The 72,089-nt window shown below is 40.3% G+C and overlaps 1 protein-coding gene and 1 pseudogene across 2 annotated transcripts; both read right to left on the bottom strand.

Annotated features, from left to right (window-relative positions):
• Positions 1-11,424: 11,424 nt before the first annotated feature.
• On the bottom strand, positions 11,425-12,875 carry LOC117077324 (protein LSM14 homolog A-like). The gene is given in 1 exon segment (XM_033200986.1): positions 11,425-12,875. A coding segment is annotated over 1 exon segment (1,080 nt). The 5' UTR covers positions 12,552-12,875; the 3' UTR covers positions 11,425-11,471.
• A 14,260-nt stretch (positions 12,876-27,135) lies between these two features.
• LOC117077729 lies at positions 27,136-46,706 on the bottom strand (annotated as a pseudogene). The gene is made up of 2 exons (XR_004434834.1): positions 46,695-46,706; positions 27,136-27,615 (listed from the first exon to the last, which is right to left on the bottom strand). The product of XR_004434834.1 is annotated as a 40S ribosomal protein S24-like (transcript).
• Between the last annotated feature and the right edge of the window lie 25,383 nt (positions 46,707-72,089).

The raw sequence follows: 72,089 nt of genomic DNA on the forward strand, positions 1-72,089 counted from the left end.
TCAGCTTTAAAAGGAGCTTTAAGATTGGTCAACTTTGTATATAGTTTAAGTGGCATGATTTTACATCTCATGATACATCCTTCATTCTAATATATTGCCCTCATTGCCTCACATTACATTTATAAATTCCCTTCTTGTTGTTTTTCCCATTCCCTACATCACTTGGTACAGTGCTTTGCAAAATGTATAACTTTGTACATTATTTTGGGTGTTGAAATGTATGTATTAAATACTTTTTCATCCCCTTGAGCCCCTAATAAAAAAAAATTACCCAACCTTCACATTTTATTTCTCCCTACTAGAAAATAAATTCCCTAATGCTAAGATTCACGGTAGATTCATCTCCATACCCAACTCTACCTTATTTATTTATTTATTTAGACACAGAGTCTCTGTTTGTCACCCAGACTGGAGTGCAATGGCACAATCTTGGCTCACTGCAACCTCTGTCTCCTGGGTTTGAGCAATTCTCTTGCCTCGACCTTCCGAGTTGCTGGAATTATAGGTGCACACCATGCCCAGCTAATTTTTTGTATTTTTAGTAGAGATGGGGTTTCACCACGTTGGCCAGGCCGGTCTCAAACTCCTAACCTCAAGTGATCTGCCCCCCTCAGCCTCCCAAAGTTCTGGGATTATGGGCGCAAGCCAGGGTGTCCAGCCCCAACTCTCACTTCTATTTCTGTCTTGTACCTAGCACAGTGCCTTGGATAAAGACACTTAAGAGTTTTTTTCTTTTTCCCCTCTCTGATTTGAATGTATCTCCTTGAAGATTAATACTGGATTTCATTCATCACTCACTTGTGTAGTCTTATTCTTTACATGTAAGTTCTTAATGAATGAATAAATTCTGTTATATTTGTTCTCCCACGTGCCACCTCAAGTTGTACTTTTTCTTTCTTTTTTTTTTTTGTTTTTTTTTTGTTTTGAGACGGAGTCTCGCTGTGTCGCCCAGGCTGGAGTGCAGTGGCGCGATCTCGGCTCACTGCAAGCTCCGCCTCCCGGGTTCCGCCATTCTCCCCGCCTCAGCCTCCGAGTAGCTGGGACTACAGGCGCCCGCCACCGCGCCCGGCTAGTTTTTGTATTTTTAGTAGAGACGGGGTTTCACCGTGTTAGCCAGGAGGGTCTCGATCTCCTGACCTCGTGATCCGCCCGCCTCGGCCTCCCAAAGTGCTGGGATTACAGGCTTGAGCCACCGCGCCCGGCCTCTTATTTTTTTTTTGAGACGGAGTTTCGCTCTTGTTCCAACACATGTTTCAAATGAGTTTGTTCTAGTGTAACACAGCATCTGTCATTTTAGCTGTTAAGACTGTTACTCATTTATTTGTCTTAAATTGTGAATGTACAGATAACATGAACTATTGTCGCAGGGGTCATTGCCTTTGTACATTTCTTTGTAAAATTTCCAAATAAGAGCCCTTTCTAAGCAAGTGCCTGCCAACTATGGCTGGATGATAGTGAAATCCCAACTCTTCCCTCACCTATTTGGATTTTATACTTTCAGGAGACAGCTTTACCTTTGGAACAATTACTTATGTAAGAGGAAAAGTGGATTTCCACAGAGAATGAAATTGGTACTGGCTAGTTCAGTAGTCCAGGAAGCTTCAAAGATCAGTCTTCAAGAGGAAATATTGTAACCTGGCAACCAAACTCTGTCTCTGGTGTTTTCTGGAGGCATTTTTCTTAAGTTGGAATTGAGGCAGGTAGACTAGGGGAAATGTGAGTGAGTGGAGGCAGGGTCATGAAGTTTGCACCTTGGCTGTGAATTAATATAGCTTTTCTGTCCCTAGGTCTCTGGGTCTAGCACGTTTCAATTCGAAACATTACCAAATAAAACCAGTGCCTCAATTTGTTAAAAAAAAAAAATTGGGCCGGGCGCGGTGGCTCAAGCCTGTAATCCCAGCACTTTGGGAGGCCGAGACGGGCGGATCACGTGGTCAGGAGATCGAGACCATCCTGGCTAACACGGTGAAACCCCGTCTCTACTAAAAAATATAAAAAACTAGCCGGGCGAGGTGGCGGGCGCCTGTAGTCCCAGCTACTCTCCAGGCTGAGGCAGGAGAATGGCGTAAACCCGGGGAGGCGGAGCTTGCAGTGAGCTGAGATCCGGCCACTGCACTCCAGCCCGGGCTAGAGCAAGACTCCGTCTCAAAAAAAAAAAAAAAAAAAAAAAAAAATTCAGCCAGGCACGGTGGCTCATGCCTGTAATCCCAGCACTTTGGAGGCCGAGGTGGATCACCTGAAGTCAGGAGTTCGAGACCATCCTGACCAATAGGGTGAAACCCCATCTCTACTAAAAATACAAAAATTAGTAGCCGGGTGTGGGGGCCTGTGCCTATAATCCCCGCTACTCGGGAGGCTGAGACAGGAGAATCGCTTGAACCGGAGAGGGGAGAGGCAGAGGTTGCAGTGAGCTGAGATCGAAACCACTGCACTCCAGCCTGGGTGACAGAGTGAGACTCCGTCTCAAAACAATAAATAAATAAATAAAATAAAAGGTCATTTTTCTCCCAAACAAAGACCCAAGAGTCATCAGAACAAAACTGCAATAGATTTCACTTTTTTTTTTTTTTTTTGAGATGGAGTCTCGCTCTGTCACCCACGCTGGAGTGCAGTGGCACTATCTCGGCTCACTGCAACCTCTGCCTCCTGGGTTCAAGCGATTATCTTGCCTCAGCCTCTCGAGTAGCTGGGATTACAGGTGCCCACCGCCACACCCAGCTAATCTTTGTATTTTTGGTACAGACGGGGTTTCACCATGTCGGCCAGCCTGGTCTCAAACTTCTGATCTCAGGTGATCTGCCCACCTCGGCCTCCCAAAGTGCTGGGATTACAGGCGTGAGCCACTGTGCCCGGCAGGTTTCACTCATCTTTCTTTTTTTTTTTGAGAGGGAGTCTGACTCTGTAGCCCAGGCTGGAGTGCAGTGGCGCGATCTCGGCTCACTGCAAGCTCCGCCTTCCGGGCCCACGCCATTCTCCTGCCTCAGCCTCCCGAGTAGCTGGTGCCCGCCACCACGCCCGGCTAATTTTTTTTGTATTTTTAGTAGAGACGGGGTTTCACTGTGTTAGCCAGGATGGTCTCGATCTCCTGACCTTGTGATCCTCCCACCTCGGCCTCCCAAAGTGCTGGGATTACAGGCGTGAGCCACCGCGTCACTCATTTTTATCCCCCTTTCTATTTACCATTAACTTACTGCTCATGCCTGTAATACCAGCACTTTGTGAGGCTGAGGCGGTGGATCACTTGAGGTCAGGAGCTCAAGACCAGCCTGGCCATGATGGTGAGACCCCTGTCGCTACTAAAAATACAAAAAGTAGCTGGACATGGTGGCATATGCCTGTAATCCCAGCTACTTAGGAGGCTGAGGCGGGAGAATCGCTTGAACCCAGGAGGCGGAGGTTGCAGTGAGCCGAGATCGCGACAGGGCACTCCAGCCTGGGCGACAGAGCAAGACTCCGTCTCAAAAAAAAAAAAAAATTAAAAGTAAAAATAAATAAAAGAAGGGAGAAGATGGAAGGACTTTTAGGCTCAAGAGCAGCATCCCAACTCTTTTTTTTGTTTTTTTGAGATGGAGTCTGGCACGGTCGCCCCAGGCTGGAATGCAGTGTGACACGATCTTGGCTCACTGCAACCTCCACCTCCTAGGTTCAAGCGATTCTCCCACCTCAGCCTCTCAAGTAGCTGGGATTACACTGTGGTTACCGGCAAGCGCCATCACACCCGGCTACCAACTCTGTTATGAAGACTCTTTTGTTTACAGAATTAAAGGCAGCACCTTGTTCTGAATCCAGTTTTGCCATTGACGGACTCACTGTGTGACTAGGCTAAATAAAACCCTCTGGCTTCAGTTTTTCCATTAGTTGGTTGAAGTACATACACCCTCATCTATTGGAACACGGGGCTTAGTGAAGTTAAAAGAAGTAGGTTCTAGCTCATTCTAGCACTTAATAACTCCTGGAACTTTTGGAAAATTGGGTCACCTCTTGGGCCTTAGTTTCCTCATCTATAAAACAGGAAAAAATCAGTCCTTAGCTTACCTGATGTTGCAATGACTTAGTGAGGTAACAGAAGGGAATGACAGCTTTGTCTATCATAAAGTGCCATGCACTTGTGAGGTAAAGTTAACAAGAGTGAGAGATCTAGAAATAGGGAAGGAAGAAAGGAGTCGAGGCAAAGCTAAAAGAAATTTGGGTTGGGAAAGGAAAAAAGAAATGAAGAGAAGAAAAAGGAAAAGCGCATTTCAAAAGAGATAAAGGCTGTGAGAGGAAGTGCAACAGGTCAGGAAAACTGGGGGAGGGTCCACGGCAACGGTTGGGACACGTTGCCGGCGGAGGCATTTAGGTAGTGCACGGCAGCTGGGCGCCGGGCCTGTTTGGCTGTGACGCCCACCCCCGGCTTTTATCCGCCTGTGCACTAGGGCTAGTGGAAGACCTAAGATGGCGGCGTTTGCACGGGGTGCAACCGCAGCGGTTGCAAGGCGTCCGAATTATGTGAGTCCACTAACAAAAGTCCAGAAACTCGCCAGTTAATAGTAATTGTGGTGAGTGATGAGCCTCACGTTGGCTAGAGAAGTGGCCGTAAGCGAGGCTACACACTTTGGGATCGCGTGGCCTGAGTGGGGGAAGTAACTGGCCTGTATTCCATTTTTCTCTCTCCCGTCTCTTCAAAATATCGGAGAATAATTTCTGTCTCCCTGATCACCTAACTTCTACTGACGAGGCTAGGAAGTTGCAGAAGCTAGCTCCTAGGAGGGATATATGGGTTGTTCTTTCCTTTTTCCTTGTTTAAATGGGTTTTTATTGACACCATGTCTCGCCAAAATGGATTCCGTCTCCTCAGAGCTCTCTTAGGAACAACCTAATCTCTTGGGCCTAACTTTATTTTTTTTTTGTTCTGCCTTTAATGTCCAAACTTATTAGTTTTGATTAATTTGTTTGTAACGTATTCATTATGCACTAGATTAAACATTTTTTTTTTCTGTGCCCATTATACCCCAAATGTGGAGTTTTGGGCAAAAACTTAACATTTGTTCTTGAAGCATCTCAGAGTTGTGTGTGTGTGTGTGTGTGTGTGTGTACAGGTAATCTTTGGGGGACTTGCCACATTTTGTATATTGCTAGGCTGATAACTCCCTAAGAAAAGAGCTAGATTTCCTGTTTTCAAATCTGTTGGCGAAATTAAATTTATGTTAAGCATAACATGTTTACTGTATATATGGGGAAGACAGTAAAGAGTGACATCTAATATGTTGTTAAATGCTTATGTGGTTAAAGTAAATTTCATGCATTGCCGCGGAGTATGAATTGCTGCAACCTTTTAGAAAAGAATCTGGCAATATTTAGGGAAATAAAAAATACGGATATCACTTGAACAAAAACTGGAATGCAAAAGTCTGACTTTTAAGAATCTATCCTGCAGAAATAAAAGTACCAGTATATAATAACGCATGAACAAGGATACTTTTGTACAGCTTTGTTCTTGTGACAACTGGAAACAACCTGTGTATCCATCAATGGGAGAATGTTTGAGTACATTTTGGTACATAAATATTATGGAATATTTTGACTTTTGACCTAGAGGATGTCATGATGGATGGTTATGTGAGAAAAGTAAGTTGCAGAATACTCTAGTATGATTCCTTTTTTTTTTTTTTTGATGGAGGGGGTGATGAAGGAATGCAAGATTAGCTTCTTTATATTTTGAGGGGGGCTTTCAATATATTATGAAATACTTAAGACATATACAAATATATAAGGAATAATACAATGAACCTCTCTTCTCACCACCCAACATAAAAAAAAAAAATCAAACATTAACATGACAGTTGAAGTTCTCTGTGTACCCATCCCCGATTACATCTCTCTCTTCTCTTATCCCCAGAGGTAACCATTATTTTAAAGTTAGCGATTTTTACCATGCACTTCTTAAACTTCTGTGACATAGCAACTTATAGCATGGATTATTTTTTGTGAATATTGAAGATGAATTTTTTAAAAAAGTAAATGAAAGAAGAAAGCAAGTGTCTATTTGACTTTTTTTTTTTTTTTTAAAAGATGAAGTCTTGCTCTGTCGCCCAGGCTAGAGTGTAGTGGCGCAATCTCGGCTCACTGGAACCTCCACCACCCGAGTTCAAGCGATTCTCCTGCCTCAGCCTCCTGAGTATCTGGGATTGCAGGCACCTGCCACCGTGCCCAGCTAATTTTAATTTAATTTTTATTTATTTTATATATATATATATATATATATATATATATAGACAGGGAGAGAGACAGACAGACAGACATGGAGTCTCGCTCTGTCACCCAGCTAGATCTCGGCTCACTGTAACTTCCCCCTCCTGGGTTCAAGCGATTCTCATGCCTCGGCTTCCAGAGTAGCCGAGATTACAGGCACACCTTTCCACGCCTGGCTAATTTTTGTATTTTTAGTAGAGATGGGTTTCCCTGTGTTGGCCAGGCTGGTCTCAGACTCCTGACCTCAGGTAATCTGCTCTGGCCTCCCAAAGTGTTGGGATTACAGGCATGAGCCACTGTGTCCGTCCTTATCTGACTATTACTCTAACAGTGGCCAATAAAAATTCCTTCCTTCCTTTCTTTTTTTTTTTCCTTGAGCCTGGAAATTTCTTAATTGTGGGGAGAATCTAGCAAGCAGTTGAGTCAAAGGGTGTAGATTATACTATAGTGGTAAAGAAAGTAAGCAGCTGGCAGTGAAAGCAATCTCAAGCAAATAATGAATGTTTCATGAACAAGATGCCTGAATTGAAAAACAGAACAAAACCAACTAACCAAATAAACAAAAAACAATCCGTGGATCCTAACTCAAATCCAAGGTGATTTGAGCCTGCACTTGTAACTAGACAAAATCTGTGAACTTCAGTTACCTCGGAGGCATCTGAAGGAAATGAGGTTGCACGTAGATGAATCAGTTGTTTCTGGCATCATGTTAGTGTGATGACATTTAGCTGCTATGTGCAAAACATTTTAGCAATCATTTGGGTTCAGGACATGGAATTTATTAGTGGAACAACCCTATAAACAGTGGTTAGAACATTAATAATTTTATTTTATTTATGTTTTATTTATTTTTTGGGACAGAGTTTTGCTGTTGTTGCCCAGAAGTGCAATGGCGCGATCTCGGCTCACTGCCACCTCTGCCTCCTGGATTCAAGTGATTCTCCTGCCTCAGCCTGCCGAGTAGCTGGGATTACAGGCATGTGCCACCTTATAGCCAGCTAATTTTGTATTATTAGTAGAGACAGAGTTTCTCCATGTTGGTCAGGCTGGTCTCGAACTCCTGACCTCAGATGATCTGCCCACATCGGCCTCCCAAAGTGCTGGGATTACAGGCGTGAGCCACTGCGCCTGGCCAGAACATTATAATTTTAAACTTCCTAACCCTTGGGAGAAGGCAAAACACTTGATGAAATCTGCATGAAGACTAAAACATTTTACCAGTTTTGCATTGTTCATTTGAAATTGCATTGACTACTAGTATGTTAATTTTGTATATATTTTTATGAGAACAGTGTTTGACATTTAATTTTTGTTAGTTTTTTTTAATTGATTAATGATTGGTTCATTTGCAGGAACTGACTTAGTATTCAAGGATACAAATTGTTAAGAGAATATGTTACAGAGAAAAACTTGACAAGCTAGACTTAAGATTTTTGTCGGCCGGGCGCGGTGGCTCAAGCCTGTAATCCCAGCACTTTGGGAGGCCGAGACGGGCGGATCACGAGGTCAGGAGATCGAGACCATCCCGGCTAACATGGTGAAACCCGTCTCTACTAAAAAAATACAAAAAACTAGTTGGGCGAGGTGGTGGGCGCCTCTAGTCCCAGCTACTCGGGAGGCTGAGGCAGGAGAATGGCGTAAACCTGGGAGGCGGAGCTTGCAGTGAGCTGAGATCCGGCCACTGCACTCCAGCCCAGGCGACAGAGCGGGACTCCGTCTCAAAAAAAAAAAAAAAAAAAAGATTTTTGTCATTAAAGATAATCATTTGTGGGATGTGATTTTTATAAGGAGTTACATTAAATTGAATGTCTTATACAGATTTAAGAGGTTAATAATTATAAAATTAAGAGGAAGAGTTCTTATAAAATATTCTTGAGGTATAATAAAATTATATTTGTGGAGTATATCTTGAATAACATTTAAAAGCAAACTGATACTTTCCAGGTAAAATAATTATCAACATAACTTTTTAAAAAGAATTCATAGTACTTCAGGTTATTTCTATGTTTGACACATTAGCTTAGAAGAACAAAAGAAAATGGTGATTAGTTAATGCCATACACACTGGACAGAGAAGAAACTTAGCTCTTATGGATTCCTCTCCTTATTTTGCAGCAGGGTAAATGTAACTTTTCTCATGTAACTAGCTACTGTCTTCCAGTGCTGTTGATGTTGTACTGTTTTAGCAATGAAGAGATTGTTATGGGCTGATTGGGGGTTAGGGAAAGTGAAGCAGTAGAACCAGAGCAGAGTGGACATTTAAAGAGTGCTAATAAGTAAATGATTATGTGAAGTAGCATACTAGTCGAAATGCATAACTCAAAGATAATCGGGAAGTGTATTTCTGAAACATAACCTAAGAAAGTATAACTGTTCCCTTGTGCCTATAATCCCAGCTACTTGGGAGGCTGAGGCAGGAGAATCACTTGAATCCGAGAGGCGGAGGTTGCAGTGAGCCAAGATCGTGCCATTGCACTCCAACCTGGGCAACAAGAGCAAAACTCCGTCTCAAAAAAAAAAGTATAAAAGCTCCTTAAAGGATGTTTTGAAATAATGAATAATATTAATTTCTATATTGTATATTCACAAGTGTTCTTTCTAGAATAATTATTTGCTTAATGAGGTGGATGTTTAGTTGGTGAGAAATGAATTAATAGGTTAGTGATTTATTTGTATTATCTGTTATGAAAAATTTTAGACATTCAAATGAAAGTAGAGAGAATAACATAAATGTATTTCTATATATGGATCACTTAGATTTAGCAACTGTTATGATTTTGCCTTACTTGCCTTTCCCTCCAAAATATTGTAAATTACAGTCATGATGACATTTTCTTCTAAATAAGTCATATAAACATAATAACAAGGACCTTTTTCTATATAATCACAATGCCATCACTATACATACTAGGATTAACAGTAATTCTATAATTTTTTTTTTTTTTTTTTTGAGTCGAAGTCTTGCTCTTGTCACCCAGGCTGGAGTGCAATGGCACAATCTCTGCTTACTGCAACCTCCACCTCCCGGGTTCAAGTGATTCTCCTGCCTCAGCTTCCCGAGTAGCTGGGATTACAGGCGCCTGCTACCACGCCCGGCTAATTTTTGTATTTTTAGTATAGATGGGGTTTCACCATGTTGGCCAGGCTGGTCTCGAACTCCTAATCTCAGGTGATCCATCCTCCTCGGCCTCCCAAAGTGCTGGGATTACAGGCGTGAGCCACCGTGCCCGGCCATTCTTTAATGTTTAATGCCCAGTGCATATTCAGATTTTCCCAGTTGTCTGCAAGATGTCTTTTATAGCTGCTTTCTTCAAACCAGGATCTATTCAGAGACCACACATTGCATTTGATTTTTATGTCTTTTGAGCCTTTTAAAATTTAGAGCAGTTCCCTATACCCCTTCTTTTGTTTGTTTTATGAAATTGGCTTGTTGAACTTCACAAACACGAGTTGGGGTCATGCCAACTGTACTGTTAGTGATTAGTTCACATATAGGGAAAATAATTTGTGAATTTTGATCCATTCACTCTGCCAACTATACCATGGCAGCATTTCCAGTACCAGGAAAGCAAACTAGGGGGTCTAGAACTGAGCTTTAAGAACTCTCCCCTATCCAGTGAAATAGATAAGAATGCCAGTTGTGAGAAAATTGAAGGGGAAACAAAGAATGTCAGTGTTCAAGATACTTGAATTTTTTTTTATCCATTTGAAAGGTATTTTTTTGGGGGTGAACTATTTGTTTATATTCTTGGTCCTGTAAAAAAAAAATTGGTGTTTGAACTTTTTCTTATTGTAGACACTCTTCATAATTAAGGAAGTTCGCCTTTTTTGTTATAATGTTGCAGACTTTTTTTTTTTTTTGAGACGGAGTCTTGCTCTGTCGCCAGGCTGGAGTGCAGTGGCACGATCTCGGCTCGCTACAATCTCTGCCTCCCAGGTTCAAGCGATTCCCCTGCCTCAGCCTCCTGAGTAGCTGGGACTACAGGCATGCACCACCATGCCCGGCTAATTTTTTGTGTTTTAGTAGAGTTGGGGTTTCACCATGTTGGCCAGGCTGGTCTCGATCTCCTGACCTCGTGATCTGCCTGCCTCGGCTTCCCAAAGTGCTGGGATTACAGGTATGAGCTACACGCCTGGCATGAATCACATTTCTATATACTAGCAATTTAATATGTGGAAACGGAAATTATAAACAAAGTACTATTTACAAGCACTGCAAAGAAACACAACATTTAGACATAAGTAAACATGTACAGGACTTGTATTTTGTAAATTACAAAATGCTGATGAAAGAAACTCAGGAAGTCCTGTATAATTGAAAAGACTTATGTTCATGACTTGGGAAACTCAACATAGTAATGATGTCAATTCTCCACAAATTGATAGGTTTAATGGAATTTCTGTTTAAATCCTAGTATGTTTTTGTAGATATAGAAAAGCTTGTTTTAAAATTTATGTGGAAAGGCACAGGCCTTAAAATAGCTAAAACCATCTTGAAAAAGTACATTGGTAGAATCATTAACTTGACATTAATGACTACTATATTCCTATATATATATATATATATTTTGCTGACTTTAAAATGTTTATTCTTTAAAAAATTAGTCGCTTTTTATACAGCTATACAAAATTCTTAATGTTTCTTTGGCAATGGAATATAATGGAATTTTACAACTATATAAAAAAGTTACCTTTGCCTAAGAAACAGTATTTACTGTGTGTACATAGTTGACTGACAAAATTCTCTACCATCCAGCACCCTAATTAATTGACGAAATAAGCTACCTCATACTACAGGATTCCCCAAAAGAAAGGAGGAAAGAGATATATGTGCGTGCACACACACATGCACACATGCACACACATTACCTTCTGTGGCTCAAAACACAGTATCACGGCCCTATCTGCAGGCAACTTGCAATTGCCAAATACAATTTAGTGATAAAAAAAAAAACCTTTCAGTGATGAAAAAATACTTGTAAGTCCCACTGAAGTACTGCTTTAGTTTATACATAAGAAATTACTTAACCTTCTGCTATTCCAAATAGATTTAATGCTCATGTTTTAAGATGAGCCTTCCACCCCCAAAAGTAACTGCATTTTATCTTTGAAATTAAGCGGAAAAACAAACATAAGCAAAACCAGTGCTGGTGACAAATGTACAGCGAATTCACTTCTTCATTCTTCACAAAGACTGAAATCAATTTTCAGGACCATGAAGAGCTAGAATTCACCTATTTTCAGAGACTTGTTTGTAGACTATGCAGCAACTTTGTTGTCCTATATTCAAAATCTGCAAACTCCCGGCCCCCATGACCTCCTCTGAATCCACCTCGAAATCCTCGAGGGGCAGTGAAGGTACCACCTCTGCCACCACCACGCCCTCTGCCACCACGGAAACCAAGACCTCCTCTGCCTCTGTATCCCCCACGGCCACGGTTTGGACGAAGTGGGATTCCAAATGTTTCAGTATTTAATCTTCTTTCTTCAGTCCAGGTTGGTCTTCGTTCTCTATTGTCATCACAAGAAATATTATCAAAGAAGGATTTAGTTTTGCCATAATAGCAATTAGGTCCAAGTGGATCTTCTTCATCAGCATTTCCTTCACTGTTTTGGGTATCAACTCCTGAGTCTCCTTTATCTTCACCATTTACAGGCTTCTCCTGTTTCTCAAGTTTATCTTTTAATTTAAGTTTATTATGAAACTCTCTGTCAATCTCTTCCTTGTTGAATTGTGCATTTGCACTTTCAAAGTCAAAGTCTTTCTCAAATTTCATTGGCCCATCTCGCCGAATACCAAATCTTCCCCTGCCACCCCGATTACCCCCACGCCCTCTCCTTGGAGCTGAAGGAGCCCCTGGAGCTACTTGTCTCTTGTTATCATTTCTGAGTTGCTCATTTTCTGGCCTTGAAACTTTGTGTACTTCAGCTTGCCTGTGCTCCTGATTCTCTATTGCTTTTTGGCTGGTAGATGGCAAAGGCCTGGTTGATACAGGACTCCTCCCAACAGGTGCTGGAGCAGGTAAGTGGGCCGAGGCGGTCTGCACTGTTCGTTCCATGGTTGGGCTTTTTCTCAAAGGGTCTAACTGAGGGCTTGAACGACCTTGAGATAACTGTGTTTTTAGAGCTCTTGTATCCTGTGTAAAGGCAGAACCAACCGCACTACTTTGGGGTAAGGTACCACTGTTTGATGTTTCTGTTCCAAAGGATGTCAAAGAGTTTCCAGCAACACCAACAGCACCAAACTGCTGCCCAGCTAAGGAAGTTGGACTGAACTGACTGTATGTGGGCATCCTGCCGAAAGGCCCCTAAGAACCCATGGACTGGAATGAAGAAGTCGATGAGCCTAGTGAGGACTGAACTATAGCTGGGTCTTGAGGCAAAGAACACTGTGGTTTTGGTGGCTCACAAACAGTAAGGTCTTTAATGTCACTCCCACGGAATATAATGTATTCAAAGACTTCATCTCGAGGTGGTATTGGACGATCTGTCGGTCTGTCCTCTGTACCAAAGGATCGAACTTTGGCAAGGGCTACGGTGGAATTTTCGGTGTGGATGTTGTAGAGGATGCCCTCGTAGCGGATCTCTCCTACGGATCTCCTTGGAGATGAGGCTGATCTTGCTGCTCGCAGAGAGGCAGATCCCACGCCGCTGTCGTCCGCTCCGCACACTCGCTAGCTCCGCCAACACCTACAGCAGCCACTTCAGACCCAACATGGCGGCAGCGGCGGGTGAGCTACCCTCCCCCAGCCTCCCGCCCTCAAGGCCGCGGCAGCGGCGGCGCGGGGCATGCTGATATATTCCTATATTAATCAAGACAGTGTTGTATTGGTGGAGGGATAGACACATAGATCAGTGTAACATAATTGAGAACTGAGAGACTTATACAATTATGCCCAACTGAATTTTGACAAACGTGGAATAGCAGTTCAGTAGAGAGAAAGCCTTTTTAACAATGGTGCTTGACCAATTATCCATCTATAGGCAAAAAGATGAACCTGAGTCTCATATCTAATACAAAAATTTACTCAAAATGAATTAGAGACTTAAATGTAAAACTTAAAACTATAAAACTTTTAGAAGAAAACAGGAGGAAATCTTCAGTTTGTGCTAGGCAAAGAGTTCTTACACTTAATGTGCTTAAAACCATGATCTGTAAAAGGAAAAATTGATGAATTAAATTTTGTTGAAATTAAAAACTCTTGTTCTGCTAAAGACTCTGCCTTTTTTTTTTTTTTTTTTTTGAGACGGAGTCTCGCTCTGTCGCCCAGGCTGGAGTGCAGTGGTGCGATCTCGGCGCACTGCAAACTCCGCCTCCGGGTTCACGCCATTCTCCTCCATTCTCAGCCTCCTGAGTAACTGGGACTACAGGCGCCCACCACCATGCCCAGCTAATTTTTTTTTTTTTTTGTATTTTTAGTAAAGACAGGATTTCACTGTGTTAGCCAGGATGGTCTGGATCTCCTGACCTCGTGATCCACCCGCCTCGGCCTCCCAAAGAAGGACTCTGTTGAGAGAATGAAGAGAAGCTACAGAGTAGGATAATTTATTTGTAAACCACATATCTTGCAAATTAATTGTATTTAGAGTATATAAACTCTGGAAACCCAGTAAAAAATCAACCAGTCCAATTAGAACACGAGCAAAAGACATGAAAAGATGATTTCATGGAAAAAGTTACACAGATGGCAAATAAGATAAAAGGATGTTGAACATTATTAACCATTTTGGAAATGCACATTAAAATCACAGCAAAAATCACTGTATGCCTATCAGATAGTCATAATACCAAGTATTGGTTAGGATGAAGAGAGAATCTGGATTATTCATCCACTGCTGATTGGAATATAAATATAAAATGGCATAGCCACTCTGGGGAACTGTTTGGTAGTTTTTTATTAAAATACACCTGCAGACCGGGTGGAGTGGCTCACTCCTGTAATCCCAGCACTTTGGGAGGCAGAGGTCAGGAGTTCGAGACCAGCCTGACCAACATGGAGAAACCCCGTCTCCACTGAGAATACAAAAATTGGCCGGGTGCAGTGGCTCACACCTGTAATCCCAGCACTTTAGGAGGCTGAGGTGGGGCGGATCACGAGGTCAGGAGATCAAGACCATCTTGGCTAACACAATGAAATCCCATCTCTACTGAAAATACAAAAAATTAGCCGGGCGTGGTGGTGGGCGCTTGTAGTCCCAGCTACTTGGGAGGCTGAGGCAGGAGAATGGCGTGAACCCGGGAGGCGGAGTTTGCGGTGAGCAGAGATTGCGCCGCTGCACTCCAGCCTGGGCGACAGAGCGAGACTCCGTCTCAAAAACAAAAACAAAAAAACCACAAACCTGCAACTACCATATGACCCAGCATTTTCATTCTTGAGTGTTTATCCCAGAGAAATGAAAACATGTTCATGCAAAAATTTGTATATGAATGTTCATGGCTTCTTTGTTCATAATAGTAATAACACAGAAGTGCCAGATGTCCTTTAATGGGTGAGTGGCTAAACAAATGGTGGTGCATTCATAGCATAATACCACACAGGAATGAAAAACAAAGCTGATGCACAAAACAACCTGGATGAACTCCCAGAGAATTATGCTGAATGAAAAAAGCCAGTCTCTGACATATAGTTATATACCATATTATACCATTTACATAATTTTTTTTTTTTTTTTGAGACAGAGTCTCACTCTGTTGCCAAGGCTGGAGCATAGTGGCATGATCTTGGCTCACTGCAGCCTCCACTTCCTGGGTACAAGTGATTCTCTGCCTCAGCCTCCCGAGTAGCTGGGACTAGAGGTGTGTGCCACCACGTCCGTTTAATTTTTGTATTTTTATTAGAGATGGGGTTTTACTATGTTGGCCAGGCTGGTCTTGAACTCCTGACCTTGTGATCTGCCCACCTTGGCCTCCCAAAGTGCTGGGATTACAGGTGCGAGCCACCGCACCAGGCCTGATATCTTGTTTTCTACAAGAATGTTAGGTTAACTAATAGGGAAGTTGTCATTGAGTAGACATCAGATAATGTTTTTGGGATAGGGCAATAAGCCATAAGGTGGGGGCAGGTCTAGGGGAACATCTAGCTGAGGTGGTGGCCAACAGTTTTCTTTTCTTTTTATTTTTTTTTTTAGACAAAGTCTCACTCTGTTGCCCAAGCTGGAGTGCAGTGGTGCGATCTCGGCTCACTGCAACCTCCACCTCCCGGGTTCAAGCAATTCTACCTCAGCTTCCCAAGTAGCTAGGATTACAGGCGCCCGCCACCATGCCTGGTTACTTTTTGTATTTTTAGTAGAGACGAGGTTTGACTATGTTGGCAAGGCTGGTCTTGAACTCCTGACCTCATGATCCACCTGCCTTGGCCTCCCAAAGTGCTGGGACAAGTGTGAGCCACCGCCCCCGGCCAACAGTTTTCAATATGTGAACCTTTCAAATGTGGACCTTTAAATATATGGACCTTTTGTAGACCCAAGGGATCTGCAAAGTGAAAGCTGTTTTTCTTAATAATTCTAAGTTGTTTTTACTGTATTGACATCTGTACTGATGGTGTCGAAGCAGTGAAAAATAAACATTTTGCCTGAATACAAATCAAGGTAGTGGCACCAAATTGTATCAGTAGTCATTGTATTCTTCACCCTACACTTGTAGTTTTTAAAAAATAAAGTCAGTTTCTTTTAAGAATGTCTTTGATGAGGGTGGGGCACCATGGCTTATGCCTGTAGTCCTCGCTACTTCGTAGGCTGAGGTGGGAGGCTGAGGCAGGAGGATTCCTTGAACCCAGGAGTTCGAGGCTAAGAGTGACCTGTGGTCATGCCACTGCACTCCAGCCTAGGTGACAGAGTAAGACTGTCTCAAAAAATATCTTTGATGAGCAGTAAAAGTTACTAGTTTTTTAAAATATGGACCCTTGAGTACGTGTCTTCTTTTTTATATTTTTTATTTTTATTTTTTTGAGATGGAGTCTTGCTCTGTCACCCAGGCTGAAGTGCAGTGGCGCTATCTGGGCTCACTGCAAGTTCCGCCTCCCAGGTTCACACCATTCTCCTGCCTCAGCCTCCCGAGTAGCTGAGACTACAGGTGCCCGCCACCACGCCTGGCTAATTTTTTTGTATTTTTGTATTTTTTTTTTTTGTATTTTTTTAGTAGAGATGGGGTTTCACCGTGTTAGCCAGGATGGTCTTGATCTCCTGACCTCTTGATCCGCCCACCTCAACCTCCCAAAGTGCTGGGATTACAGGCGTGAGCCACCATGCCCAGCCGAGTATGTGTCTTTTTAATATAGTGTGATGAAAAGGGAAGTATGTGTGAAGCAGTGCTGCAAACGGAATTTTAAATTATCTTGAGGAGAATCACCTGTAACATTGTCAGCAAGCTGTACTGCTCACTTTTTAAAATTTACAACATTATACTTAGAAGAATAATTAATAGACAAGCTACAGTTTTTTATACTTGGGTATTGAGCAGATACTTTTTTTCTAAATAAAATGGGCTTATCCTTTCAAGGAAAACAACTGATAGTACTTGTTGCCTATTTTAAATTAGCTTTCAAACAGAATTTAGAATTTTTGTATGCTTGTATCTATCTCTGTGAACTTGATAGCTTCCCAATACTTAAGGACTTTTCTGTTAACATGAGATTTTAATGAAAGTGGTTTTAAAATATTGCTTAATGAAATATGTCAACATTTGAAACATCTGCATTGCTTAGTGAAACAATATTTTGTAAATGAGCCATGTAGGATGTTAAAAATCATGCATGGCTGGGCGTGGTGGCTCATACCTGTAATCCCAGCACTTTGGGAGGCCGAGGTGGGTGAATCACCTGAGGTCAGAAGTTTGAGACCAGCCTGGCCAACGTGGTGAAACCCTGTCTCTACTAAAAATACAAACAATTAGGCAGGTGTTGTGGCGGGCGCCTATAATCCCAGCTACACGGGTGGCTGAGGCAGGAGGATCGCTTGAACCTGGGAGATGGAGGTTGCAGTGAGCCAAGATCAGGCCACTGCACTCCAGCCTGGGTGACAGAGCGAGACTCCATCTCCAAAAACAAAAACAAAACACACAAAAAAACCCCAAGGAGTATGACTGCCGGTTCATATGGTAAGAGTATATTATTTTGTGAGAAACCACAAAACTGTCTTTCAAAATTGCTGTAGGGTTCATGCATTCCCACCAGCCCTGAATGAGAGTGCCTGTTGCTCCACACCTTCAACAGCATTTGGTGTTACCAGTATTTTGGATTTTCACCATTCTAATAGGTGTGCAATGGGAGTGTTTAATTTGCAACTCCCTAATGACATACGAAGTTGAACATGTTTTCATGTGCTTATTTACCATCTGTATATGTTCTTTGGCGAGATTTCTGTTGAGATCTTTTGTCCGTTCTAAAAATTGGGTTGTTGGCCAGGCGAGGTGCCTCAAGCCTGTAATCCCAGCACTTTGGGAGGCTGAGACGGGCAGATCACGAGGTCAGGAGATCAAGACCATCCTGGCTAACACGGTGAAACGCCGTCTCTACTAAAAAATACAAAAAACTAGCCGGGCATGGTGGCGGGCGCCTGTAGTCCCAGCTGTTCGGGGGGTGAGGCAGGAGAGTGGCGTGAACCCGGGAGGCGGAGCTTGCAGTGAGCCAAGATCGCGCCACTGCACTCCAGCCTGGGCCACAGAGCGAGACCTCATCTCAAAAAAACACAACACTAACAACAAAAAAATTGGGTTGTTTACTTATGGAGTTTTAAGCGCTGTATGTATGTTTTAGGTAACAGTCTTTTATGAGATATGTCTTTTGCAAATATTTTCTTTGGCTTATCGTTTCTTTTTTTTTTTTTTTTTTTTTGAGACGGAGTCTCGCTCTGTCACCCAGGCTGGAGTGCTGTGGCCGGATCTCACTCACTGCAAGCTCCGCCTCCCGGGTTTACGCCATTCTCCTGCCTCAGCCTCCCGAGTAGCTGGGACTACAGGCGCCCGCCACCTCGCCCGGCTAGTTTTTTGTAGTTTTTTTTTTTTAGTGGAGACGGGGTTTCACCGTGTTAGCCAGGATGGTCTCGATCTCCTGACCTCGTGATCCGCCCGTCTCGGCCTCCCAAAGTGCTGGGATTACAGGCTTGAGCCACCGCGCCCCGCCTTTTTTTTTTTTTTTTGAGACGGAGTCTCGCTCCGTCATCCAGGCTGGAGTGCAGTGGTGCGATCTCAGCTCACTGCAAGCTCTGCCTTCCAGGTTCACGCCATTCTCCTACTTCAGCCTCCCAGGTAACTGGGACTACAGGCGACCACCACCGTGCCTGGCTAATTTTTTGTATTTTTAGTAGAGACCGGGTTTTACCGTGGTCTCGATCTCCTGACCTGGTGATCCGCCCACCTCGGCCTCCCAAAGTGCTGGGATTACAGGCGTGACCCACTGCGCCCGGCTCGTTTCATATTTTAATGGTGTCTTTTGTGGAGTAGTTTTTTTTAATTTATTTTTATTTTTTTAAAATTTTTTTATTATACTTTAAGTTCTAGGGTACATGTGCATAACGTGCAGGTTTGTTACATATGTATACTTACGCCATGTTGGTGTGCTGCACCCATCAACTCGTCAGCACCCATCAATTCATCATTTATATCATGTATAACTCCCCAATGCAATCCCTCCCTCCTCCCCCCTCCCCATGATAGGCCCTAGTGTGTGATGTTCCCCTTCCTGAGTCGAAGTGATGTCATTGTTCAGTTCCCACCTATGAGTGAGAACATGCGGTGTTTGGTTTTCTGTTCTTATGATAGTTTGCTAAGAATGATGGTTTCCAGCTGCATCCATGTCCCTACAAAGGACGCAAACTCATCCTTTTTTATGGCTGCATAGTATTCCATGGTGTGTATGTGCCACATTTTTTTTTTTTTTTTTTTCTTTTTTTTTTGAGACGGAGTCTCGCTCTGTCGCCCAGGCTGGAGTGCAGTGGCCGGATCTCAGCTCACTGCAAGCTCCGCCTCCCGGGTTCACGCCATTCTCCTGCCTCAGCCTCCGAGTAGCAGGGACTACAGGCGCCCACCACCTGCCCGCTAGTTTTTTTGTATTTTTTAGTAGAGACGGGTTTCAAATCACCATGGTAGCCATGGATGCTCGATCTCCTGACCTCGTGATCCGCCCGTCTCGGCCTCCCAAGTGCTGGGATTACAGGCTTGAGCCACCGCGCCCGCCATGTGCCACATTTTCTTAATCCAGTCTGTCACAGATGGACATTTGGGTTGACTCCAAGTCTTTGCTATTGTGAATAGTGCCGCAATAAACATACGTGTGCATGTGTCTTTGTAGTAGAATAATTTAATCCTTTGGGTATATACCCAGTAGTGGGATGGCTGGGTCATATGGTACATTTAGTCCAGATCCTTGAGGAATTGCCATACTGTTTTCCATAATGGTTGAACTAGTTTACAATCCCACCAACAGTGTAAAAGTGTTCCTATTTCTCCACATCCTCTCCAGCACCTGTTGTTTCCTGACTTCTTAATGATTGCCATTCTAACTGTGTGAGATGGTATCTCATTGTGGTTTTGATTTGCATTTCTCTGATGGCCAGTGATGATGAGCATTTTTTCATGTGTCTGTTGGCTGTATGAATGTCTTCTTTTGAGAAATGTCTGTTCATATCCTTTGCCCACTTTTTGATGGGGTTGTTTGTTTTTTTCTTGTATATTTGAGTTCTTTGTAGATTCTGGATATTAGCCCTTTGTCAGATGAGTAGGTTGCAAAAATTTTCTCCCATTCTGTAGGTTGCCTGTTCACTCTGATGGTAGTTTCTTTTGCTGTGCAGAAGCTCTTTAGTTTAATTAGATCCCATTTGTCAATTTTGGCTTTTGCTGCTGTTGCTTTTGGTGTTTTAGACATGAAGTCCTTGCCCATGCCTATGTCCTGAATGGTACTACCTAGATTTTCTTCTAGGGTTTTATGGTATTAGGTCTAACATTTAAGTCTCTAATCCATCTTGAATTAATTTTCGTATAAGGGTAAGGAAAGGATCCAGTTTCAGCTTTCTACTTATGGCTAGCCAATTTTCCCAGCACCATTTATTGAATAGGGAATCCTTTCCCCATTTCTTGTTTCTCAGGTTTGTCAAAGATCAGATGGCTGTAGATGTGTGGTATTATTTCTGAGGACTCTGTTCTGTTCCATTGGTCTATATCTCTGTTTCGGTACCAGTACCATGCTGTTTTGGTTACTGTAGCCTTGTAGTATAGTTTGAAGTCAGGTAGGTGACGCCTCCAGCTTTGTCCTTTTGACTTAGGATTGTCTTGGCAATGCCGGCTCTTTTTTGGTTCCATATGAACTTTAAAGCAGTTTTTTCCAATTCTGTGAAGAAAGTCATTGGTAGCTTGATGGGGATGGCATTGAATCTATAAATAACCTTGGGCAGTATGGCCATTTTCATGATATTGATTCTTCCTATCCATGAGCATGGTATGTTCTTCCATTTGTTGTGTCCTCTTGATTTCACTGAGCAGTGGTTTGTAGTTCTCCTTGAAGAGGCCCTTTACATCCCTTGTAAGTTGGATTCCTAGGTATTTTTCTCTCTTTGAAGCAATTGTGAATGGAAGTTCATTCCTGATTTGGCTCTGCTTGTCTGTTACTGGTGTATAAAATGCTTGTGATTTTTGCACATTAATTTTGTATCCTGAGACTTTGCTGAAGTTGCTTATCAGCTTAAGGAGATTTTGGGCTGAGACGATGGGGTTTTCTAAATACAATCATGTCATCTGCAAACAGGGACATTTGACTACTTCTTTTCCTAACTGGATACCCTTGATTTCTTTCTCTTGCCTGATTGCCCTAGCCAGAACTTCCAACACTATGTTGAATAGGAGTGGTGAGAGAGGGCATCCCTGTCTTGTGCCAGTTTTCAAAGGGAATTTTTCCAGTTTTTGCCCATTCAGTATGATATGAGCTGTGGGTTTGTCATAAATAGCTCTTATTATTTTGAGGTACGTTCCGTCAATACCGAATTTATTGAGCGTTTTTAGCATGAAGGGCTGTTGAATTTTGTCAAAAGCCTTTTCTGCATCTATTGAGATAATCATGTGGTTCTTGTCTTTGGTTCTGTTTATATGCTGGATTACGTTTATTGATTTGCGAATGTTGAACCAGCCTTGCATCCCAGGATGAAGCCCACTTGATCATGGTGGATAAGCTTTTTGATGTGCTGCTGAATCCGGTTTGCGAGTATTTTATGAGAATTTTTGCATCGATGTTCATCAGGGATATTGGTCTAAAATTCTCTTTTTTTGTTGTGTCTCTGCCAGGCTTTGGTATCAGGATGATGTTGGCCTCATAAAATGAGTTAGGGAGGATTCCCTCTTTTTCTATAGATTGGAATAGTTTCAGAAGGAATGGTACCAGCTCCTCCTTGTACCTCTGGTAGAATTCAGCTGTGAATCCATCTGGTCCTGGACTTTTTTTGGTGGGTAGGCTATTAATTGTTGCCTCAATTTCAGAGCCTGCTATTGGTCTATTTAGGGATTCAACTTCTTCCTGGTTTAGTCTTGGAGAGTGTAAGTGTCCAGGAAATTATCCATTTCTTCTAGATTTTCTAGTTGATTTGCGTAGAGGCGTTTATAGTATTCTCTCATGGTTGTTTGTATTTCTGTGGGTTCCGTGGTGATATCCCCTTTATCATTTTTTATTGTGTCTATTTGATTCCTCTCTCTTTTCTTCTTTATTAGTCTTGCTAGCGGTCTGTCAATTTTGTTGATCTTTTCAAAAAACCAACTCCTGGATTCATTGATTTTTTTGAGGGTTTTTTGTGTCTCTATCTCCTTCAGTTCGGCTCTGATCTTAGTTATTTCTTGCCTTCTGCTAGCTTTTGACTGTGTTTGCTCTTGCCTCTCTAGTTCTTTTATTGTGATGTTAGAGTGTCCATTTTAGATCTTTCCTGCTTTCTCTTGTGGGCATTTAGTGCTATAAATTTCCCTCTACACACTGCTTTAAATGTGTCCCAGAGATTCTGGTATGTTGTATCTTGTTCTCATTGGTTTCAAAGAACATCTTTATTTCTGCTTTCATTTCGTTATGTACCCAGTAGTCATTCAGGAGCAGGTTGTTCAGTTTCCATGTAGTTGAGCGGTTTTGATTGAATTTCTTAGTCCTGAGTCTAGTTTGATTGCACTGTGGTCTGAGAGACAGTTGTTATAATTTCTGTTCTTTGACATTTGCTGAGGAGTGCTTTACTTCCAATTATGTGGTCAATTTTGGAATAAGTGCATGTGGTGCTGAGAAGAATGTATATTCTGTTGATTTGGGGTGGAGAGTTCTATAGATGTCTATTAGGTCGCTTGGTGCAGAGATGAGTTCAATTCCTGGATATCCTTGTTAACTTTCTGTCTCGTTGATCTGTCTAATGTTGACAGTGGAGTGTTGAAGTCTCCCATTATTATTGTATGGGAGTCTAAGTCTCTTTGTAAGTCTCTAAGGACTTGCTTTATGAATCTGGTGCTCCTGTATTGGGTGCATAGATATTTAGGAGAGTTAGCTCTTCCTGTTGAATTGATCCCTTTACCATTATGTAATGGCCTTCTTTGTCTCTTTTGATCTTTGATGGTTTAAAGTCTGTTTATCAGAGACTAGGATTGTAACCCCTGCTTTTTTTTGTTCTCCATTTGCTTGGTAGATCTTCCTCCATCCCTTTATTTTGAGCCTATGTATGTCTCTGCATGTGAGATGGGTCTCCTGAATACAGCAGACTGATGGATCTTGACTCTTTATCCAGTTTGCCAGTCTGTGTCTTTTAATTGGAGCATTTAGTCCATGACATTTAAGGTTAATATTGTTATGTGTGAACTTGATCCTGTCATTATGATATTAACTGGTTAATTTGCTCGTTAGTTGATGCAGTTTCTTCCTAGCCTGGATGGTCTTTACATTTTGGCATGTTTTTGCAATGGCTGGTACCGGTTGTTCCTTTCCATGTTTAGGGCTTCCTTCAGGTCTCTTGTAAGGCAGGCCTGGTGGTGACAAAATCTCTAAGCATTTGCTTATCTGTAAAGGATTTTATTTCTCCTTCACTGATGAAAGTTAGTTTGGCTGGATATGAAATTCTGGGTTGAAAATTCTTTTCTTTAGAACGTTGAATATTGGCCCCCACTCTCTTCTGGCTTATAGAGTTTCTGCCAAGAGATCTGCTGTTAGTCTGATGGGCTTCCCTTTGTGGGTACCCGACCTTTCTCTCTGGCTGCCCTTAAGATTTTTTCCTTCATTTCAACTTTGGTGAATCTGGCAATTTGTGTCTTGGAGTTGCTCTTCTGGAGGAGTATCTTTTTGGCGTTTCTGTATTTCCTGATTTGAATGTTGGCCTGCCCTACTAGGTTGGGGAAGTTCTCCTGGATGATATCCTGAAGAGTGTTTTCCAAGTTGGTTCCATTTTCCCCCTCACTTTAGGCACCCAATTGGACGTAGATTTGGTCTTTTTACATAGTCCCATACTTCTTGCAGGCTTTGTTCATTTCTTTTCTTTTCTTTTTTCTTTTGGTTTCTCTTCTCGCTTCATTTCATTCATTTGATCCTCAATTGCTGATACTCTTTCTTCCAGTTGATCGAGTCGTTACTGAAGCTTGTGCATTGTCACGTATTCTCGTGTCATGGTTTTCATCTCTCTCATTTCGTTTATGACCTTCTCTGCATTAATTATTCTAGCTGTCAATTCTTCCACTCTTTTTTCAAGAATTTTAGTTTCTTTGCGCTGGGTATGTAATTCCTCCTTTAGCTCTGAGAAGTTGATGGACTGAAGCCTTCTTCTCTCATCTCGTCAAAGTCATTCTCTGACCAGCTTTGATCCATTGCTGGCGATGGGCTGCGCTCCTTTGCAGGGGGATGCGCTCTTATTTTTTGAATTTCCAGCTTTTCTGCCCTGCTTCTTCCCCATCTTTGTGGTATTATCTGTCTCTGGTCTTTGATGATGGTGACGTACTGATGGGGTTTTGGTATAGGTGTCCTTCCTGTTTGATAGTTTTCCTTCTGACAGTCAGGACCCTCAGCTATAGGTCTGTTGGAGATTGCTTGAGGTCCACTCCTGACCCTGTTTGCCTGGGTATCAGCAGCAGAGGTGGCAGAAGATAGAATGTTGCTGAACAGCGAGTGTACCTGTCTGATTCTTCCTTTGGAAGCTTCCTCTCAGCGGTGTACTCCACCGTGTGAGGTGTGGGGTGTCAGACTGCCCCTAGTGGGGGATGTCTCCCAGCTAGGCTACTCAGGGGTCAGGGACCCATCGGAGCAGGCAGTCTGTCCGTTCTCAGATCTCAACCTCCTTGTTGGGAGATCCACAGCTCTCCCCAAAGCTGTCAGAAAGAGTTGTTCACGTCTGCACAGGCCCCCGCTGCTTCTCCTGTTGGTGTTCAGCTGTGCGCTGTCCCCAGAGGTGGAGTCTACAGAGACAGGCAGGCTTCCTTGAGCTGCTGTGAGCTGCACCCAGTTCGAGCTTCCCAGTGGCTTTTTTTACCTACTTAAGCCTCAGCAATGGCGGGTGTCCCTCCCCCAGCCTCGCTGCTGCCTTGCGGATACCGCAGACTGCTGTGTTAGCAATGAGGGAGGCTCCATGGGCGTGGGACCCTCCCGGCCAGGTGTGGGATATATTCTCCTGGTGTGCCTGTTTGCTTAAAGGGCAGTATTGGGGTGGGAGTTACCCGATTTTCCAGGTGTTGTGTGTCTCAGTTCCCCTGGCTAGGAAAAGGGATTCCCTTCCCTCTTGCGCTTCCAGGTGAGGCGATGCCTCACCCTGCTTCAGCTCTCGCTGGTCAGGCTGCAGCAGCTGGCCAGCACCGATTGTCCGGCACTCCCTCGTGAGATGACCCCAGTACCTCAGTTGAAAATGCAGAAATCACGGGTCTTCTGTGTTGCTCGCTCTGGGAGTTGGAGACTGGAGCTGTTCCTATTCGGCCATCTTGCTCCGCCCCGTTTTTCTTTTTTTTTATTTTAATAACATTTAGCTTGTCAATGATTTCTTTTATGGATTATGCTTCTGGTATTATTGTATCTAGAAAGTAATTGCCATACCCAGTGATGTCTAGATTTTCTCAAATATTGGAGTTCTATTTACAGTTTTGCATTTTACATTGAAGTCTGGCATCCATTTGGAATTAATATTTTTGAAGAGTATAAAGTTTATGTTAGATTCATGTTTTTGCATTTGCATATTCAGCTATTCCAACACTATTTGTTGCTCCATTGTATTGCCTTTGATTCTTTCTCAAAGATTAGTTGACTATATTTATGTTTCTGTCTGGGGTCTTTATTCTGTTCCATTGATCCATGTATCGGTTCCTTCACCAGTTTCACACTGTCTGGATTACCATAGCTTTTTATTAAGTCTTGAAGTTAAGCAGTGACTTTTTTTTTTTTTTTTGAGACGGAGTCTCGCTCTGTCGCCCAGGCTGGAGTGCAGTAGCCGGATCTCAGTTCACTGCAAGCTCCGCCTCCCGGGTTTATGCCATTCTCCTGCCTCAGCCTCCCGAGTAGGTGGGACTACAGGTGCCCGCCACCTTGCCCGGCTAGTTTTTAGTAGAGATGGGGGTTTCACCGTGTTAACCAGGACGGTCTCGATCTCTTGACCTCGTGATCCGCCCGTGTTGGCCTCCCAAAGTGCTGGGATTACAGCATTGAGCCACCGCGCCCGGCCTTTTTTTTTTTTTTTTTGAGACTTGAGTCTTGCTGTGTTGCGGAGGCTGTAGTGCCGTGGCATGATCCTGGCTCACCGCAACTTCTGCCTTCCGGGTTCAGGCGATTCTCCTGCCTCAGCCTCCCAAGTAGCTGGGATTACAGGCATACACCACCACACCCAGCTAATTTTTGTATTTTTGGTAGAGACGGGCTTTTGCCATGTTGACCAGGCTGGCCTTGAACTCCTGACCTCAAGTGATCTGCCCGTTTTGGCCTCCCAAAGTGCTGGGATTACAGGCATGAACTACTGTGCCTGGCACAGTGACTTTATTATTTCCCCTTCAATATTGTGATGGGTATTTTGAGTTTTTTGGCTCTCCATATAAAATTCACAATCAGTTTGCTGATATCCACAAATATGCTAGGAGTTTGGAATTGCATGAAATCTGTAGATGAAATTGGGAAGAAGTGACTTCTTGACAATATTGTCTTTGTATCCACAAACATAGAGTATCTCTCCATTTGCGTAATTCTTTTTTTTCTTTCATTAGACTTTTGTAAATTTTTTTTCTTATAGATCTTGTATGTATTTTGGTAGATTTATACCTAACTATTTCATTATTGGGGCTGCTAGTGTATATGTCATTTTGTTTTTAATTCCAAATTCCACCTGTTCATTGCTGGTATATTGGGAAGCAATTCGCTACTGTATATTAACCTTTGGGTTTTTTTTTTTATTGTTTTGGAATGTCTTCATAGATGATCATATTATCTGTGAACAAAGACAGTGTGAATTCTTCCCTCCCAGTGTGTGTACCTTTTATTTCCTTTTCGTTTTTGTCCTATTTCATTAGCTAGGACTTCCAGTACAATGTTTGAAAGGAGTGGTGAGAGGAGACATGCTTGCCTTGTTCTTGATCTTAATGGAAAAGTGTTCAGTTTCTTACTTTTTTTTTTTTTTTTTTTGAGATAGAGTCTCACTCTTATCATCCAGGCTGGAGTGCAAAAGTGTGATCTTGGCTCACTGCAACCTCCGCCTCCCGGGTTCAAGCGATTCTCTTGCCTCAGCCTCCCTAGTAGCTGGGATTACAGGTGCTTGCCACCACACCCAGCTAATTTTTTAATTTTTAGTGGAGACAGGGTTTCACTATGTTGGCCAGGCTTGTCTCAAACTCCTGACCTCAGGTGATCTGCCCGCCTCTGCCTCCCAAAGTGCTGGGATTACAGGCGTGAGCCACCGCGCCCAGCCAGTTTCTTACCTTTAAGTATGATGTTAGTTGTTAAGTTCTTCTTTTTTTTTTTTTTTAAAGTTTTTAGTTTATTAATCTTCTCGTGAAAAATCCCCAGTGGCCACAGATAACATCATTGCAGCACCTTTACTCCTTCGGCTTTTTGCCAGCACCAACATTGGCCTTTGTGGTCCGCCTGACTTTCTTCATTCTGTCTTGCATTCCTTTCCTTGCTTTCTTCTCATACAGGCCATGTCTTGCAAGTCTATGTTTGGGTTCATTTTTCTTTGCATAATCCAGGGAATCATAAATCATGCCAAAGCCAGTTGTCTTGCCACCACCAAAATGAGTTCTGAATCCAGATACAAAGATGACATCCAGGTGGTCTTGTACATTTTGGCTAGTTTTTCCCGAATTTCTGTCTTAGTCACTGTTGCCTTTCCAGGGTGAAGGACATCAATTACCATTTGTTTCCTCTGAAGTAGTCGGTTGGTTATGAACTTTCTAGTGCGGATAGTTACGGTGTCGTTCGTGAAGGTGGTCTATCTTCACACAGCCAGGGAAGAAAAGCAGTTGTTAAGTTCTTTATAAAGTTGAGGAAGTTCCCCTCTATTCCAAGTTTGCTGAGTTATTTTTACTATGAATGGGAGTTGGGTTTTATGAAATGCTTTTTCTCCATCCGTTTAAATGATCATGTGATTTTTCTTCTTTAGCCTGTTGATATTATGGATTACATTAGTAGATTTTCAAATGTTGAACCAGTCTTGTATACCTGATATAAACCCCACTTGTTCATAGTGTATATTATTTTCTCCTTCTCTGTGAGTTTTGGCACCTTGTTTCTTTCAAGGTATTGGTCTATTTGGTCTATTGTACCTTTTTTTGTGGTTGCCCTAGAGCTTGCAACATATATTTACAAGTCTACTTTGAAGTAACGCTGTATTACTTCATTGATAGTGCAAGTACTTTTTAATAACAAAATAGTTCTAATTCTTCTTTTTTCTCCTTGAGTGTTTGCTGTCATTCATTTCATATATACATAAGTATAATCATTGAATGTATTATTAGTATTCTTATTTTGAACAAACTTAACTGATTCATTAAGAGTAAAATAATAGCCGGGCGGGGTGGCTCAAGCCTGTAATCCCAGCACTTTGGGAGGCCGAGACTGGCGGATCACGAGGTCAGGAAATCGAGACCATCCTGGCTAACACGGTGAAACCCCGTCTCTACTAAAAAGTACAAAAAACTAGCCGGGCGAGGTGGCGGGTGCCTGTAGTCCCAGCTACTTGGGAGTCTGAGGCAGGAGAATGGCGTAAACCTGGGAAGCGGAGCTTGCAGTGAGCTGAGATCCCGCCACTGCACTCCAGCCCGGGCAACAGAGCGAGACTCCGTTTCAAAAAAAAAAAGAGTAAAATAATAAAAGTTTTTATTTTATCTTCACTTATTCTTTTTCTGATCAAGAAGAAATTCTTCTTCCTTTCTTTATGTAGACCTGAGTTTCTGAGCTATATAGTTTCCTTTTCCCTGAAGAACTTTTTTTAAAAAACGTTTCTGACAAGCTAGATCTACTGACAACAAATTCCTTCAGTTTTTGTTTGTCTGAGAAGGAGTGTTTCTCCTTTAGTTTTGAAGGATGATTTTGCAGGTACAGAATTCTAGGTTTTTTTTCTCTCTCTCTCAAAACTCTTAAGTATTTCAGTCTTCTTGCTTGCATGTTTTCTGAGAAGTCAGATGTAATCTTTTTTTTCTCCACTGGGTGGTTTCTTTGAAGATTTTTTTTCTGTATCTTTGATTTTCTGCAGGCTGAGTAGGATATGCCTAGGTGTAGTTTCGTTTGTTTGTTTTGGCTTTTATTTCGTTTGGTGTTCTCTCAGCTTCCTGAATTTGTGGTTTGGTGTCTGACATTAATTTGGGAGAAAATTATCCATCATTATTGCTTCAAATACTACTTCTTTTCCATTTTTTCTCCTCTTTCTGTTATTCCAGTTACATGCATGTTACACCTTTTATGGTTGTTGCACGGTTCTTCAATGTTCCGTTCTTTTGTTTTTGTTTTTGTTTTTTTGAGACAGGGTCTCAGTCTGTCTCCCAGGCTGGAGTACAGTGGTGCGATCTCAGCTCACTGCAACCTCTGCCTCCCAGGTTCAAGCAATTCTCTGCCTCAGCCTCCCGAGTAGCTGGGATTACAGGCGCCTGCCACCACACCCGGTTAATTTTTGTAGTTTTAGTAGAGGCAGGGTTTCACCATCTTGGTCAGGCTGGTCTTGAACTCCTGACCTCGTGATCCACCTGTCACGACCTCCCAAAGTGGTGGGATTACAGGCTTGAGCCACCGCGCCGGGCTGGTGGTTGTTGTTGTTCTTCTTCTTTTTGGTCTTATTTCTCTTTGATTTTTAGTTTTGAAAGTTTTTATTGACATATCCTCAAGTTCAGAGATTCTTTTCCTCAGCCGTGTCCAGTGTACAGAGTCTATCAAAGTCGTTCTTCATTTCTGTTGTAGTGTTTTAGATCTTTAGCATTTGTTTTTTATTCTTTCTGCATCTCTGCTTACATTACACATGTATTTTTGCATGTTGTCTACTTTTTTCCTTAGAGCCCTTAGTATCTTAATCAAATTAGAGTTATTTTAAATTCCCAGTGATAATTTCAGCACCCATGACATATCTGTCTGGTACTGATGCTTGCTATTTCTCTTCAAGCAGTGTTTTTTACTTTTTAAAATGCCTTGTAAAATTTTTTTTTGAAAGCCAGACATGATGTATTGAGTAAAAGGAACTTTGGCCTTTAGTGATGTGGTGGTAAGATGTGTGGTAAGTGGAAATGTTCTGTATACCTATGATTAATACTTAGTCTTTTAGTGAGCCTATGCTCCTGGGCTGCGAACTTTGCAACTGCTTCTCAGTCTCCTCTATTCCCCACTTAAATGGGATATGATGGCTAGAGTGGGCTGAGTTGGGTAGTTCCTTTACCCCAAGAGAAAGGCTAGAGGGGCCGGTAATGGGTGTTTCCCTTTCTCCAGGTCAGTTAGGCTCTAATTAAGTAGTTTATCTTGAGTGGAGGCTTTGATATGAACAGAATGCTGTCGTGTATTTCAAACTTGTTACTTTATGTGTATTTCAAAATGGTTGTATGTTCTTCCCCTGCTGGAAGTGAGACAGGAAAAGTTCCCTTGTTCCCCTTGCAGGGCACGCGATAGGGGTGTGGATTGCTTCTTCAGTGCCCACTGGTTCAAACCTCTAGGTGGAGCATGCAGCCGGGCAGGCTGCAGGGCTCTAACCCCACGGCAGTGTCTAGGATTGAATTTTTTTGTTTGTTTGCTTGTTTTTTGTTTTTTGAGATGGAGTCTCACTCTGTTGCCCAGGCTGGAGTGTAGTGGTGTGATCTCGGCTCATTGCAACCCCTGTCTCCTGGGTTCAGGTGATTCTCCTGCCTCATCCTCCTCAGTAGCTGGGATTACAGGCACATACCATCATGGCTGGCTAATTTTTGTATTTTTAGTTGGGATTACAGGCACATACCACTATTCCTGGCTAATTTTTGTATTTTTAGTAGAGACAGGATTTCACCATGTTGGTCAGGCTGGCCTTAAACTCCTGACCTTGTGATGTGCCTGCCCCGGACTCCCGAAGTACTGGGATTACAGGCATGAGCCACTGTACCAGCCCTCTAGGAGTGAATGTTTACAGCTGAAGCCCCAGGGGGCATGTGTTACAGAGTGCTCTTTTAGTTTAGCCTTCTGTTATGTTATGTTAGTCAGCTCAATTAAACCCCCTGCCTTATGGCAAGGACAGAGAGAACTTTCTGTATCCTGGGTTTCTTGCCTTGGTATACCAGAAGAATCGGATCACACGTGGGCTTGAATGCAAAGTTTTATTGAGTGGAAGTAGCTCTCAGCAGATGGGGATGCCAGAAGAGATGATTTTCCCCTGGCGTCAGGCTGCTTGGTTGCCCAGGCTCTCCTCCGACTGCCCAGGCCAAACTCCACATCATTCATCCGGTCAGTCGATGGCCTGCCAGCGTCTGTTGGGGTGCTTTTCCACTGACATCCTCCCCTCGACGTCCTCTTGATGTCCAGCCGCTTGTGTCTCCTTCTGCTGATGTGTTCCTTTTAACATCCAGCTGCTTGTGTCTCTGCCTGCTAGGGTCTTGGGGTTTTTTTGTTGTTGTTGTTTGTTTGCTTGTTTGAGATGGAGCCTTGCTCTGTCATCCAGGCTGGAGTGCAGTGGTGCGATCTCACCACAACCTCTACCTTCCGGGTTCAAGTGATTCTCCTGCCTCACCCTCTTGAGTAGCTGGAATTACAGGCACTTGCCACTAGGCCTGGCTAATTTTTTTTTTTTTTTTTTTGTATTTTTAGTAGAGTCAGGGTTTCACCATGTTGGCCAGGCTGGTCTTGAACTCCTGACCTCAGATGTTCCACCCGCCTTGGCCTCCCAAAGTGCTGGGATTACAGGCGTGAGTCATTGCGCCTGGCACATTACTTCTTTAAGTGTGGTTTTCTTTAGTTCTTTGAACATGTTTGTATTAGCTTCCTTGATGTCTTTGCTGTGTTTGAGATCTGTGCTTTTGCGTTGGCAAGCCCCAACATAAGGGTAGTTTCAGTGATTTGCAAGGAGGACCCACAGGACTGGCATGTAATTGTAGTCATGGATATGAGTTATTCCTGTGAAAGGATACAAAGTAAAATTAGCAAAGATGCCTGGGGCTAAAGTTCGTTAGAGCCAGGTGCAAGCCTCCAAGTGTTCTCTTCCAAGTGTGGTCACACAGGACATACCTCATTTCTCCAGGAATGCATTCTGAGAACACATATGAAGTGTTGTCTACTAGGGGAGCTCATTAGAGGCTCAGTGACCATAGCTTTTATTGGGGGCTGGTCATGCAGGCACCCTTTGCCTAGCACATAGCAAAATTCCAGACCTGCAGAAGGAAAGCAGGTGTTCAGCACAAACCCCATTGTTTATACAGTTTAGCCACAGTGAGCCATTCTTACCAGGAAATAGTGGCAACTGTCTTGAAATCCAGGTTTTCAGATGCCAGCCAAGGGCCATCCTTGAAGGCAGGCCTTTTTAAGTCTAGGCCTCAAATGTAAACTCTACACCGCCTTCTCAAGCCATTTTTCTGTTACTTGCTTTTTGGTTTCTTATATTAATCTCACTTTTTTTTTTTCTTAATATCTCATACTTTTTGCTGAAACCTACAAATTTTAGGTAATATATTGCAGTGATTCTGGATACTTCTACCCCCTCCTCTACTGTGGGGCTCGTTGGTATTGTTTACTTCTTTGTTATTTGCCAGAACGTATAGTGGGGTTTTTGTTTTGTTTTGTTTTGTTTTGTTTTTGAGATGGAGTTTTTGCCCTGTTGCCCAGGCTGGAGTGCAATGGCATGATCTCAGCTCACTGCAACCTCCGCCTCCTGGGTTCAAGCGATTCTCTGCCTCAGCCTCCCGCGTAGCTGGGATTACAGGTGCCCACCACCACGCCTGGCTAATTTTTGTATTTTTAGTAGAGATGAGGGTTCACCATGTTGGCCAGGCTGGTCTCGAACTCTTGACCTCAGGTGATCCACCCACCTCAGTCTCCCAAAGTGCTAGGATTACATGCGTGAGCCACGGCGCCTGGCTGTGACGTGTTTTTAACCTACAGTGTGCATCCTTTGGTGTCCCTCTTTAGTGGGACAGCTTTGGGCATAAGCTGGAATGACTGGTAAAGCAGGGCCGGCTTTCCCAGTGTCTTTTTCTAATTTCTCTGTTAAACTGTCAGCCTCTGTTATCTCACCTAATCATTAGTTGCACTAATTTCAGACTGATTACTCTATGGGTTTTGACCATGTCCCGGGGCATAAATTGCCTACCTATGTGATCCAAATTTGGGCCCTTTTGTAGAGATAGTATTTGAGCCCAACCTTTGAGGTTGGCTCAGATCCCAGGTAGGCTCTTATTTGTCTTTTTCTCTGGTTTTCTCTGGCTGTCTTCTAGCTGGTGTTTCTTTAGCTTGTTGCTCTCAAGTAGTAACTAATCTTCTCTTAATAGCTTACCACCCAAAGCTCTATTGTTATTGGAAACATCCTTAGGCTTTTTTTTCTCCCCATTGTGTTCCAAATTAAGCCATTTATTTTGGGGTTACCTTCAGAACTCTGTTATTATAGCCTGCCTTTCCCCTTGGGCAAAACCTCTGCATTGCTGCTCTGGAGCTGAGGGCAAGGAAACTGTCTCAGTTTTCCCTGTGATACAAGCAAGGGAAGGATGGCCTCTGGTTTTCCTAAATGTCACCCTAAGGTTAAGTCTTCCCTTTGTGCTATGTCTCAGAGAATGTCTGTTTCCACATTATTGTTTCTTTCTCAGTAGTGGTCCTCTTGGTGTTGCTATATGACATTTTTATCCTGGTCACTGGTTGGCAGGAATGTGCCCTGTTGTTTTATTAATTAAGGCTTAGTTTTAGGTACCAGTGTCCTTGGGTCTCGTGGTTGTGTTATACTCAGTACTCCTGCCTCCTCCTCCTGTAATTTTGGACCCGTTGTGTATTTCTGCTCTTTCTTCATAGCTAATTTTTTTCCCCCGTTTGATTCTCCCAGGGTCAGAGTTTTTACAACTGTCCTATTGGCCAGTGTTTGTTGCCCTTCCTCCCACTGAGTAAGGATTTTGTTTTGTAGATGGAGTAAGATCTGAATAGATTTCTTTGACCCTCCCAAAACAGATTTTGTTCCCCTCCCCAGATGTGTACCTTGAGGGTAATTTCTCAAGATTGTCATCAGTCTTTCATGTGATCTCTTGAATGGGTTAGTGGAGAAAATACCTGAATAGTCTGTAGACCTCTCAATTTTGTGCTGCGCTGCCCTGGGCTTCACACTCACTTGCCAGTTAACACTTTCCCTTCGCCAATTGACCAACCATTTTAGTTGATCTCTTACTGATGTCTGGTTGCATCTACTTTCACAGGTAAGCCAGGGCGTGTGTCTCATCATTCCTTTGGGGCACCTCAACTTAGATTTTGGGTGGTTGGCTCCATTAAGACTCCTGTCTCTGGGGGATTCAAGGAAAGTTGTGAACTTCTTTCCTATCCTCCTACCCTCTTTATTGTAAGGGTGAAAGTGATGCTCTTTCTAGCTCTCTACCTACCAGAATCAGATGGTGTTTTTTAGTCTAGTCTGGCACTGTCTTTCACTTAGTGTGAAGCCCCGTTATATTTACTGTGATTTTTGTCATATCGTTGGATTTATATCTCTAATTTTTAAAAAGTGAGTTGGTTGGAATGGTTTTTTCATAATGCAATCCAAAGTATCATAGCCCCCATGGTTTCGTAGTCTTTCCCTGTTTCTCATGACCTTGACAGATTTAAAAAGTGTACTGGTTAGGTATTTGGTAGAATATTTCTCAATTTGGATTTGTCTGATATAGTCTCATGATTAAACTGATATTATGGATTTTGGGGAAGAATACCACACAGATGTACCCTTCTCATAGTGTCATATCAGGATATATATATATGTATATATGTGTGTGTATATATGTATATATATGTGTATATATGTGTGTATATTTGTATATATTATGTGCATATATATGTATAAACATGTATATATGTGTATATATATAGGTGTGTGTATATATATGATTTTAGCATTACTTATTACTGAGGATGTTACTCTTAATCACTTAGTTCAGGTTGCCAGGTTTCTCCACTGTAAACTTACTGTTTTTCTGTTTCCATTTTCTGTGCTTTGAAAGTGAGTTACTAAATTTAGTCCATATTTAAGGGAAGCAGAATTAACCTCTGTATTTGGAGGGGTATCTACCTGTATGTATGTATGTATTTTTGGGAAATTTTCTCTAAGGAAGATTTTTTTTCTCTCCCTTATTTATTTGATCATTTGTTTCTATCACTCTAGATTTGTGAATAAGTATTAATTTGTTAATTATACATAATCCCACATCTTTTTTGGAGCTGTTGCTTACTTTCTGGTATAAGATAGTATAGGCTTATCTTGTATTCTCCCTGTAACAGCCTTACTTTTAGCCATTTTAATAAGGAGCCCAGGTACTTTTTATTGAAAAATACGTTTAGAAACCATGGTCTGAGCACTGAGTGCCCTTTTAGTTACTGAGGTAGCACTGCTTCTGTACCTCCTAAACAGAAAGCTAGAAAATGTATGTATACATAGTAATGCTTGTATCTAATTATTTTTACATACACATGTATGTAGCTATCTGTGTGTCCATTAAAGTAAACATGATTGTACAGTGATATCTGACTCAGATTCATCTGAGATTAGCTCTCATACTTGCTTATTTTATTTATATATTTATTTTTTGAGACCGAGTCTCCCTCTGTTGCCCAGGCTGGAGTGCAATGGTACGATCTCGGCTCACTGCAACCTCTGCCTCCCAGGTTCAAGTGATTCTTCTGCCCCAGCCTCCCGAGTAGCTGGGATTACAGGTGCCCACCACCACACCCAGCTAATTTTTTTTTGTTTGTTTGAGACAGAATCTTGCTCTCTGGGCCAGGCTGGAGTGCAGTGGCGCAATCTCGGTTCACTGCAACCTCCTCCTCCTGGGTTCAAGCGATTCTCCTGCTTCAGTGTCCTGAGTAGCTGGGATTACAAGCATGTGCCACGACGCAAGAGAATCACTTGAACCCAGGAGGTAGAAGTTGCAGTGACCCAAGATTGCACCACTGCACTACAGCCTGGGTGACTGAGCAAGACTCTGTCTCCAAAACAAAACAGGCTGGGTGCTGTGGCTCATGCCTGTAATCCCAGCACTTTGGGAGGCCGAGGCAGGCAGATCACGAGGTCAGGAGATCCTGACCAGCCTGGCCAACATGGTGAAACCTCGTCTCTACTAAAAATACAAAAAATTAGCCAGGCATGGTGGTGCAAGCCTGTAATCCCAGCTACTTGAGAGGCTGAGGCAGGAGAATCGCTTGTACCCAGGAGGCGGAGGTTGCAGTGAGCAGAGATCATACCATTGCCCTCCAGCCTGGGCGACAGAGCAAGACTTGGTCTCAAAAAAGCAAAACAAAACAAAAAAACCAAAAACTTCTTTCTCTAATATAAGAAAACTGAGTCCTGTTACCTATATTTACTTGTTTGTTCTACTTTACTATACATGTAAAGTGGTTTTATAACTGCCTAAGTTCCTGTACAAAATTTATCAACTAGCATTAATATTGTATTACAGTTTCTAAAAATGCTCAAATGTTTTCTTACATTATTCCTTGTAGATGTCATACAGTTTATCTTTTTACCTTTAGGTCCATGATCCATTTTAATTAATATTTGAATAATGAGTGAGGTAATATGTTGTCACTTTTTTTGGTATGTGGTCCTCTAGTTGTTTCAGCACATTTTGTTAAAGAGAGCGCAGGCCGTGGGCAGTGGCTCACACCTGCAATCCCAGCACTTTGGGAGGCCGAGGCGGGTGGATCACAAAGTCAGGAGTTCGAGACCAGCTTGGCCAAATATGGTGAAACCCCGCCTCTATTAAAAATACAAAAAATATTTGTGGTGGCAGGCGCCTGTAGTCCCAACTACTTGGGGGTCTGAGGCAGGAGAATCGCTTGAACCTGGGAGGTGGAGGTTGAAGTGAGTCGAGATGGTGCCACTGCACTCCAGCCTGGGCGACAGCGAGACTTCGTCTTAAAAAGAGAGTGTCCTTTCTATATGGTGTGGTTTTTGCATTTGTGTTGAAAATAACAAGGTTTGCATGGTATTTTTCTGGACTGCTTATTCTTTTCCATTGATATTTGTATTGTTTCTCCAATACCACACGGTATTACTAAATATTTAAGTCTATAATGAGGTAGTATGAGCTTTCAACCTTTTTTATTTTTCAAGATTGTTTTCACTATTCTAATTTCTTTGCTTTTTAATTTAAATTTTTGAATAAATTTGGCAATAGCTACAAGGAGACGTTGCTGAAATTTTGGTTGGGATGTTATTGAATCTATTAGATGAAGTTGGAGAGCATTTGTACCTCACTGAGTCTTCTGATTCATGAACCTAGTATTTCCTATTTATCCAGATCTTTTTTCATTTATTTCATCAATGTTTTGTAGTTTTCAGCATATAAGGCCTGCACATATTTTGTTAGATTTAAAAAATGATGTAAGAACTTCATTTTGGAGGTGCTGTGATTAAAATTGTATTGTTTGTATATTTTCTTTTTTTTTTTTATCATACTTTAAGTTCTAGGGTACATGTGCATAACGTGCAGGTTTGTTACATATGTATACTTGTGCCATGTTGGTGTGCTGCACCCATCAACTCGTCAGCACCCATCAATTCGTCATTTATATCAGGTATAATTCCCAATGCAATCCCTCCCCCCTCCTCCCTCCCCCTCCCCATGATAGGCCCCGATGTGTGATGTTCCCCTTCCCGAGTCCAAGTGATGTCATTGTTCAGTTCCCACCTATGAGTGAGAACATGCGGTGTTTGGTTTTCTGTTCTTGTGATAGTTTGCTAAGAATGATGGTTTCCAGCTGCATCCATGTCCCTACAAAGGACGCAAACTCATCCTTTTTTATGGCTGCATAATAGAATGGCCATCATTAAAAAGTCAGGAAACAACAGGTGCTGGAGAGGATGTGGAGAAATAGGAACACTTTTACACTGTTGGTGGGATTGTAGACTAGTTCAACCATTATGGAAAACAGTATGGCGATTCCTCAAGGATCTAGAACTAGATGTACCATATGACCCAGCCATCCCACTACTGGATATCTACCCAAAGGATTATAAATCATGCTGCTATAAAGACACATGCACACACATGTTTATTGCGGCACTATTCACAATAGCAAAGACTTGGAATCAACCCAAATGTCCATCTGTGACAGACTGGATTAAGAAAATGTGGCACATATACACCACGGAATATTATGTTTGTATATTTTCATTTCAAATTCCAGTTATTTATAGCTGCTGTATGTGAACATGATTGATTTTTGTTTATTGACCTTGTGTTCTGCAACCTTGCTCAACTCATCTTTTTTGTTCTAAAAGGTTTTTTGTTTTTTTTTGTTGTTTTGTTTTGTTTTCTTTTTTTGAGATGGAGTCTCTCCCTGTTGCCCAGGCTGGAATGCAGTGGCACGATCTCCACTCACTGCAACCTCAGCCTCCTGATTTCAAGCAATTCTCCTGCTTCAGCCTCTCGAGTAGCTGGGATTACAGGCGCCCGCCACCACTCCCAGCTAGTTTTTTTGTATTTTTAGTAGAGATGGGGTTTCGCTATGTTGGCCAGGCTCGTCTTGAACTCCTGACCTTGTGATCTGCCCCCCTCAGCCTCCCAAAGTGCTGGATTACAGGCGTGAACCACTATGCCTGGCCTAAAAGGTTTTTATAGATACAGATTATTTGATATTTTCCAGACACACAATTGTTTTCTGCAAATGAGGGTCTTTATTTCTTCCTTTGCAATGTATGTGCCCTTAATTGTTTTTCTGGCTTTATAGGCCTTCTAATACAGTATTGAATAGGGCAGAGTGCGAGGGCATAGTTTACTAGTAGTTTTCCACTCTGCATGTTACCTGTAGGTCTTTCACAGAGGCCCTTTATTAGGTTAAGCACCTCCATTCTATTTTTAGTTTTCTGAGAGTTTTTATTGTAAAAATATGTTGAATTTGCCAAATGCATTTTCCTGTATTATTGACATGATTGTGCGGTCTTCGTTAAATTACTGATGCTGAATTTTATTTACTGATTTTTTTTTTTTTTTTTTTTTTGAGACGGAGTCTCGCTCTGTCGCCTGGGCTGGAGTGCAGTGGCCGGATCTCAGCTCGCTGCAAGCTCCGCCTCCCGGGTTTACGCCATTCTCCTGCCTCAGCCTCCCGAGTAGCTGGGACTACAGGCGCCTGCCACCTCGCCCAGCAAGGTTTTGTATTTTTTAGTAGAGACGTGGTTTCACCGTGTTAGCCAGGATGGTCTCGATCTCCTGACCTCGTGATCCGCCCATCTCGGCCTCCCAAAGTGCTGGGATTACAGGCTTGAGCCACCGCGCCCGGCCTTATTTACTGATTTTTAAAAAAATGTTGAACCTACTTTGCACTTCTAGTATGAAACCCAGCTGATTGTGATGTATTGTCATTTTTTTATATTGCTGGATTTGATTCATAAATATTTTGTTGACAAGTTTTTATTTATGCCCATTAGATTGACTTGTAGTTTCCTATTTAAAATTTTTTAAAACAGTGGGTATATTATATATTTGGGGCACAGTGTGATATTTTGATATATGTTTATATTATGGAATGATTGAATCAGCCTAATTAAATCCGTTACCTCACGTACTTACCAGTTTTTTAATGGTGAAAACAATTAAAATCTAATCTCTTAGCAATTATGAAAAATGCAGTACATTATTTATTATACTCACCATTGTGTGCAATAGATCACTAAAACTTATTCTTCATGTCTGAGATTTTTTTACCTTTTGATCATCTCCCCTTTCCCCATGCACCTCACTTTTCCAGTCACTGGTAACCACTATTCTACTCTATGTCTATGAGTTTGACTTTTTTAGATTCTACATATAAGTGAGATCTTGTGGTATTTGTCTTTTGGTGCCTGGCTTTTTTTCACTCACATGATGTCCTCCAGGTTTATCCATGTTGTCACAAATAACAGGATTCCTTCTTTTTTAAGGCTGAATAGTATTCTGTTATGTACGTATATCATGTTTTCTTTATTCATTTATCTGATGATGGACATGTAGGTTGCTTCTGTATCTTAGCTATTGTAAATAATGATGTAATGAATGCAAGAGTGCAGATATCTCTTTGACATACTGATTTCAATTCCTTTGGATATGTACCCAAAAGGGAGATTGCTGGATTATATGTAAATTTATTTTAGTTTTTTGAGGAAGCTGTACTATTTTCCATAATGGCTATATTAATTGACATTCTTCACCAACTGCACAAGAATTCCCTTTTGTACACACCCTCACCAATACTTAACATCTTTTGTCTTTTTGGTAATAAGCCATGCTAGCAGGTATGAGGTGATAGATACTTCATTGTGGTTTTAATTTGCAAGTGAACAGTTTTTCATGTCCATTGGTCATTTGTATGTTTCCTTTTGAGAAATGTTTGTTTAGGTCCCTTGCTCATTTTTAAATTGGATTCTTGGTTTTCTTGCTATTGGATTGTTGGAGTTCCATATATTTTGAATATTAGCTCATTATTTCGTATGTGATTTGCAAATATTTTATCCCAGTTTGTGGGTTGTTGCTTTACTCAATCATTTCCTTTGCTGTGTAGTTAACCTTTTAGTTTGATGCAATACCATTTTAAATTAAAATTTTTGCTTTAGTTGTCTGTGCTTTTGAAGGTCATATTTATGAAATCTTTGCACAGACCAATGTTGTAGAGCATTTCCCTATGTTTTATTCTAGTAGTTTTACAGTTTCTGGTCTCATGTCTTTATTCATTTTGAGTTCTTTTCTGTGTATGGTATGAGACAAAGGTCTGATTTGATTCTTTTATGTGTTGATACACAACTTTCCCAACACCATTTACTGAAGAGGCTGTCCTTTCTCCATTGTATGTTCTTGGTACCTTTGTCAAAAACCAATTTAATGTAAATGTCTGGGTTTATTTGTAATTCTCATTTGTTGTAATGTTTTTCTCTGCTTTTGTGATCAGGGTAATGCTAGCCTCGTAATTGGAATATGTTCTCTCCTCTTCTATTTAATGAACTAATTGTGTAGAATTGATATTATTTATTCCTTGATTGTTTGGTAGAATCCACCATTGAAACTATGTAGGCCTACAGTTTTCATCTTTAGGAGGTTTGTAACTTTCGATTCAACTTATTTACTAGAAATAGAGCTATTCAGGTTTTCTTGGCAAATTTTGGTAGTCTGTGTCTTTCACATAATCATTCCATTTCATGTAACTTAGCAGATTCATAGGCATAGAATTGTTTATAGTATTCCTTCATTATCCATAATGATTGGCATCATTTTATGGTACTGATGATTTATATCTTCGCTATTTCTTTGAGCCTGGCTAGAGGTTGTTCAGTTTTGTCAGTGTTTTCAAATAATGAGCTTTTTTTTTTTTTTGAGACGGAATCTTGCTCTTGATTTTTTTACCTTTTGATCAACATCTCCCCTTTCCCCATGTACCTCACTTTTCCAGTCACTGGTAACCACTATTCTACTCTATGTCTATGAGTTTGACTCCAGGCTGGAGTACAATGACACGATCTCGGCTCACTGCAACCTCCGCCTCCTGGGTTCAAGCGATTCTCCTGCCTCAGCCTCCGGAGTAGCTGGGATTACAGGCACCCGCCACCACGCCCGGCTAATTTTCATGTTTTTAGTAGAGATGGGGTTTCGCCATGTTGGCCAGGCTGGTCTCAAACTCCTGACTTCAGGTGATCTGCCCGCTTTGGCCTTCCAAAGTGCTGGGATTACAGGCGTGAGCCATCGTGCCTGGCCTTAGCTTTTAGTTTTATTGATTTCATTTTTTATATGTTTCTGTTTTTTCGTTTTTTGTTTTGGATGACTGCTCTCAATGTTTATTATTCCCTTTCTTCATCTTGCTTTATATTTACTTTGCTCTTCTTTCTCTGGTTCCTTTGACACAAAATTTGGTTACTGATTTTAGATATTATTTTTTAATGTATATATTAAATGCTATAAATTTCCCTGTTAACACTGCTTTGTCTGCATCCTATACGTTTTGATATATTTATATTGTTCTTTTTTTTTTTTTTTTTTTTTTTTTGAGACGGAGTCTCGCTCTGTCACCCAGGCTGGAGTGCAGTGGCCAGACCTCAGCTCACTGCAAGCTCCGCCTCCCGGGTTCACGCCATTCTCCTGCCTCAGCCTCCCGAGTAGCTGGGACTACAGGCGCCGCCACCTCGCCCGGCTAGTTTTCGTATTTTTAGTAGAGACGGGGTTTCACCGTGTTAGCCAGGATGGTCTCGATCTCCTGACCTCGTGATCCACCCGTCTCGGCCTCCCAAAGTGCTGGGATTACAGGCTTGAGCCACCGCGCCCGGCCTATATTGTTCTTTAGTTCAATCCATGTTTTAATTTCTCAGAGACTTTGTTACCTATGTGTTATTTGAAAGTTTCTTGTTTCATATCCAGTTGTTTGAGGGAATTTTCCAGATTTTGTTTTGTTTTGTTTTTCTTTTCTTTTTTTTTTTTTTGAGGCGGAGTCTCGCTCTGTCGCCCGGACTGGAGTGCAGTGGCCAGATCTCAGCTCACTGCAAGCTCCGCCTCCCGGGTTTACGCCATTCTCCTGCCTCAGCCTCCCGAGTAGCTGGGACTACAGGCGCCCGCCACCTCGCCCGGCTAGTTTTTGTATTTTTAGTAGAGACGGGGTTTCACCGTGTTAGCCAGGATGGTCTTGATCTCCTGACCTCGTGATCCGCCCATCTCGGCCTCCCAAAGTGCTGGGATTACAGGCTTGAGCCACCGCGCCCGGCCTGTTTTGTTTTTCATTTCTAATTTGTATGTTCTCAGGATGCACCTTGTATTTTTTTCTATTTTTAAATAATTAATTGAGGTTTATTTAATAGGCCAAAACATGATCTGTCTTTGTGAATGCTACATATAATTGAGAGGAATATGTATTCTGTTGTTGCTTAAAGTGTTCTATCATTATATCAAGTTGTTTGATAGTAATGTTCAGGCCTTTCATACCATTTCTGGCTTTTTACTTGTTAATTTCTTAGAGAGCAGCGTTGAAATCTCAAACTAATTTTGGATATGCCTACTTGTTTTTTCATGTCTCATTTATTGTCTTATTCATTTTGAAAACCTTTGATTAGGTGCATATACCTATAAGATTATTATTATGTGTTCTTGAGGAAATAACTGTCTTTTCATGAGGTTTCTCTTTATCCTTTGATAATCTTGCTTGTTCTGATGTCTATTTTGTTTCATATTAATAAATATTTTCAACCTATTTCTTTGGTTAGTGTTTTATGCTACATCTTTCTCCACCCTTGTACTTTTAATCATTGTATGCCTTTATAGTTTGTGTATGTATGTATGTGTGTGTTTCACAGTAAGTAGGTGGGTGGTTGGGTTTTTAGGTAGGTAAGTAGGCTAAATAAATAGGTGGGTTGGCTTGTGTTTTATTCCATATGACAGTGTTCATCCTTTTACTGGTGGTGTTTAGACCATTACAGTTGAAAAAAAAACTTTATTCGGGCAAAACTTATATAATTTACTCATTTTAAGGGTACAATTAAATTATTTTTAGTAAATTTAGTGAGTTCTGCAACTAACACCATTATTCCAGTTTTGTAATGTTTTTACCATCCCAGTAACATTTTTCATACCACTTTACAGTTAACCTTTGTTTCCATCCTCACCCCCAGGCAAACACTAACCTACTCTCGTCTGTGTTGATTTGCCCTTTCTGGACCTTCCATACAATTAGAATCATATAACATATAGTATTTTATGTCTCAGTTCTTTTATATGGGTTATTTTGAGGTTTGTCTATATTATTATATGTATCAGCCTTTCATTTAGTTTATTTGTAAATAATATTCAATTGTATCAATATGTCACATTTTCTTTCTCCATTAAACACTTGATGGGAATTTAAGTTGTTTCTGTGTTTTGGCAATTATGAATTGTGCTTCTATTGACATTCATGTGGAAATCTTTAAGCAGACATGCTTTCATTTCTTTTGTGTAGGATTTTTTGGATAATATGGTAATTTGTCTTTTTAAGAAACTTGCAAACTCTTTCCCAAAGTGACTGTACTACAGTACATTGCTATCAGCAATACATGAGGGTTCGTCGTTTTCTACATATTTGTCTACATTTATTACTGTCTTTCTTTTATTAAAACCATTTTTGTGAAAGTAAAATTATCTTATTGTGATTTTATTGCGTTTACTTAATGACTAATGGAGTAGGAAATATTTCATGTTCTTATTAGCCATTCTTCTTTGGTGAAATATGTATTTAAACCTTTTGCCTAATTTTTTTTTTTTTTTTTTTTTTTTTTTTTTTTTTGAGACGGAGTCTCGCTCTGTCGCCCGGACTGGAGTGCAGTGGCCAGATTTCAGCTCACTGCAAGCTCCGCCTCCCGGGTTTCCGCCATTCTCCTGCCTCAGCCTCCCGAGTAGCTGGGACTACAGGCGCCCGCCACCTCGCCGGCTAGTTTTTGTATTTTTAGTAGAGACGGGGTTTCACCGTGTTAGCCAGGATGGTCTCGATCTCCTGACCTCGTGATCCGCCCGTCTCGGCCTCCCAAAGTGCTGGGATTACAGGCTTGAGCCACCGCGCCCGGCCTCCTTTTGCCTAATTTTTAAATATGGCAGTAGAAGTTGTCCAAATTTGTACTTTTGTCTTTTGCATTTTTATGTGAATTTTAGGATAAACTTGTTAATTTCTGAAAAAAAGCCTGCTGTTATGTTGATAGAGAATATAATGAATCTATATAGATAAGTTTTGGGAGAATTACCATCTTAGCTTTAATAACTCATCCTTTCTTTTTTTTTTTCTTCTGAGATGGATTCTTGGTCTGTTACCAACCCAGGCTGGAGTACAGCGGCACAATCTCGGCTCACTGTAAACCCCACCTCCTGGGTTCAAGCAATTCTCCTCTTCAGCCTCCCGAGTAGCTGGGATTACAGGCGCCCATCACTGCACCCAGCTCATTTTTTTGTATTTTTAGTGGAGACAGGGTTTTACCATGTTGGCCAGGCTGGTCTTGAACTCCTGACCTCATGATCCGCCCGCCTCGGCCTCCCAAAGTGCTGGGATTACAGGCATGAGCCACTGTGCCTGACCAGTAATGCATCTTAAACATGAAATATCTCTCCATTTATTTTGGCCTTTTAAAATTTTCTTCAACAACATTGTGTAGCTTTCTTTATACAAATCTTGCGGTTATTTTGTTGAATTATTCCTAAAGATTTAGTCTTTTTGGTGCTATTTTGTATGGAATTGATTTCTTAATTTCATTTTTGGATCGTTCATTGCTAGTATGTAGGAAAACAGAACAATTTATTACTTTATATAGGGTTTTTTTTTTTTTTAAATGAGTTTTTGCTCTTGTTGCCCAGGCTGGAGTGCAGTGGTGGATCTCGGCTCACTGCAATCTCTGTCTTCTGGATTCAAGCAATTCTCCTGCCTCAGCCTTCTGAGTAGCTAGGATTATAGGCGCCTACCACCACGCCTGGCTAAGTTTTTTGTATTTTTAGTAGAGATGGGGTTTCATCATGTTGGCCAGGCTGGTCTTGAACTCCTGACCACAGGTGATCCACCCGCCTTGGCCTCCCAAAGTGCTGGAATTACAGGTGCGAGCCACCGTGCCCGGCCTATAGGTTTGTATTCTACAGCCAGCTTTCTCAAAGCAAGTATAGATGTGTATACTAACCCATGTATAGCTACATATTTATATATATTTTTATATGTAACTATCGATTTTTTTTTAAGTTAAATGTGAGTTCATACTGGTATTTCTAACTAATCCATTACCACATGGTTAATTCTAGTCATATCTCCTTCTTGGTCTCTATCCTTGCTCTCTCACTCCAATAGGAACGAGCCTGGCTCCTAACATTTACCATTCATTTACATAATTGTACTATCCCATTATACAGGTATAAATTGTTGATTTTTTTACCCTCACTGGAAACAACTCTATCAACTGGAATATAATGCTTATGTATAGCTTCTTTTGCATTTAGTCTTACAGACTCCACTTATTAATGGTGAGAGACTGGACATTACTGCTCAGATCAGGAACAATGCAAAGATGTCCTCTCTCACCACTCATACAAGAAAAAGAAATATAGACTGGAAGGGAAAAAATAAATCTTATTTGTAGATTATAAGATTGTCTACATAGATGTTTTTAGAGCATCTCCAGAAACCTAGAACTAATAAATGGGAGTAAGAAGGACACAAGGTATTACAGTTACTTTTCATTTTCTGTTAGTTTTGGCATCTCATATTTGAGTCTGGTTTTCAAGATTGCATTCTTTTCAGATGGTATTTTTTTCTTTGTTTATTGTTGAGAGTCAGACATTATTTAAAGTAGTAGATACTGAGGTGTATATATATATATTTTCTTTTGAGATAAGCACACCTTTCCTTCATCTAGGCTATTAGCGTGGAGGTTTAGTCAGGAGTTGGTCTGGGATTGAAGTTTGTTGTTACCATGGTTACTTTCTGTGCATCCGAAACTTCAAACCCTATAAATGATACCTTGTTTTTGTGTCCTTGTTTGGCTTTGGGTTTTCACCTTTTCACTCTTCTCTAGAGAAAGCCTGTGTTTTTCAGCTCTCCCCTGTGCATTACTCTAATTTTACTTGATGTATATTAGCATGTGGTTGGGGTGAAAAAGAGGCATGTTCTCTAATGTTCTGATTTAAACTCAGTCTTAAGTAGGCACTGTGAATTTGGGTCTTGTGGGTGTGGCTGTCGTAAGTCTTTCTTTTCCAGAGTCAATGCCTAGTATTTATTCCCATTCCTCCCCTATGGCTAAAGCTTTATGTGTTCCTTACTTCCTTACCCAGCCCCTGTTGGCTTCCACTCCAGGGTGTCCCTGCAAATTGCTCTAAGGTTTTTGCTTCTTAGGCGAGATAGGAGACGGGCCTCTGGGGAATTTTGCTCTGCCTTATATTCCCTTACCCAGTGCTTCATGATCTTTTCTGTAAATGAAGAACTTTTTTTGGTGGGGCGCGGTGGCTCGTGCCTGTAATCCCAACACTTTGGGAGGCCCAAGCTGGCGGATCACCTGAGGTCGGGAGTTGGAGACCAGCCTGACCAACATGGAGAAACACCGTCTCTACTTAAAATACAAAATTAGCTGGGTGTGGTGGCGCATGTCTGTAATCCTAGTTAATAGGGAGGCTGAGGCAGGAGAATCACTTGAACCCAGGAGGCGGAGGTTCCGGTGAGCTGAGATCGCGCCATTGCACTCCAGCCCGGGCAACAAGAGTGAAACTTTTTTTTTTTTTTTAAAGAAAGGTAGATCTGGGCAGATTTTTCAGCCATAGCTGCTACTCCTTTCCCCCAGATAGTACCAAAGGGGTCTTTCTCTGTGATCTCTGATCTTTCCTGTGGCTACCTGTTGATAACAGCTGCTGGTGGCTGCAACCCCACCCCCATATTTGAAACCTGAGGGGATTCCTATTCTCAGGCTAGCCCACACTTGGCCTTTAGCTATTTATTGTAATTTGTAGTTAAATCTTTCTATTTGCTTTTATATTGATGTTCATGGCATTTGTCCCAGTAATCAAATGCTCAGATTCTGCTTTTCCCTGCAGGTACCTACCGTTTTTTTAGATTTCTGCAATTTTTTTTTCCCCTGTAACTTCAGTTCTCTGATAGGGTCAAGAATATAGTAACTTTGCTTTTATCAAGCCTTTTCTAAGTGAGGTAGTGATGTTGTTTCTTGTGCCCTATATATTTGAGATTTGTTGTCTTATTTTTATTTCTGTTTCTTATTTTTTCTTCTGTATCATTTGAACATTTTTTAGTATTTTTATTATTATTATTATTATTTTTTGAGATGGAGTTTCGCTCTTGTTGCCCAGGCTGGAATGCAGTGGCGCGATCTCAGCTCACTACAACCTCCGCCTCCCGGGTTCAAGCGATTCTCCTGCCTCAGACTCCCGAGTAGCTGGGATTACACGTGCCCGCCACTACGCCCGGCTAATTATTTTTATTTTTAGTAGAGACGGGGTTTCACACAGTCTTGTCTCGAACTCCTGACCTCAGGTGATCCACTCGCCTTGGCTTCCCAGAGTGCTGGGATTACAGGCGTGAGCCACCGCGCCCAGTCTTTAGTATTCCATTTTAATTATCTTTATTTATTTATTTATTTTTGTGACAGAGTCTCGCTCTGTCGCTCAGGCTGGAGTGCAATGGCGCGATCTCAGCTCACTGCAACCCCCGCCTCCTGGGTTCAAGCAATTCTCCTGCCTCGGGCTCACGACTGAGACTAACTACAGGCGCGCGCCACCACGCCCAGCTAATTTTTGTATTTTCAGTAGAGGCAGGGTTTTGCTATGTTGGCCAGGCTAGTCTCAACTCCTGACCTCAGGTGATCTGCCTGCCTCAGCCTCCCAAAGTGCTGTGATTATAGGCATGAGCCACCGGCGTTAATTATCTTTTATACATTCGAGTTGTCTCATAAATACATACCGAACAATCATCTAACAGTTTATGTAGATTCAGTGTTTTACCACGTCAGGTAAAACATAGAAGCCTTACATCCATGTAAATCTCTTTATACTCCCTCACTGATTTTTTAAATAGTTGCCATGTTTTTTACATTTGCATTGTGTTCCTGCTTTCAGGAGTCATACATATTTTAAAGAACTTAAGAGGAGAAAAATAGTCTTTTATATTTACTCAGTAATTTATCACTTTTCTTTCTTTTTTTTTTTAAAGCAGTTCTTTTGTTCTTCTCTCATTTTTAAAGATCTAAGCTTTCCCTGGGTATCATTTCCCTTCAGACTAAAGAACTCCCTTTATCATTTAATCACCACTCTGCTTGAGGTGAATTGTCTTAATTTCCCTTCATCTAGGAATATGTTCATTTCACCTTCATTCCTGAAAGACATTTTCACTCACTGGATAGAGAATTGTTAATTGATGGGATTTTTTTCTTGTTGCTCTTTGAAGTTATTTTTCTACTACTGTCCATGGTTTCTGATTAAAAAATTTGCTGTTGTTTGAATCATTGCTTCCTCATATGTAATGTGGTGTTTTTTAAATAGCTGCTTTCAAATTTTTTCCTTTATCTTTGGTTTTCAACAGTTTATAGTATTTCTGGGTGTGTCTTTTCAGTTTATATTGTTTGGCTTTGCTGAAGTTGTTAAATATGTAGATTTATCTTTTATCAGATTGGAAGTTTTTGGCTGTTATTTCTACAAACTTTTTTTCTGCATGATTTTTTTTCTCATTCTGAGACTATGATAACATGTATATTAGACATTGTGATATTGCTCCATAGTTCCTGAGGTGCTGTTTGTTCTGTTTCAATCTGTTTTTTAATTCTATTTTTCAGATTGGGTAATTTCTGTTGCTCTTTCTTCAAATTCTGTTTCATGTTCCTGTCTGCATTCTGTTATTGAGATCTCCAGTGGATATTTTTTATTGTGAATGTTGTATGTTTTCATTAAAAAAATCTCAATTTGGTGCTTCCTTTAAGTGTTATTAAGGTATAATATCATACCATAAAATTATCTATTGTAAGTGTACAGTTCACCTAGTTTTAGTAAACTTATAGCTTGAGGCTGTCATCATAATCCAGTTTTAGAACATTTCATTATTTCCAAAAGTTTCCTCAAGTCACTTCTGCTCAGGCTACTGTGATATCCTCTGTCTGTAAGCTTACCCTTTCTAGACATTTCATGTAAATGAAATCGTACGATATTTATTCTGTTGAGTCTGACCTCCTTCATTTATTAAAATGTTTCTGAGATTTATTCATGTGGTAGCATTAATAAGTATTTCATTCCTTTTTAGAGTTGAATGTTGTTCAGTTTTACTAATATGTCACATTTTGTTTCTCCATGCAGCACTTGACTGAAAGTTGGATGTTTTCTTTTTTTTGGGGGGGGGGGTGGCTATTATGATGAATAAACATTGCTGTGAACATTAATGTAAATGTCCTAGTATATTTTCATTTCTATTCTGTAGCTTCTTTGGAATAGAATAGCTGGGTTGTACAGCAAGTATTTATTCAGCTTTTAAAGAAACGACCAAACTGATTTCCAATGTGGATATACTATTTTACATTTTCACCAGCAATGTATGAGTTAACATTTCTCCACATCATCACTTGTTATTACCTGATTATAGCTATTCTAATTGGTGTGTAGTATCTCATTGTGATTTTGTTTTGCATTTTCTTAAACTGTAATGAGATTGAGCATCTTTTCATTTGCTTATTGGTCATTTGTATGTCTTTGATGAAATATCTATTTAAATCTTTTCTCCATTTATAGTTATTTTCTTATTGCATTGTAAGAGTTCGTTATATATATTTTGTACTTAAGTCTTTTATCAGAAATATGATTTACACATTTTTTCTCAGTCTGTAGCTTGTCTTATTTTCCTAATGGTGTCATTTGAAGTGCTAAGATTTTTAATTTTCATGAAGTCCATTACATCAGTTATTTTCTGTGTCTCATCTTTCATAAGTTTTATAGTCTGTTGATTACTTTAGTTTTAAAGTAAGTTTTAAGGTTGGGTAGTGAAAGATCTCCTACTTTGTTGTTTTTCAAAATTATTTCAGGTGATCTGCATTCTTTGCATTTAAAATAATCTTGCAATTTGCGACAAAAAAAAGCCTTCTGGGATTTTGATAGGGATTGCATTGAATTTACAGATCAATATGATGAGACTTGTCTTCATAATTATATATTGCATTGTCAAATCCGTGAACAAGGGTTTTCATATATTTTCATCCATTTATCTATCTACTTCAATTTCTCCATGCAATATTTTGCAGTTTTTAGTGTATAAATCTTTCTCTTCTTTTGTTAAATTTATTCTTAAGTATTTTACTCTTTTTGATGCTACTCAGAATAGAATTCTCTTAACTTCAGTTTATTGCTAGTATATAGATATATAATTGATTTTAATCTTATATCCAATTACTTCCTTAAACTTTGTTATAGTAGTTTTACTGTGGAATTCTTAGGTGAAGAATAAGGATTCCATAATAGAACTACAAATAGGATCATTTCATATGCAAATAAGGACAATTTTATTTCTTCTCCAGTCTCATTGTCTTTAATTTTTTTCCCTGACTGACTGCCTAGAACTCCTAGTACAATGTTGACTAGAAGTGGTGAGAAAGCTGGCACAGTGGCTCATGCATGTAATCCCAGCGCTTTGGGAGGCCAGGGCGGGTGGATCGCTTGAGCCCAGGAGTTCAAGACTACCCTGGGCAACATGATGAAACACTGTCTCTACAAAAGAAAAATATAGTAGCCAGGCATGGTGGCATGCGCCTGTAGTCCCAGCTGCCAGGGAGGCTGAGGTGCGAGGATTACTTGAGCCTGGGAAGTCAAGGCTGCAGTGAGCCATGATTGTGCCACTGCACTCCAGCCTGGGCAACAGAGACCCCATCTCAAAGAAAAACAAACAAAACCCCCACAAAAAAAAAAAAAAGTAGTGAGAATGGGAATCTATGTCTTATTCCCATCTTCTGGAGAAGTAAAGCATTGTCTTTCTCCATTAAGTATGACCTTAGTTATAGGTTTTTGTTATTGTTGTCTTATAGGTTTCTTTTGTTAGATAAGTAAGTTCTTTTTCATTCTTACTTTTGGGAGAGTTTTTTTTTTTTTTTTTTTTTTTTTTGAGACGGAGTATCTCTCTGTTGCCCAGGCTGGAGTGCAGTGGCGTGATCTTGGCTCACTGCAAGCTCTGCCTCCTGGGTTCATGCCATTCTCCTGCCTCAGCCTCCCGAGTAGCTGGGACTACAGGTGCCCACCACCATGCCCGGCTAATTTTTTTGTCTTTTTTAGTAGAGCCAGGGTTTCACTGTGTTAGCCAGGATGGTCTCCATCTCCTGACCTCGTGATCCGCCCGCCTCGGCCTCCCAAAGTGCTGGGATTACAAGTGTGAGCCACCCCGCCCGGCCACTTTTGGGAGAGTTTTAAAGCCTTGAATGGGTTTTCAGTTTAGTCAAATGCTGTTTTTATGTCCATTGAGGTGATAATATATATTTTTAACATGTAATATATTGAACTGCATTGATTGAATTTTGAGTTATGAAACAGGCCTACGTTTTATGATAAACCCTACTTTCTCATGATATAATTTACACAATTTGCATATTGTTGGATTAGATTTCCTAATATTTTGTTAAGAATTGTTGCATTTGAATCAACTTAGATAGGTACTGATTTGTTTTTCTAAGACCACCAGAGCGAGCACAAAAGAACCAGCGAGTAGGCAAGGCTAAAAGCAAAACTGCAAATTTATTCTTTGGTCATCTAGCTCCAGAGAAAAAGGTATGGGGGTGAAGTCTGTTGGCCTCCAGCAAAGGAGGCCGAGAGAGTCACCCAGTAGAGCTCTCGGGCAGAGTTCCTAATGCAGTCCCGACAAAGGTAGGGGCTGAGGAAGCCCGCCCCGTGCATCTGCCGGGAGTGACTTTTCTAGGAGTGGAAGGGCAATAGGAGGGGCACGGACGCGTCAGGGGAGGGGGGGGAAGGCGCCGCAGGTGCCACCAGGTAAATCTTGATCTCTTTGGATTGACATCACCTGGCGCATGCCTGGTTGGTCTGCACCTTCCCGGGCGCCAGCTGCATCCTCGCGCGCACACGGGGAAAAGTTGTTGATGAAAAACCCGGAAATGCACCATCTTGCCTCCGTTCGTCAAAACAGGTACCCAAATGGTCGACTAGATAAAGAAAATGTGGTATATTTACATCATGGAATACTATACAGCCATAAAAAATGAAACCATGTCCTTTGTAGCAACATGGATATAGCTGGAGACCTTCATCCTAAGCATATTAATGCAGGAACAGAAAAGCAAATACCCCATGTTCTCCCTTATTCGTGAGAACTAAACATGAATACACATGGACACAAAAGTGTGAACAATAGATACCAGGGCCTACTGGAGGGAGGATGGTAGAAGGAGGGTGAGGGTCAAAAAACTACCTATTGGGTGCTATGCTCACTACCTGGGTGATGAAATAATTTGTGCACCAAACCCCAGTGACGCAGAATTTACCCATGTAACAAAACTGTACATGTATACCTTGAAACCAAAATAAAAGTTGAAAAAAAGAAACATGGATTGTTGCATTTATCTTCATGAGGAAGAATGGAATGTAATTTCCTTTTCTTATAATGTCTTTGTGAGGTTTTAGTATCAGGGTGTTTGTGGCCACATTAAAATGAGTAGGACAGTAAGTTTTCTGTAATTTTTTTAGAATCCATATTTTATTTTTAATTTTTATTTTTATTTTATTATTTTTTTTTTGAGACAGAGTCTCACTGTGTTGCCCAGGCTGGAGTGCAGTGGCATGATCTCAGCTCACTGCAAGCTCCGCCTCCCAGGTTCACGCCATTCTCCTGCCTCAGACTCCCAAGTAGCTGGGACTACAGGCGCCCGCCACCACGCACAGCTAATTTTTTGTATTTTTAGTAGAGACGGGGTTTCACCGTGTTAGCCAGGATGGTTTCGATCTCCTGACCTCATGATCCGCTTGCCTCGGCCTCCCAAAGTGCTGGGATTACAGGCGTGAGCCACCGCACCTGGCCTTATTTTTTTTTTTTTGAGATGGAGTCTTGCTTTGTTGCCCAAGCTGGAGTGCAGTGGTGTGATCTCGGCTCACTGCAACCTCTGCCTCCTGTATTCAAGTGATTCTCCCTGCCTCAGTCTCCCAAGTAGCTGGGATTGCCGGTGCGCGCCACCACATCTGGCTAATTTTTTTTTGTATTTTTAGTAGAAATGAGATTTCGCCATGTTGGCCAGGCTGGTCTCGAACTCCTGACCTCAGGTCATCTGCCTGCCTCTACCTCCCAAGGTGCTGGGATTACAGGCGTGAGCCACTGCGCCTGGCCTAGAATCCATATTTTTTAATCCTTAAATGTTTTAGTAGAATTCACTTGTGAATTTATCAGTGGAACTACTTGGTCTGTTGTTTTCCTTATGGAAGTTTTAAAATTACTAATTGTATGTCATTAATGGATATATGAATATTCAGGTTATATATATGTGTGTGTGTGTGTGTGTGTGTGTATATATTTGTTGTTTTTGTTTTGTTTTGTTTTTTGAGACAAAGTCTCATTCTTGTCCCCCAGGTTGGAGTGCAATGGTGCCATCTTGGCTCACTGCAATCTCTGCCTTCCCGGTTCAAGTGATTCTCCTGCCTCAGCCTCCCGAGTAGCTGGGATTACAGGTGCCTGCCACCATGCCCTGCTGATTTCTTTCTGTCTGTGTGGGTTTTTTTTTTTTTTTTGAGACAGGCTCTGTTGCCCAGGCTGGAGTGCACTGTGCAATGGTGTGATTGCGGCTCAGTGCAACCTCCGCCTCTGGAGTTCAAGCGATTCTTGAGTCTCAGCCTCCCAAGCGATTCTTGAGTCTCAGCCTCCCAAGTACCTGGGACTATAGGCGCACACCACCACGCCAGGCTATTTTTGTATTTTTAGTAGCCACAGGGTTTCACCATGTTGGCCAGGCTGGTCTCAAACTCTGACTTCAGGTGATCAACCCACCTCAGCTTCCCAAAGTGCTGGGATTACAGGCCTGAGCCACTGCGCCCGGCCAGCTTATATATTTTTTGAACGAGCTTTGGTAGTATCTTTTTTTTTTTTTTTGAGACAGGGACTCACTCTGTCACTCAGACTGGAGTACAGTGGCGGAATCTTGGCTCACCGGCACCCTCCACCTCACAGGCTCAAGCGATTCTCCTGCCTCAGCCTCCGGAGTACCTGGGATTATGGGTACACGCCACTACCACCCAGCTAATTTTTGTATTTTTAGTAGAGACAAGGTTGTTCACTATGTTGACCAGGCTGGGTCTTGAACTCCTGACCTCAAATGATCCACCCGCCTCGGCCTCCCAAAGTGCTGGGATTACAGGTGTGAGCCACCGCACCTGGCCTCTATATTCTTTGGTAGTTTGTGTCTTTTAAGGAATTAAAAGATAAAAGGAAGATAAGAAAATATATTAAGGAAGTTATTTCATCGATTTTTGGTTTGGTGTTTATTATTTTCTTTTTTCTGCTTGCTTTTTGTTTAATTTGTTCTTCTTTTTCTAGTTTCTTAACTCCAAGTCACTGAATTGAGATTTTTCTTTTTCAGATTGGCATTTTGTGCGTTTTTTTTCTACATACATTTTTTGGTGTCATCCCACAAATTTTGACGTTTTCATTTTGATTCTGTTCAAAATACTTTCTGATTTCCCTCTTGATTTCTTCTTGGTCCTGGAATGTGCTATTTAGTTTACATATATTTAGGGATATTCCAGAGATCTTTCTGTAATTGTTACCTATTTTAATTCTCATATGATCAAAGAATATACTTTGTATGAATTGCATTTTTTAAAAATTGGTTCAAGATTGTTTTATGGCCCAGAATATGGTATGTCTTGGTAAATGTTCAATGTGTTCTTTAAAAAATGTGTGTTCTGCCATTGTTGGCTGAAGAGTTATAAAATATCAGCTAGGTCAAGTAAGTCATTTGAGTTTTCAAGTCTTCTATATCCTTAGTGATTTTTCTATCCACTTCTATCATTTATGGAGAAAGATATATTGAAGTCTTTCAATCTAATTGTGAATTAGTCTGTTTTTCCTTGAAATTCTATTAATTCTTGCTTAATTTATTTTGAAGCTCTGCATAGACTTTTAATACTGTTAAGTCTTTCTTAACTTCTTTGTCATTATGAAATGGTCTTCATCCATGGTAGTATTCTTTGGTCAGAAATCTGCTTTGTCTGCCCAAGGGGTCTTTGGTCTGTATGAAATTAACCCATGAAGGAAAGAAAACTTGGAAAAATAATTTAAAATGATTGTTTTTTAAACATAAATCATTTTTAAACAATTGATTCCAGGTGATTGTTTAAATTTGTTCAGGCAGTGTTAAGACTTGTATCTTTTTTTTTTTTTTTTGAGACAGAATTTCATTCTTATTGTCCAGGCTGGAGTGTAATGGCGCAATCTCGACTCACCGCAACCTCCACCTCCCGGGCTCAAGTGATTCTCCTGCCTCAGCCTCCTGAGTGTCTGGGATTACAGACATGTGCCACCACGCCCAGCTAATTTTGTATTTTTAGTAGAGACGGGGTTTCTCCGTGTTGGTCAGGCTGGTCTCACACTTCCAACCTCATGTGATCCACCCGCCTGGGCCTCTCAAAGTGCTGGGATTACAGGTGGGAGCCACTGTGCCCGGCCATTGCATCAAATTTTTAGTAATAGATGATGTAGGAGAGTGCTAAAACTGTGAAGACTTAGAACATTTTAATATTTCTGAAAATTAACTTTTTTCAGTTTTGAAAATTGCAGCTTCCGAATGAAGAACTGAATTTTTAAAAATAAAATTAGACTTAAATATATAAAGTTTAAAGATAAAACGTTTTATGATAAAATATGCCAGAAACAGACTTGCTTTGTGTATAAAAGGTAGGCTTGGCTGGGCATGGTGGCTTACAGGAGGCTGAGACAATCACTTGAGCTCAGGAGTTTGAGACTAGCCTGGGTAACATGGCGAAACCCCATCTTGACCAAAAATACAAAAATTAGCTGGATGTGGTAGCGTGTGTCTGTAGTCCCAGCTACTCAGGAGACTGAGGCAGGAGGATCCCTTGAGCCCAGGAGGTGGAGGTTGCTGTGAGTTGAGATCGTGCCATTTCCAGCCTGGGAGACAGAGTAAAACTCTGCTCCAAAAAAAGGTAAAGGCTTGCTATTCATGCCATTTCAAGGAATTAGTAAGAAAAATCGTAGATTAATGGGTAAGAGATATGATAATTAATTCAATGGCAGTGCTTATCCAATCAACAAAAGACATAAAAATGATACTGAAGGAAGTGCAAATTTGTGGTATTAGTACAATATCCTTTCTCTATTGAGATAAAATTAACTGGACACAACTACTGTTGGCGGTGATGGGGAAAGGTTACTTTTATATGTTGCTTGTGGAACTGTGAATTGTCACTTCCTTTTTTGGGTAGTTAGTGCTTTGGTCTCATTCAGGGAGCTCCTGCTTTAAGCACCTCTTCATGCTTTGAGGCCACATTTGTTACTCAGACTTTACGACAGTGTCTCTGAGTTCTGCCCTGTTTCTGGTACCTGAGGAACTTCCTCTCATCCTTTTGGTATTTCTTATGTATTTTTATTGTTTTGTTATGTTTTATTCAGCATTTCTACTTTCTGTTGCTTTGGGTGAGGTTTTCTATTGCACTTAAGTTCACCATAACGACTGGAGCACATCACAATTTTTTTTTATGACCAAATTGTCTTGCAAATATTAGGGAGACTGGCAGATGTTATCAAATATAAAATAACTATTGGAATTAGCATCTATAAGCCGTTCTTGATCAAGGTATTTAACAGTCAATTATAGTTAACCAAGAAGCAAATGAAAATAACACTGGAATAGAAGAACTGTGACAGTGGGCTGGTGCTAATCATTGAATCCATGTAAGTATTGAACTAGAAGAACAACTGAGGGAGTTAAGATTGCACAATAAAATGTTTTTCTGAAAGGTGTAGGAATAATTATTGAGTGCTAATCTTATTCTTCATTGTATGGTGCCAGTACTTACTCTAAAGTTACTATGTGGTAAAACATTATATATATATATTAAATATGTATAATATATATAATTTATGTATATAAATATATTTTATTCAGTTATTTTGTTTTATTAATTTTATTTTATATGTAAATATATATTTATATACGTAAATAAATACAAAATGTTTTACCCTATTTTTTATTAAAAAGTTTTTTCAATGATCTTTTTTTAGGTAGTTATATGTCTTGTGAAATAACATTTATCTGAACATTAGTAACTCCTTCACTGTCATTTTGCTCTCATTTTCCTGTCTTATAGGAAGTAAAATAAAATGGAGTAATTTGAAATAAAGTATATAATAAATGGCATTAAAATAACCCCATTTTAAAATATTGAGGCATAATTTACATACATTAAAATGCATCATAGGTGTTCCATTTGACAAAATAGATCACATTTTCTGTACTCCTGAAAGTTTCCTTATGCTCCTTTCCAGTCAGTTCCCCTCTTCCCAGTAGCCACTTTGTGGTATAATCCCAGGTTTCCAGGTTAATGAAATTATTTCTAACTATGTTTTTAATACATTCACATTTTTCTTGCTAAATTATATACCAAAAAATGTCCAATAAATGTTAAATGTTTTAGGATGATGGCAGTTTGGGTAATTCATTACTTTCTTATTTATGCTTTTCTGTGTTGTGTGTGTATGTGTGTGTGTTTTTTTGTTTTTTGTTTTTTGTTTTTGAGACAGGGTCTTGCTCTGTCCTGTAGGTTGGAGTGCAGTGGCATAATCACAGCTCACTGCAGCCTCGACCTCCCAGCCTCCCAGGCTCAATAAATCTTACCACCTCAGCCTCCCAAGTAGCTGAAACTACAGGCACTTACTATCACATCTGGCTAATTTTGTGTTTTTTTGTAGAGAAAGGTTTTGCCATGTTTCCCAGGCTGGTCTCTAGGACTCCTGGGCTCAAGCAATCTGCCAGCATTAGCCTGCCAAAGTGCTGGGATTACAGGTGTGAGTAATCATGCCTGGCCTTTTCTATATTATTTGATTTTTTATTTTTGGTAGTAAGTCTTAGGTTAAAAAAATCAAAACCTAATTATTAATTAAATAAGAAAATAATATTTTTTTAAAAGGCAAATGCTTCAAAGCAAAACTGTCTTCCATCCTAGGAAAGGTATGTACCAGAAAAGAGCAGGTTCAAAGAGAAAAAGGGTGTGAAGTGTTTCTTAGATTGGTGCTTGTCATAATTTTGAGAGATGATGATACCAGTCCCTGAAATAGAGTAAGGAAAATTGAAAAAAATAAGAGAAGAGCTTTGTAGTTATATGGAGTTGGTACCTTTCTGTTTGTTATTACATATGAAATATTGTAAATTTCTGGCACCACCAATCATAACATTTAAGTGTATTCCAGAGCTGAATATAAATTATCCTATTTTTCAAGTTAATATATAGTGTTGTCAGTATATGTTGAATGAAATTGCCCCTTAAGTTTTCATTTACATCTTATGTTTATCTGGTTTTACTAATTAATTTATTCTACATTTTTACTGAGTGTAGTCTCAGTAAAAACTCTAATGTGGGTAGGCACTGAAATTGTTACTTGAATAACACATCCCTGTTTGCATTGCGATATAAAGAAGGGGAACAGAGGTTCAAAAAACAGAGAAAGCAAATAGAAAATAAGTAAATGGGAGTCTTAAGCAACTATACTGTTAATGGGCTAAACACTTCAATTAAAAGTCAGAGATTATCAGAATGGATTAAAAAGCAAGACCCGTTTATACGCTGTCAACATGAAATGTAAAGGTACAGGCTGGGCACGGTGGCTCATGCCTGTAATCGTAGCACTTTGGAAGGCTGAGGTGGGTGAATCACCTGAGGTCAGGAGTTCGAGACCAGCCTGGTCAATATGGCAAAACTCCATCTCTACTAAAAATACAAAAAATCACCGGGCATGGTGGCGGGTGCCTGTAATCCTAGCTACTCGGGAGGCTGAAGCAGGAAAACTGCTTGAACCCGAGGGGCGGAGGCTGCAGTGAGCCAAGATTGTGCCACTTTACTCCAGCCTTGGCGAAAGAGTGAAACTCTATCTTAAAAAAAAGGAAAAAAAAACCCTTGAAGGTACAGATAAGCTAGGGGTGGGGTGGTGCTATTAATACATACAAATTAGACCATAAGACAGAGTATTATCAGAAATAAAGAGGGATTTTTTCATAATGTTAAAAGTATCAAGTCATCAGAAAGCTGTAGCAATCATAAATGTATATGACCAGTGGTTAAAAATATATAAAGCAGCTGGGTGCGGTGTCTCCTGCCTGAAATCCCAGCACTTTGGGAGGCTGAGGTGGGTGCATCACCTGAGGTCAGGAGTTGGAGACCAGCCTGGCCAACATGGTGAAACCTGGTCTCTACTAAAAATACAAAAGTTAGCTGGGCAGGGTGGCGGGTACCTATAATCCTAGCTACTTTGGAGGCCAAGGTAGGAAAATCGCCTGAACCTGGGAGACGGAGGTTGCAGTGAGCTGAGATCGCCCCACTTCACTTCAGCCTGGGTGAAATGGTGAAACACCATCTCAAAAAAAAAAAAAAAAAAAAATATATATATATATATATAGCAAAAATTGACAAAATTAAGAGGTAAAAGATACTTTTACAATTAGTGCTGAAGATTTTTACTACCCTACACTGAGCAATTGATAGAATTTCTAGCAAAAAGCAAAATTAGTAAAGACATAGATGATCTAAGGAATACTACAAACCATCTCAATATAATTGATAAGTATTGAACACTACTTCCCCAATTTGTGAAGTAGATATTCTTATCAAGTGTACATCATATATTCAACATGAACCATGAAATATGCCTTGATAAATTTTGTGTGTCTTCATAAATTTATTTATTTCTTGAGACAGAGTCTCGCTTGCTCCGTCACCCAGGTTGGAGTGCAATGGCGCGATCTTGGCTTACTGGAACCTCTGCCTCCTGGGTTCAAGCTGTTCTCCGTGCCTCAGCGTCCCGAGTAGCTGAATTATAGGTGCATGCCACCACGCCTGGCTAATTTTTGTATTTTTAGTAGAGACAGGGTTTCACCATGTTGGCCAGGCTGGTCTCAAACTCCTGACCTCAGGTGATCCTCCCACTTCAGCCTCCCAAAGTGCTGGGATTACAGACGTAAGCCACTGTGCCCAGCTGATAAATTTAAAATGATTGAAATTTATATATGTTCTGTCACCACAATGGAATTAAAATTAAAATAGAAATTATTAAAATATCTAGAAATGTCCCAAATATTTGGAAATTAGACAACACAATTTTAAATGATCATGAGTCAAAGGGAAATCACAATTAGAAGATATTTTTAACCAAATGGTAATGACAATATGACATGTCAAAATTCATGGAATGTAGCTAAAGCAGTGCTTGGAGGGCAAATTATAGTTTAAATACTTTTGTTATAAAGGAAGAAAAGTCTAAATGTCAGTAACCAGAGTTTCTACCTTAGGAAGCTAGAAAAAGAGCAGCAAAGTAAACCTAGAGTAAATGCAAGTAAGGAAACAACAGAGTAGGAATCAATGATGTGGAAAACAAACAGATAATAGAGAAACTTTAAAAAGCCAAAATCTGGTTCTTTCATAAGATCAACAACAGTAATAAACCCTTATCTTCAGTGAACAAGAAATTGACAGTGCAACATGTTGTAATGGTAAAGGAATAAACTACATGGTGTGGAACACAGAGAAAGGCTAATTCTGAATTTGGTTTTCAAAGGTGGTTTCAGAGAGGTGGTCAAATTTGTGTTTGGCTTTCAAGAATTAGTGTAAATTTTTCCCGATATAGATTGGTAAAAAGGATATTCTAAGAGAAAATAAGAGCAAAATAATTTTTTTTCAGGCTTATGGCATATTTACAACGGTATTTTTATTTTTTTGAGAGAGAGTCTCGCTGGAGTGCATTGGTGCAATCTTGGCTTGATGTAACCTCTACCTACCGTTCAAGCAGTTCTGGTGCCTGAGCCTCCTGAGTAGCTGGGATTACAGGCATGTGCCACCACCAGCCCCAGCTAATTTTTTAATTTTTAGTAGAGATGGGTTTCTTCATTTTGGCCAGGCTGGTCTCGAACTCCAAGTCTCAAGCGATCCACACGCCTTGGCCCCCCAAAGTGCTAAGATTACTGGCGCGAGCCACGGCACCCGGCCTAGAATGGTATATTGACTTTGTCTGTGACATATGGGTTATGTTAGGTGGAGAGCAGTAGGTGATGCAATAGGAAAAGCAGTTTGAGTCTAGAGTGTACAGAACCCAGAGTACCTTCCTTGGTAACTTGGACTTTATTCTCTATAGCTTAGCATCTAAAGTTTTTAAAGGAGTTTTTTCAATGAAATATTTCAAACAGAAAATACATAGAATGACATACCGAACACTTATTACCATTACCCTGCTTTAACAAATCTTATACCTTACTATATTTGTTTCAGATTTTAAGAAATTAATACATCATAGATACAGTTGAAGCTCTCTTTGTACCTTTTCATCTCATACCATCATGAAGTCCTATTCTGAAGTCATATATCCATGCATTTTAAAAATACTTTTACTGTATAGCTGTATACAAATAAATAACAAGGTGGCATTCTCCATGTTATTAAAGTTTAAAAAGTTTAAAGTTTAAAAAAAGTGCTACCTATATTTTACTTATTTTACTTATTTATACTTATCTATACTTACCTATATTTTACTTATTCTGTAACTTGTTTTTCTCACATACTATTTTTGACTTATGGGATATTCCAGAATTTTGGACTGGTGTAACCACAGTAGTTATTTACAGCCAGTGTCCTTTCTTCATTCTTTTTTAAGTTAACCAGGATACATTTATTAAATATATCCAGGATAAATATCCCCTAAAACAAATATTTGGTAAATATGGCAAACTGATTCTTTGGCAATTTAGCTTCTAGCACGTTAGACTGCTTTCCATCCCTATTAGAAGTATTATAAGGATTAAATGAAGTGGTACCAAAAAAAAGATACTTAGCAAAATTCTCAGTAAACATGGTTATAATCCCTCCAACATTCAGACTTAAGTTCTGCCCATTCTCTTTCCTCAGTATTCTTCATTCTTGTCCATATAACCATTGTCCTTTTGTAGGCCTTCACTATCTTAATGTGGACTATTGCAGTAATCACTTGATTGGTCTCTTGGCTTGTTCCCCTCCAATCTTATTTTCTACACTACTACAAGGATGATGTGTCTACCACATAAATTTTGAATTATCATCTACAGTAGTAAAACAGTTTTAATGGCATATAAGCTTCATGATTTAGTCTAGATGTCCAGCTTGATCTCTTTTCACCTCTTTTCCATTTATCTTCTAGCACCACTGAAGTACTTGTAGTTCCTTAAATATGCTATTCTTTTTGAAAAAGCATCAAATCTCTGTGCAGTTGCCTTTCTAACTGGAATATCTTCCCCCTCTTGTGTTCTCACAAAATTCTCATTCATCTTTCAAGTTCTAGCTCAAATGCCACTTCCTTGTAAAGGTTTTCCTGATTTCCTTAAGCAGATTTGGTTATGTTTCTGGGGTTCCGCTGCTCTTTGTACATGCTTCTATTATAATGCTTATATATATTATTGTAGTTGTTTTTTAATTTTGTCTGTCATTCTAATAGACTGTAATCTCCTTGCAGGAGGAGATCTGTCTTTTCATCATTTATATACTAGCTCTGACTATTGTACCTATAATGTAAGTCATTGACATTTATTGAATTAAAAAAATTCAGAAATCTATTTACAGCCCTCTCTACTGCCTTCCCACGACACCTCCATTTTACAGATCATTAACCTGAAGCCCAATGAAATGAAACTATTTAGTGAGAACTCATGCCTCCTAACTCCAGATCTATTACTTTTACTCCTATATTGTAGAGACTATTCTGCTTGGCATCTATATACTAGTTTTTTATATTGTAAGAAACAGATTGTCTTGTCAGTATTCTTCCTTTCATCTCTAGGGAATAGGTAGAAGGGTATAGTGATTTTATGAGATTCGTGTTTTCTTCCTTTTTCAATCATTCAGATGCTTTTATTTGTTTTCTAGCAAATTCAGCAAAATTCAAGGTAAATTATCCTTCATCTCATCCCTTTTCTTTAACCTCACAGAGCTCAGGTAGGATCGAATGTCTGATGCATTATAGTTCAGTTGTCCTCAACCAGGGGTGGTTTTGGCCCCCTAGAGGGCATTTGGCAAGATGTCTAGAGACAATTTTTAAATTGATACATAATATTTACCCACATTTATGGGGCACATGTGATATTTTGATACATACATACAATGCGTAATTGGTATTCCGTTACCTCAAACATTTATCATTTGTTGTATTGGTAACATTCCACATCTTTTAGCTGTTCTGAAATATACTTTCTGTGGGTGCTTCCTAAGCACCCTTACTTATAACCTTATAACCACAGGACATTTGTCAAGCTCATAAATTTACACTGATATAATACTTTTGTCTAAACTACCTTCTATGTTTTATAAAAATGTTTTCTAATAGCATTTTTAACCTCTTTAATACTGGATCCAGTCTAGAAGCAGGTATTAAATTCGGTTGTCATGTGTTTTTAGCCTTCTGTCATCTGTAGTGTTTCCACAGCCTTGTAAAATATAGTACACTATCCCAACCAGACTATTCACACTGTTACAGTCTAGATACAGAATGGTTTCATGATAAGGTAGTGAAACATTTTAAGATATATTCCCCCTGGCTTTGGCATTCATTGATTACCATTTTCCTTGCTCATTTTTACCATGGTTACTTTGCAACTCTAGTACCCCTGCTAGATTTACTAGTCAGGCCTTAGCAAAATACTGTAAGCACAAGACCTCCCTTCACCCTTATTTATTACCATGAGGGACTCATATTCTTACCCTTTTTTTTTTTTTGAGATGGAGTTCGCTCGTTTCCCAGACTGGAATGAAATGGCATGATCTTGGGTCAATGCAACCTCAGCCTCCCTGGTTCAAGTGATTTTCCTGCCTCAGCCTCCCGAGTAGCTGGGATTATAGGCATGCACCAACACGCCTGGCTAATTTTGTACATTTAGTAGAGACGGGGTTTCTCCATGTTGGTCAGGCTGGTCTTGTAGGAGAAATAGACTTCACTAAAATACTACAGCCAATTAGTAAAAATAAGACAGTAAATAGTTAACACCTTGTCCTGGAGTGATGGTAGCCTGTATCGCTACCATGTATTACTGACAATGTTTAATTTTCAACAACAAAAATAATTGAGACATAAAGAGAAGTAAGAAAACATGACCTTATGGGGAAGAAGACTGGCAAAACATCTCACCTTTGAAGGCCTAAGATGTGTTACTAAGCAGACAAATATTTCAAACTGGCCATTATAAATATCTTAAAAGAACTAGAGGACACCATACCTCAGGAGGCAATGATATAATTACAAGAATTTTGCATCTAGAAAATATAAATAAATAGGTAAGAATTATAGAAAAGAACCATATGGAAATCTGGAGTTGTAAAGTATAATAACAAAAATTACAATTCATTAGAGAGGTTTAACACTAGATTTTAACTGGTAGAATGAATGATCATTGAATTTGAAGATAGATTGATAGAAATCATCCAGTTTAAAAAATACAGAATAAAGAAGTAAGTAAAATGCAGTTTCAGAGAAATGCCAGAAGCCATTGAGAATACCAACATATGTGCAATGGTAGTGCCAGAACATGAGGATAACAAGCTGAGAGAAAAAGTATTTAAAGAAGTAATACCTGAAATTTTTCTATATTATGAAAAAAATTAAACATCCAAGAAGTGTAAAGAATTCCAAGTATAATAATTACAAATTTATTTCCCCTTAGACACATCACAGTAAAATTATGAAAGTAAAAAAAAATCTTGGAAGCATGAAGAGAATAATGGCTGATGTACAAGGAAACTCTAATAATACAGTAAAAATCAAGGCCACAGTGGAGGTATATGACATATTAATAGTGTAGAAGAAGTAATTCAAAATTTTACCTGAAGCATGACTGACATTCTTTTTTTTTTTTTTTTTTTTTTTTTTTTGAGGCGGAGTCTCGCTCTGTCGCCCGGCTGGAGTGCAGTGGCCGGATCTCAGCTCACTGCAAGCTCCGCCTTCCGGGTTCACGCCATTCTCCTGCCTCAGCCTCCCAAGTAGCTGGGACTACAGGCGCCCGCCATCTCGCCCGGCTAGTTTTTTGTATTTTTAGTAGAGACGGGGTTTCACTGTGTTAGCCAGGATGGTCTCGATCTCCTGACCTCGTGATCCGCCCGTCTTGGCCTCCCAAAGTGCTGGGATTACAGGCTTGAGCCACCGCGCCCGGCCTTTTGACTGACATTCTTAAATCAAGGTAAAGATATTGCTAGATAAACAAAAACTGGGAATGTGTTCTTAGCAAACCCACCTTGTAAGAAAAGCTAATTTTTGAGAATGAAGAATACTGACCCCAAGCTGTAATTGAAATTCCTATGAAAAATCAGAGTACCAGTCATAATTATGTAATAATTATAGAAGCTAGTATAAATGCATATTTTTTATGTATTAGCTGGCATATATGCCTATACACTGTATACTTATATATGTGTATTCTATGCAGTATTTCAATATTTGTGTTTGTGAGCTTACAACATAGAGAAATGAGATCTATTTAATATATCACAAAGGATGTGGTTGAGAACAAAACTGTTGTAATAAGGAAATGATTCTTTTTTTTTTTTTTTGAGACAGAGTTTCGCTCTTATTGCCCGGGCTGGAATGCAATGGCACGATCTCGGCTCACTGCAACCTCCACCTCTCAGGTTCAAGCGATTCTCCTGCCTCAGCCTCCTGAGTAGCTGGGATTACAGGCATGAGCCACCATGCCCGGCTAATTTTTTGTCTTTTTAGTAGAGACGGGGTTTCTTCATGTTGGTCGGGCTGGTCTCGAACTCCCGACCTCAGGTAATCTGCCCACTTGGGCCTCCCAAAGTGCTGGGATTACAGGCGTGAGCCACCGCACCTGGCCAGGAAATAATTCTTGATGGTAACTCAGATCCACAGGGCTAATATAAAAGAACCAGAAATAATAAGAAGGATAATAAAATGCCAAAACAAAAAATTTCTTACGATTCTCCTCTGACCTGATTATGTAAAATTATATAACTGAGTATATAATTTTGAGGATTTTATTGTATTATAATAATGGTTCAAAAGGGAGGAGAAGTTATAGAGATATATAGAGGTAATATTTTTTTTTTTTTTTTGAGACGGAGTCTTGCTCTGTTTTCCAGGCTGGGGTGCAGTGGCGTGATCTCAGCTCACTGCAATCTCCACCTCCCGGGTTCAAGCGAGTCTCCTGTCTCAGCCTCCTGAGTAGCTGAAATTACAGGCATGTGCCACCAGGCCCAGCTAATTTTTGTATTTTTAATAGAAACAGGGTTTCACCCTTTTGGCCAGGCTGGTCTCGAACTCCTGACCTCAAGTGATCCACCCGCCTCAGCCTCCCAAAGTGCTGGGATTACAGGTGTGAGCCACCGTGCCCAGCCCATATAGATGTAGTATTTCTATATTATATTTATGTTAGTATAAATATGAAGTACAGTCCTTTAGGATGTGTAAGAAAAGTCCTAGAGAGATGTCAGCGACATGATAGAATTGGAGGTGCCTGTTTTGTCCCTCCTTTCATGGATACACCAAGTAAGTACATACATGTGGATCAGTTCTATCCAAGAGAAAGCCAAAATGTAGTTGAAAGATGCTCACACACTGGATGATTGAGAAAACATCTACAACAAAATGTGAAGGATAAACTGAGGTATACTCATGGTTAAACCTCACCTCGAGCACAGGCTGTACAATTTGGAAAGAATCCTTAACTCCCACCCTCTTCCTGAGGGGTGATGGGTTGATAGCACACATACAGTGTCCCAGTTCTTACATTCTCTACCAGAGGGCTTGGCCCTTAAATCACGTTACATGAGGAGCACAAGGACTTGGCACTAGAGTATTTCCTTGAAGAACAGTAGAATGGGTTGGGGGTTGAACTGCAGGAGCACTGCCAAGAGCTGTATCTCCTGGGATCAGCATACCCTCTAGCTTCCCACTGGAAACAGTCTGGCTGCACATTTCTAGCAGCAGCTTGTTTTTGTGTTTTCTATCATGCCTGCACCTAGGAGCCTGTGTAGGAAATGAAGAATAAACCTCCTCAAGCGTTAATGGGAGGGATGGCACTCCCTACATCTTCCCTGGATTGCTCTAGTGATTAATCCTGGTCTGTAGTTTCAAGAAGCCTTAAAGGGAGTCGAATGTTCTTTGCAATTTATTCTTCAGATTGCTCCAGCAATAAGTCCAGGCTTCCAAATCCTTACTGGCGGGAGGTTGTGTGACTTCACTGTGCCTGATTGTGAGGTTGGGTACTTCCCATGCTTCCCTACCTGGCTTACTCTGGTGATAAATTCGTTTCTGCAGACTTTCCCTGGGAGTAATTTGTACACATAACTGACTGCGCCATATTTTACATCTCTCATTCAAGGTACTGGCTCCTATATCACCCAGCTCTGGGAGTTGAAAGAGCTCTTCATTCCTGAATCTCCTGTACCACTGAGAATAGGTAGTCCTCTTCTCTCTTCTCCTCTCCTCTCCTCTCCCCTCCCCTCCCCTCTTCCGAGTTTCACCGCAGTCTCGGCTCACTGCAACCCCCGCCTCCTGGATTCAAGCGATTCTCCTGCCTCAGCCTCCTGAATAGCTGGGATTACAGGCATGCACCACCATTTTGTATTTTTACTAGAGACAGGGTTTGTCCATGTTGGTCAGGCTGGTATCGAACTCCCGACCTCAGGTGATCCGCCCGCCCCAGCCTCCCAAAGTGCTGAGATTACAGGCATGAGCCACCGTGCCCGGTGAGAATAGGTCATTTTCAAACTTGGAAACATTCAGAAGTTATCTCCTCAGTTTCACATTGAGTAGTCTCAAAGAGATTACAGGCATCTACCACAAATTCTCTACTTGGTGTGGTGCAAAACCAGTATGACGTAAACTTTGTCTCTCAGTTTCTTCAAAGGAAAGAAGGAACTGGAACACGCATATAACACTAACCCTTCCAGCTGCATTCTGAGGGACCAGTACCTGTCTCAAGGCAAAATTATGACTTAGTTCATCCTCACCTCTGGAGGCCAGTACTAGATCTTTCACTGGGTTGTTTGGGGAGAAATATCTCTTACCCAAGGCCAGTTTAACAAGACTGGTAGAGGAGGTTATCTTTTCTAATTCACAGAAATCAACACATTGAGTTAAGAAAAATGAAACAGGGAAACATTCTAAATAAAGGAAGATAAGTCTTCAGAAACCAACCCTAATGAAATGAAGATATGTGATTAACCTGACAGGAAATTAAAAAGAGCAACCATGAAGAGGCTCACTTAGGTCATGGGAGCAGTGCATGAACAAACTGAGAATTTTCATAAAGAAAGAAAAGATACCAAAAAGTGTAAAGTGAAGAACACAATACCTGGACTTAAAAATTTAACAGATGTGTCCAACAGCAGAATAGATGAAGCAGAAGAAAGCACTATCAAGCTTGTAGATAGGCCTTTGGAAATCATGTAATCTGAGGAGAAAAAAAAGATTGAAGATAGTTTAAGAGACTTTTGAGATATCCTCAGAGGGGAATAATTTATACATTACCAGATGGAGAAGATAGAGGGAAAAGGACAGAAAACATATTTGAAGAAATAATGTCAGAAAACCTCATAATTCTGGGGAAGGAAATAGAAATTTAGATCCAGGAATTTCAAACATCAGGTAGGATGAATCCAAGGAGACTCACACCAAAACATATTGTAATTAAATAATCAAAGGTAAAAGACGAAGAATCTTCAAAGCAGCAAGGGAATAGTCTCTTCTTACATACAAAATGATCCACAGAAGACTATCAGCAGACTTCACTAGGAAACTTTCAGAAAAAGCTGAAAGGAAAACACTGCCATCCAGGAATACTATTTCCAGCTATCCTGTGTTTCAAAAATTAAGGAAAAATATAAAGTTCTCAAACAAAAGATATGGGAATTTACCACCACTAGACCTGTATGGGAAGAATCGCTAAAGGGAGTCCTTCAAGCTGTAGTAAGAGTGCTAATTAGAAACGTGAAAACGTGAGTATAAAACTCACTGATAAAAGTAACTACATAGTTGGCTGGGTGTGGTGGCTCACGCCTGTAATCCTGGCAATTTGGGAGGCTGAGGCAGGCACATGACCTGAGGTCAGGAGTTCAAGACCAGCCTGGCCAACATGGCATAACATCGTCTTTACTAAAAATACAAAAATTAGTCAGGCGTGGTGGTATGCGCCTGTAATCCCAGCCACTCTGGAGGCCAAGGCAGGAGAATCGCTTGAACCTGGGAGGCGGAGGTTGCAGTGAGCCGAGATGGCACCACTGCACTCCAGCCTGGCTGACAGAGTGAGACTCCGTCTCAAAACAAAACAAAAATGTACACAGTCAAACTGAGAATATGCTAATACTGTAATGGTGTTGTGAAAACAAATTATGTATTTATCATAAAAGTTAAAAGACAAAACTTGTAGCAACAATAATTTATTAAATTATACAAATTATTAAATGATATAAATTGTGTCATCAGGAACACAATGTGGGGTTGGAAGTAAAAGCATAGCATTTGAGTAATTGATCTAATTTTAGTTTTATTAATTTAAAATAGTCTCATAAGTGTAAGAGACTTTGTGTAAGGTTCATGGTAACCACAACGTTTGCAAAACCCTTAGTAGATATGCAAAATACAAAAAGGAAGGGTTGAAAGCATACCACTTCAGAAAAACATTGAATCACGTAAAAAAAACAGCAAGAGAGGAAGAGAAAAGCAAAGAATTAGTAATCAACCAGAAAACAAATTGCAAAATGACAGCAGAAATTCTTTACCTGTCAATAAGTGCTTTGAATGTAAATAGATTAAATTCTCTAATCAAAGTAAATAAAGTGGATGAATGGATTTTGAAAAGTCCCATCTATATGTTGCCTACAAGACAGTTCATTTTTCAGGACACATATAAATTGAAAGTGAAAGGATGGACAAAGATACGCCATGTAAATGGAAACCAACAGAGAGCAGAGGCAGATATCTTAATATTTACATCAGATGAAATAGAATTAAGGTAAAAAATTTTAAGCAGAGACAGGGTCATTATATAATGATAAAGTAGTCTGTTCATGGGATATAAAAGTCATAAATGTATATGCACTCAACATTACAGTACCTAAATACATAAAGCCAATATTAAAAGCTTTGAAGGAAAATATAAAATGTAATACAATAATTGAGGGGACTTCAGCACATCTCTTTAAGCAATGGTGAGATCATTCAGACAGAACATCAATAAGGAGACATCAGACTTAAGCCACAATTGAAAACCAAAGTTGTCCATATGGACCTAAAAGACATTTATGCAGTCTTCCATTCAACAGCAATGGAATACACATTTTTCAAAAGTGCACACAGAATATTCTCCAGAGTAAATCACATGTTAGGTCACAAAACAAGTCTTAAGAAATTTTAAAACATTGAAGTCATATTGAATATCTTTTCTGAACATAATGGTATGAAACTAGAAATCAATTATAGGAGGAATTTTAGAATATTCACAAGCGCATGGAAATTAAATAACATATGATCAATCAGTGGTTCAAGGAAGAAATTAAAAGTTATTTTCAGAAAAACAAAAATGGAAACACAAAATACCAAAAATTATCATATGCAAGAAAAGCAATTCTAAGAGGGAATTTTTTGCAATAAATGTCTACAAGTACAAAGAAGAAATAGTTCAAACAATTTAATAGTATACCCAAGAGAACTAAAAGAAGAACATAACAAATATTATAGTATAAATAAGTGAGACTAGAAAAATAATTGAAAATACCAACAAAACTGAGGGAATATTTTGATAAACTAAAAAATAAACAATAAAGTAAAAAAATAAAAAGACTGTCCAATAGTAAGAAGGCTGAATCAATAATTAAAAGTTTCTCATAAAAGAAAACCAGAAACTTACAGATTCCCTTCTGAATTCTACCAGACATTTAACCCTTTTCCTGTTTGCCGCAAACTCGCTGGCGGCCCTTGTGGCTGCAGCATTTACCCTGAGATAACTTTGCTGCGAAATATCTTGCTTTCATTATTTTCGTATTGCTCTAGTATATTGACTTTGGAAGCAAAACACATCTTTCTGTTTATAGCATTCTGTCTTTAGTAGTGGTGTTTCCATTTACAAAATATAGTAATTCTCAATCACTGAAAATGTCAAATTCTAGAAAACATAGTATTCCTGTGTATGATGTTAACATCATTCTTCAACAGTTGTTGTCCAAAGATGCATTGATTTTCTTCAGAAATAGACAATTCAGATGATTCTGTTAGTTCTGTTTAGAAATAACTCCAAGAACAGTTTTTGCATTTTATTTTCACATTGAAAATCAGTCAGATTTGCCTCAGCCTCAAAGAGCATATTTATGTAAAATTAAGTAAGCCCTGGCAGCGATCGCTCTTTTTTTTTTTTCCTAAATGAGAAAAGAGTTAAAGAAAAGCTAATACCAATCCTTTTCATACTCTTAAAAGTTGAAGAGGAGGGAATAAGTTCCAGTCACACTTCATGAGGCCAGTGTTAACCTGGTACCAACCAAAGTCAGATGAAGATACTAAAAGAATACAAATTACAGGCCAATATCCCTGATGAACATAGATGCAGAAACCCCCAACAAAATACCAGCAAAC

The sequence above is a fragment of the Trachypithecus francoisi genome, unplaced genomic scaffold, assembly GCF_009764315.1.
Source record: "Trachypithecus francoisi isolate TF-2019V2 unplaced genomic scaffold, Tfra_2.0 Lachesis_group6, whole genome shotgun sequence".
In the NCBI taxonomy this organism is placed as follows: domain Eukaryota; kingdom Metazoa; phylum Chordata; class Mammalia; order Primates; family Cercopithecidae; genus Trachypithecus; species Trachypithecus francoisi.